The sequence below is a fragment of the Chiloscyllium plagiosum genome, unplaced genomic scaffold (assembly GCF_037043375.1).
Source record: "Chiloscyllium plagiosum isolate Xiang-an unplaced genomic scaffold, Cpla_swu_hap1 HiC_scaffold_37, whole genome shotgun sequence".
Taxonomy (NCBI): domain Eukaryota; kingdom Metazoa; phylum Chordata; class Chondrichthyes; order Orectolobiformes; family Hemiscylliidae; genus Chiloscyllium; species Chiloscyllium plagiosum.
Window position 1 is genome coordinate 13,186,100 of NW_028270175.1, and position 72,089 is coordinate 13,258,188.

The 72,089-nt window shown below is 40.4% G+C and overlaps 1 protein-coding gene and 1 long non-coding RNA gene across 2 annotated transcripts; both read right to left on the reverse strand.

Moving 5' to 3' along the window:
• Positions 1-489: 489 nt before the first annotated feature.
• On the reverse strand, positions 490-1,293 carry LOC122540114 (selection and upkeep of intraepithelial T-cells protein 3-like). The gene has a single exon (XM_043675423.2). The coding sequence runs from the start codon at positions 1,291-1,293 to the stop codon at positions 490-492; it is 804 nt and encodes a 267-aa protein (XP_043531358.2).
• A 116-nt stretch (positions 1,294-1,409) lies between these two features.
• Positions 1,410-46,712, reverse strand: LOC148139766 (uncharacterized). The gene is made up of 3 exons (XR_015753524.1): positions 46,616-46,712; positions 11,747-11,840; positions 1,410-1,940 (listed from the first exon to the last, which is right to left on the reverse strand). It is a non-coding gene; the product is annotated as an uncharacterized LOC148139766 (long non-coding RNA).
• Positions 46,713-72,089: the final 25,377 nt, after the last annotated feature.

Genomic DNA, 72,089 nt, shown 5'->3' on the forward strand with positions numbered 1-72,089 from the left:
ATATCAAAGATAATGTCGTGTTTGAATAACTAGTTTTGTAAGAGGTGCAAAAAAACACTGGGGTTGATTTTCAACTTGCAGCTTTGATGTGAACTGACAAGGTGAATTGGCTGGCTATTATGGAAACTTACCAATTGTCATTTGCAATGAACGGAAATGGATGGTTGCTATAATAGCCTCTGATCTGCAGTATCTGTTTCATGCCAAAGTGGTAAGTAATTTCATATTCCACTGTTTAGAGAATTAAAAGAAGAATTTCATTGTTCATGGAATGGCATCAGTAGGATCAAATGTGGTGATTGAGTGAGTACATTGCAAGAGAATTTATGGTTATATCCATTGAAGGAATGCAATGTTAGTGGATGAATCAATGGTACCTAATAGTCTTATTATACAAGGAGTAGCATTTTCAATCATTTATTTAAAAAAACATACAATTTTTTTCATACATGTACACCACAAGCCAGTAAATATAGATGCACTCACCGTTTATTCATTAATAAAAGTTACTGTTGAGCTTGATTTGTCTGGCAGCCAAGGATTTGATATGGCACAGGTGAACCGAGTTCCCTCAGCCACTGAAACATGCAGGCCACTTCTGAAATCAAAATATCTATCTGACAACGTAATGACTGTTTTTGCACGAGAGGTGATGTCTTTGCCATTATCTGCTAACCAACTGATGTTTCCCAGAGGAAATCCTCCTTTAGTTGTGCAGATGAGGAACACGTTCCGGAAGTTGGATGAATGTTGTCCATACGTGATTATTGGTTCACTATAGGGTGTTGCCACTCGAAGTTCCAAAAGATCTTCATCTATTATCTTATCATTTCTTTTAACCCTACAAATATATTCTCCCATGTCCTCAATTGTAACATCTTTTATCTTCAAGTCTGGAGACCCATTCAAAAAATCTTCCCAGTACAGGAAAGCCCGGTCCACAAATCTTGGATCTTGACCGGCTAGATCTTCCTCTTCATTTATGAAAGCATATACCAAATGCTCCTTACTATTTGAATTCTTTTTGACCCAGTAGAAACCCAAATTAGCAATGGTGACTGGATCGTTCTCTGGAATAGAAACATCACAAATCAGCTCAACACTACTTCCAGCTAGTCCTACCATGTTTTTATATGGTGTAGCAACTGTGACACCTGGCAAAGGCAATACCCAGTCCACCAGCAAATTCTCAATGTATTTATTCCAAATGCTGCAGATGTACTTTACTCCCTTCTTAACATTGACCACAAGAGAACTTTTTATGCCAAATGTTTTGTCGGGTAGTTTTTCCATGACAGTGATTGCCTCTTTTGTAATGTCATCATCTGCAGCAATCCACTGAACCAAGGGCTCGGGAAAGCCTTTCTTGGCAGCACAGTTTATTGACACTTTACTTCCTTCCACTACTTCCTTTGGTTCATAGTCTACAAAAATATCCTTGAATGGTACGCAGACAACGAGAGTGATAGTGAGACTTTTGAGACCATTGACAGAGCAAAAATATTTTCCACTATCTTCAAGTAATGTTGGGTTAAGGCGCAAGATGGAAAAACTTGCATTGAGGTAGCTTTCACGCACTCTTGTTTTGACCTTTTCAGACAGATATTGGACTACTTCTTCATTAGGTGTGAGTGAGTGATGGAGTACTCTCTCCAAAGTATGGCCATTTGTGGTTCGTTCCCACTCAATATCAAAGGTACCTGATTCAGATACAATGTTGCTCAGTCTGCAGAATGCTGTAAATCGATGACCTTCTTTCACTCCGACAACTGATTCATGCCTAACAATAATCAAATCCTTTAATGTTTCCATTCTTGTGTTTTGGAACTGCAACAATAGGTAGAAAATCAGAAGTAGTCTCATGATCCTGTTGATTGTTATAGCTTCAACAATTCTGTCCACCACCTTGATTTTACCTTTCCATATGTTCCACCATTCACCTGTAAATAAACATAGTTGTCATGGGAAAAATGTCCTTTCGTCACATATATTTGGTTTAAAGGGATTATAATAAGAACACTACCATATATAGAACAGCACAGAAAGGCTCATCAAAGTACTTCCGTGCACCACCCATCTAATCTCTGTAGAAATTCTTTATTAATAGTCCTTAGTCCTCAAAGGTACTGATCACATAGACATAAGGTGAATACTTACTGAAACATTTACACTGCCATTAAGAGTCATTAAGGTGAATACTTACTGAAAAATTTACACTGCCATTAAGAGTCATTCACAAAGTAATAATCAAAGCAAAATTAGTATAAGGTGAGCTGATCAGTACCACGACTGAAAGCCCTCACTGCTTGAAGGCCTACTTCCAGTTTGAGATCTTTAATTTTTTTTCTGAAGTCTTCCCCCCTTTAAATAATCTCCCTTCTCTATGTAGCTGTTCTGTTCCTCAAATGTCCACAAGGCTGGATGACAAAGATCACAAGACTGCTTGTATACAGCACTTGCTGAGCATTTAGATTTTAGATGAATGTTTATTGAACAGTTTACACTGTGATTAAAAGCCAATCAGAAAAGAATGATAAAGAACAGAAGTTGTATTTAGATACATCTTTCATTACCAAAAGATTGGCAAGAACACTTTAAGCAACAAAGTATTTTGAGCTGTAGAAGTATTCTAGTGGAGGAAATAGCAATAAACTCACAAAACTACCAATATGACAATGATTATGCGATCATCTAATTTAGTGATGTCAATTTGGGGACAGCTATTGGCTACAAAGGATAATTCCCTACTCTTCTTCCATGTATCATGTCATCTCTTATATCAACCTGGGAGAGGACAAGAGTGCCTTAGTTTAAGGTCCCATAAAAAATATCTCCAACAATATTGCACAGGAGTCTCAAATCTTGAGCTTAAGGCCTTGAGTAAGACTTGGGGTAGGGGTTTTTTGGAAGTGTTTACAAATTGCGGGTGGAACCGATTCTAGGAATCCTCCCCACCTCCAATGCTACCAGAATTTGTTGGTTTGGAGTAAGGATTCAGGCTCACTAAGCCCTATTGAGCATTTTTAAAAATTCACTCATAGGATATGGGCATCCATGGCTGGGTCAGTGTTTATTGCTCATCTCTAGTTGCCCTCGAGAAGGTAGTAGTGAGGTGCCATTATTCCAAGTCAGAAGTGTAAGTGACTTGGAGGGGAATTTATAGGTGGTGGTGTTTTCATGTTTCTCCTGCCCCTCTCCTTCTTAGTGGGAGTGTTCATGGTGTTGGATGGTGTGGTCTAAGGAGTCTTGGTGAACTTCTGCAGTCCATCTTGTGGATGATACACACTGTTCTTACTGACTGTGGGTGGTGGATGGAGTTAATGTTGGTGGAGGTGATGGCAATCAAGTGTCTGCTTTGTCCTGGATGGTGTCAAATCCATTGAGTGCTGTTGGAGCTTCACTCAGCCAGGCAAGTGGGGAATATTTCATCACTCTTCCGATTTGTGCCTTGTAGTTGGTGGAGAGGCTTAGGGGAGTAAAGAGATGAGTTAGTCCCTGCAGAACTCTTAGCCTCTGCTCTGCTTTTGTAGCTACAGTATTTTTATGGCTAGTTCAGTTCAGTTTCCTGTCAATGATCTCCACCAGGATGTTGATAGTGAGTATTCAGTGATGTTAACACCTTTGAATGGCAAGAGACAATATTTAGATTATCTCTTGTTGGAGATGATCATTGCCTGGCATTTGTGTGGTGCAAATGTTATTTGTCACTTTTCAGCCTGTAGAGTAATAGGGTAGGGGAATAGTCTGAGTGGGATACTCTTTGGAGGGTTGGTGTGGATTTGTTGGGCCAAAATAGCCTGTTTCTGCATTGTAGGTAATCTGAAGAAAAAACCTGGTTATTGACCAGGTCTTCATGCATTTGGACTGCTTCCATATTTGAGGAGTCACAAACGATACTGAACATTGTGCAATTATTGGTGAACATCCCTACTTCTGACCTTATCATGGAGGGAAAGACATTGATGAAGTGACTGAAGATTGTTGGGTCTGGGATACTACCCTGAGGAGCTCCTGGAGCTGAGATGACTGATGTCCAATAACCACAATCATCTTCCTTTGAGCTTGGCATGCCTCCAACTAGCAGACAGTTTCCCCCCGATTCCCATTCATTCTAGTTTTGCGAGGGCTCATTGATGCCACTCAGTCAAATGTGGCTTTGATGACAAGGGCTGTCACTCTCACCTCACCTCTGGAATTTAGCTCTTTTGTCCATATTTGAACCAAGGCTATAATGAGGTCAGGAGCTGAGTGGCCCTGGCAGAACCCAATCTGAGTGTCAGTCAGCAAGTTATTGCTGAGCAGGTGCTGCATGACAGCACTGTTGATGATACCTTCCATCATTTCACAGATGATTGAGAGTTGACTGATGATGGCTAATTGGCCAGCTTGGGGTTTTGCACACCAGACATACCAGTGCAATTTTCTACATTAGTAGAAAGACAGCAGTGTTGTAGCTGTATTGGAACAGCTTGGCTGCGGGGCAGCAAATTCAGGGATACACCATTTAAGTACTATTGCCAGAATACTTTCAGAGCCCATAGCCTTAACAGTATCCAATTCCTCGAACAACTTCTTAATATCACATGGAGTGAATCATGTGGGCTCAAGAGACAGTGGTGATGGTGTGGACCGTTGGAGGAGGCTGAGCTGGATCTTGGCTCTTCCAGCTGAAGGGTATCATGAATGCTTCAGCCTTATCTTTTGCACTGACATGTTGGACTTCAGTCATTATTGAAGATGAGGATATTTGTGAGTTGTTTAATTGTTTACCATGATTCATGATTGGATACAGCAGGAGTGCAGGGCTTAGTTCTAATCTGATGGTTGTAGAATCACTTAGCTTTGTCTATCACTTGCTGCTTATACCATATGCCAAGCAAGTAGTTATAATCAACTAATGATTCTTGAACCTCAGTCAAGCTTTCATAATGATGCAATGTGAGAATTGCGTTAATTGAAACAGATAGCCAGATATCCTGATGTCCCCAAATGTCCTCTTTATGAATGCATGGCTGAACTCCAAGACTAACTAATGTATTAGCTCTGCTGACGTTTATTTTCACAGGCTGAAAATAAGCATGTATTTTATTTAATGAGGCTATAATATGTCATCCATTCTTTGATCTGTGTGAAGTGGGGTAAAGCTTCTGTTCCTGAAAATGTGAATGAGTGTCTGATTGACACTATTATAATGTCATGAAGGTAGTAGCCTTTTCAAAGCAATTTCTGATCTTTATTCCATATCTATACTTGACATTGTTATTATATGGTTCATTGGTACTGTACATATTACATACTGGGGTGGGTAAACATGGAAGTGACATGGGGCATGGCTGTGGCATTGGGGACAGTGAGGAAATGTGGGGAATGGTTGGGCATTAACCAGTTGGTGAGGTGAGGGCTAAAAGCTTTTCATATAACTGAGAAGTGGCATGTCTTTTTATCTGGCAATATCCATATTGCTTTCCACCTCTACACTCTCCTGGCTCGAAAATAATGCTTCCTGGGCCATTTATATGGAGACTGATACATGACTGGGAGTTTTTCATTGACATGTTTTTGCTGATATTTGCATGGCGAATAGTTAATATTAGAAAAAAGCAAAATTAATAACTAACTTTGAAATGAACCAACTGACATCATTCAGGGCTATGGCTGTCATACTATTCTAACAGTGGACTAATTAAGTGAAGAGGAAAAATCAGTCAGGAATCTCACTTCTAATCACTGTGCATGCATCATATTAGGGAAGTTGCTAGCACCTGTGAGTAACATTACTCTGCAGAAGAGTTCTTCTTTCTGCAGAAGAGAAAAAAAAAAACTGAATTACAAGAAAAAAAACACATAAAATTGACTTCAAAACCCACATGGAATCATAGAATGCAGAATGAGGACAAATGGCCCATCACGCCTATGCCATTGGGATCTAATGAACAAATCACAAATACTAGGAATAACATTCCAACCTTACATTGTCAACAGAAACTTCACAAGTGCATACATATCAGAAAATCCAGTACACACCGTGTATGAGGTTGAAAGCATAGACTTTAATGCTAGGTTACCTGCCCAACTTTCTAATGTGATATATCTGCAGTCAAGAAGGTCTATTCCCTTATCCTTCAGCTACCTTATTCCCCAAACAATATAATTTTTAAAACTCATGGAACTGACTTGCAAGAAAGTTGCATAGATCGATAGGTAGATATTAATGACTAGAATATCTGATCACATCATGCCAGTTGATAGACAAATGAGGTTCAGGAGGATGAACTTCCTCGCTTTTTCTCGAATAGTGCCACAACCTCTTTTACATCGAGCCGAGGGGCAAATATCATTGGTTTAAAGGCTCATAAGAAAAACAGATAACTCCACTAAGAGTAAACCGAATAGCAACAGAAATGCATTATACCAAAGCATTTGTCTCTAAAAGGCTTCTCGTGTCCCATTAAATTAGAAGAACCTCTGCAGTTTGCAAAAGCTTGTATGTTGTGCATAGATGAACCCTGATGTGCACTTTTTGAAGTCACTACGTAAAATGTTCTTGGCCAGAACACTTGCGGGGAGGAGCTAATTGATTTTGAAGCAGGAGTTCGTGCAAGTGAACATCATCATGTTCATTCACATAGAACTCTCCTCAGTGATTTCTTCCATGGGACATTACAACATGACTAATCCTGGTTTTCTTTTGGGTTTAATACAGCCTACTCTTGTTACCAGTGCATTATATCCTTCGTCTTCACCTTCAAATAAAGGAATAATACTTCAACGCATTGTAGAAAATGTGCACAAAGCAGTCATTTATGTTTCTGCATAAGCTCACCAATAATTATTATCTGGTTGAATATTTTAACACAACAGTATACATAAATGAATACAAGCCAATGTATTCTTTCCTAACATAGTGCTTCCTTTGGGTGTCTACAAGTGCCTTTCTTTCATTTATTCCAATTCTTACACCAGATTGCTTGTTTTGTATAGGAAGGCCAGGCCTCTTCCTGTGGTAGCTTGGCTCTGGCAGTAGGATATTGCCATCAACATCTCTGGAACATGTTCATGACCTGCCTGATGTTTCCTCTTGTGTTCTACTGGTGGTGTTTTAACGGTATCTGACATAAGGGCCCCAGGCATTACCACTCCTAGGTCCTCTAAGTATGTCTTCACTGAGCATTGCTAAAGCTGTTCTATCAGGAAACCATCAAGTACAAAGACCAGGGAACAGTGTAATGTTGAAAGACATGAAAGACTTTATGACTAGCACGTTCAGAATGATGATTGTTCTCTTCGCTATTCTACCAGTGCTGTGATCTTTTCTTCAGTGGTGTTGCATGTACCAAAAGATCCTTGATCATTTGTCAGCTTTGATCACCAACTTAGATTCCACTGAAGATTCTCTTGATGTCTACATTGTTTTATAAATAAGCTGCCCAGGTGTTGCCCCACATTGAATTTGTCCCAAATTGAAATTGTTGTTGTGCTTCCTCAGAGCAAATGACCTCAGTGTGCCAAATGGCAGATTCTTGCATTTATGAAGCACTGTTAAATTGTAAACTGTTCCAAGGTCTTTCAGTGGATATTACCAAATATTACTTAACATTGAACTACTTTAGGGGAAATTAGGACAGTTACCTAAAGCTCAATAAGAATTAATTTTTAATGAGATTCTGTGAGGATGAGAGAGAGGTTAAAAGGTTTAGAAAATGATTTCTAGTAGATATGGCTTGGCAGTTGAAGACTTGTCCACCATTGGGATTCCCTCATTTAAGATTGTTCCACAAGTGTCAACATGAAATATCAAGTAGATCACAAATGTCTCATCTCTGTGCCAAATGTTTCAATTGCAGAAATGCCACAAATCTGAAGCTACATGAGAACTACTATTCTAGCCTTCACTTATAGGATGCACACACTGATCCATCTTCTACTCCCACCTCATACTCTGTGAATCTGTTTGATTATCACATACACTAAACACAACTAACTTCTCCCCAGCAGTTGAATACATTTGAGTTTGTTCATAGGAGCAATGAAACATAGGATGCACAATAAAAATTTGAGAGGTTGAGGCAGGGGAACTTCAATGCAGGAGATTTGAAGGAAGTTATGGATTGATTTCAGTACAAGTTGTCCTTCTTCACTTTCCTGTTCATTATCTTCCTCCTTGGCTTCCTGATTCTCATCATAGTACACAAGGAGGTATTTGTGTCAATATTCACCTCTTTCTCCTCTGAATCATCATCATCCAGTATTAAGTTGTTCCTTATTTATCTCTTGCCCTCACCCCATCATTGTCACACTGTTGCAGCAATCATTGGTCAGGACATTGTTCATGAGGCCCATTATTTTGATTTGTGCTCCTGTTGTGTGACGTTCTGGACTGACAGTGCAAAGTGGTAAGATTTCTTCATCAAAATTAAATTGTGTAGTTTTCTTGAGTGGTTAAAATGTGTACCACCTAATAAAAACCTTCTCTAACCTCATGTTTATGACATGTGGTCTGAAGCATGTCGTAACATCACACAATTCCACATGATGTCATTGTAACCAAAAGGACCAATCGCTTTTCTTCGACGCCAAGCTGAAAAACCAGCCAAACTTTTATTTCAAGCCTCTTTTTAAAAAGGCAACTGACCTTTTAAATCATCTTATTACACTTTAAGTATTGATCTTACCTGGTGAAATGAATCCATATAGAATCATAGAATGGTTGCAACATAGGAGACTATTCAGCCCATCATGTCCTCACTGGCTCTCCGCTGACCAACTGACTTACTCCCCACCCTCTCCCAAAATCCAATAATGATCACATTGAACTAGTGCAATTAAAGCTGATTGCAGTGACTCACAACAAAAAATTCACAGCTGATATATGTTCATGATGTCGCTGTTTAAGATTGTTTCATCATTGGAACTAAATCCTTGTGCATGATGACATCATAGGCTTCTTTATGTGGTATCACAGAATTAGAGAAATCCAAAGTCAGCCAGTGACAGGAAGTCCTTGTCTTCATCATTATTTACGCAAAGTGTGGAACTCACTTATGCTGTGGGTTCTGATCAAAAGTAAATATTTAACATTTAATTAAGTAGATTCTAGGAAGCCCTTCCAATTGCTTGGTCAGTAAGCATAGTAAATAACCAAAGGTCTGGAGTTCAAACCCAAACACTGTGTTAGTTGATCTCAGTTGGGTTGTTTGGAGATGAAAATTTTCCTCAACTGCCACATTCCGGAAAGGAAGAAAACAATACACCTAAGGCCATCCTGCAATAGTTGTGGCCATGTGGACCTCAGGTGAGGATAGGATTGGGCTCAGCAACGTTGTACCCATCTAGGAAGGGCATACCGACACTGGAATGTGTCCAGCGGAGATTCACATGGACAATCCCTGAAATGGTAGGCCTAACATACGATGAATGGTGAGGATCCTGGGATTGTATTTATTAGAGTTTAGAAGGTTGAGGGGAGACCTAATAGAAACTTACAAGATAATGCATGGCTTCGAAAGGGTGGACACTGGGAATTTGTTTCCATTAGGCGGGGATTCTAGGACCCGTGGGCCTTAGAATTAGAGGGGATCAATTTAGAATGGAAATGAGGATACATTCCTTCAGCCAGAGAGTGGTGGGCCTGTGGATTTCACTGCCACAGAGCGCAGTGGAGGCCAGGATGTCAAATGTCTTCAAGGCAGAGATCGATAAATTCTTAATCTTGCAAGGAATTAAGGGATACAGGGAGAGTATGGATAAGTGGTGTTGAAATGCCCATCAGCCATGATTGAATGGTGGAGTGGACTTGATGGGCTGAATGGCCTTACTTCCACTCTAAAGTCTTATGGTCTTATGGCACCCCCCCATTCTTTTAATGTTAACTCTTACCTTATTTCTTTACTTTCCTGTTTATGCTTAACTTTTTAAACTTTGTTTATTTTACTACTTTGTACCAAAGATTTTTGTACCTAGGTACCTTTGTACCTAGGGTGGCACCATACGTGGCAACATTATACAATTTTCACTGTACTCCTGTACTTGAGTACACATATCAATAAAGTCTAAATCTAAATCAAACTCCCCTTATGTACTTGCCACCTGGTATTTACTTTCTGAGCTCTAAATTCTGTGATATGAAGTTCTATAGTTATTTTGAAATAACTCATTACAATTCAGGAGTTTTTCTTTCTTTTGTCCAAATTCATATGCAGGGAAATAAATGTTTAATAATGTCGGCTGTGGATTAGAAGTTTAGCCATGTTTGTCATCCTTAGTTTTCAGAATTAATGAGTAAATAAACAGTTTGTTTATATTCTAAATATTACAAGGACTCAAGAGAAAAAACAAGATACTTCAAAAAACACTAAATTACAAGCCACAATTATTTACGTAGTTCACGAATGTCATTTTTATAGCGCTCATCATCAAACTCTCAACTTTCAGATAGTTTTCTTCTGCCTTTGTATGCTGGAGCATTTAATTGCTTTTCATTCCAAATGTAGCTGTAATGTATTTAATCTCAATCAATCTGTGCCCCTTGGATGTTATCTGAAGCCCAATTATTATGCCACTGAGTCTATCATCATTGGATAAAGTAAATTGGACATCAAAATGTTTGATGTAACTTCATCATCTTAGCCACAAGCTATAAAAATTAAACTAAAACAAGTTTTTTTTTCCCAAAATGTCATTTGGATAATTATCTGATTGCCCATTAAAACAAATGCCACCATTCATAATTGTGATGTTTTGGTATTCAGGCAATAATTAAATCAGTTTGCAGACTTTTGGGAGTGGAGGACCCCTGCGCCTTTGTTCCCCTGAGGTAATTTGCATGTTAATTATCATGGTGGCTGATGGCTTAGATCGAGAGAAACAAGTTATAAACAGCTTTAATTAGCAGCTTAATCATTTTTACAAGAAATTGCAAAGCACCATGATACATTAGTATGCATAAAATTAAGCCAGATCAGCATGGATGCTCATGTTAAATCTTCAACACAGTGTTGAGGTGGCAAGATGGCTGACTATAAGCCTTCAACTCACAAAGCTTTTGCAGAAAAATCATTAAAATAATAATTCCAGAATCCTGTGACTTAGCAGATAATTAGAATTTTTATGCATTCACTACAGGCAACGTGCCCATGTATCATCCTGGCGCAATTGTGCAAAGGAAATACTGACAGATCACTAAGTCTAAGGGTTAAATGAAACTAGTTCATTAAAGCAAACACTAAGTGCAGAAATCCTGATATATTTACTCCCCTTTCTTCAAGTCTCTGAATTCAAATGATTAAAGTTTTACCACTAAATTCTTAATACACTGTTTTATAAATATTGCTTAATTTAAGTAAGGTTTCGTGCAATAAATGGTCCTGATTTATCACAATTAGACACTGAAGTAGATTCTGAACTGAACAATTTGTGTCTTGACTAAGCTGACCAAAACTTGTTTTGTTACAAAATATTAGACACTGATTTTGAGCAAAGTGCTGGATAACAACAGCCTATTTGTATGTTCAGGTGATTATAAAAGTTCCCACCATTTGAGGTTCTCCCGGTGACTTACGTAATGGCAGCAAAACTAAACAGGCTTACTCATCATTCATCTTGCTTGCTGTGTGACTGCTGTGTTTGCTGGCTTAATAACAGTGACTAAATTTCAAAAGCAATTAATTCATTGATTGCTCAGTAATTGATATGTAAAAACATAACTGCCCTTTGAAATTGTTGCAGATGAGAGATTGATCTGGTTCACCTTGCTGTTGTTTTGGCATTTGTGATATTCTTTTCAAGGTATTTTCATCGACAAATTTCCTCTATTGTTTTAAGTTCTTCCCAAGTGCTGATATCTAAATTGGAAAGGGGAGAAATTTGTATACTCATGTGAAGTTGATGTTCCATACCATAAAGCAAAGTTCATCTCTTGCTCCATTCATTGTTTCCTGTGCAGATTTGGTGTATGAAAAGGTGCCAATCCAATCTGACATTCTAAGCATGCAGTTTGACAAAAATATTTTAGCATTGTATCATCTGGGTTGTATTGCAATAGTAGCTCTATAATCTTTGAACCAATTTAAAGTACATGATAATACAATAATTAATAAGTATTAATAATAGCGTGAAGTATTACTAATTACAATATTAGTAATAGAATGAAACCTGTAATTATAAACAAACTAATTTTAATGGAATGCCCTTGTCTCACAAATAATTTGGTGTGCTGTCCATTGTATTAAAGTCTATGTGTAATAAACAAACCAAATCTATTCCTATCAACACATGAACCTGCTTGTGGTTGAAAGCCAATTTTAACGTTTACAAATCATCTTTACATGTGTTTAAAAGGGCTTCAATCTATGTACTGAAGGCCTGTACAAGGAGTTTGGTAATATCTGAGTTCAGTGTTCTTAATTATCTTTTCAATCTTTCTGAGAAATTGACTTATATTTGATTAAAGAGAAAGTGAGGACTGCAGATGCTGGAGATCAGAGTCAAGAATGTGGTGCTGGAAAAGCACAGCAGGTAAAGGAGCATCTAAGGAGCAGGAGAATAGCCGTTACAGGCATAAACCCTCCATCAGGAAATCCTGATGAAGGGCTTATGCTCGAAACAGTGATTCTCCTGGTCCTCGGAAGCTGTGCTTTTCCAGCGCCACACTCTTGACTTTTATATTTGGTTTAGCCTCCACACACTTAGTGACATGGATTGGAAACACATTGATGTTCCTTTCGTATTCCATTGTTTGTGACTTGGACTTGACTTTCAGTTAACAAGTCTCAATTTCTTCCCAAATTTTAATGGGGTGAAAATTTGTCACATCTTGTGGCGCAAAACCATTGCCAGATATTCAGCTCCACTGCAATCAACAGAATTTCATATCAATAATCAGTGTTAAATATCAGATGAATTTCTACCCCTACTTCCTTTATTTCATTTATGTACAAGGATGTTGCCTGGGTTGGAGGTTTTGAGCTACGGACAGAGGTTGAACAGGCTGGGGCTGTTTTCCCTGGAGTGTCAGAGGCTGAGGGGTGACCTTATTAAGGTTTATAAAATCATGAGGGGCATGGATAGGATAAATAGATAAAGACTCTTCTGAGGGAGAGTCCAGTACAAGAAGGTATAAGAACCTAAGGGGCAACTTTTTCACACAGAGGGTGGTACGTGTATGGAATGAGCTGCCAGAGGAAGTGGTGGAGGGTAGTACAATTGCAACATTTAAAAGGCATCTGGATGGGTATATGAATAGGAAGGGTTTGGAGGGATATGGACCGGGTGCTGGCAGGTGGGACTAGATATCTGGTTGGCATGGACAGGTTGGACCGAAGGGTCTGTTTCTGTGCTGTACATCTCTATGACTCTATGACTGTATGTCTTCACAGTCTGTTAGGGAAGAGGGTTATATAAGCAGCAAAAGCACATGTTGATGATGGTTTTTTTTCCCCTTTGTAACTACATGAATACTAACATGAATACTTGCAGTCATATGGTGCTGTCAACATAATGAAATGTCCAAGGCTAAACTAAACACAGAACCAAAGAAAATTTGACTAAATGACCAAAAGCTTGTTGAAAGTGGAAGGTATAAGTGAAAAGTTTTAAGAAACAGTTTAAAGGATGAAAACAGTGGACACGTAGAGAGGTTTAGGAAGGGAATTTAAGATTTTGGCCCAGTTGGTTAAAGGCTCCAGCCTGTAGTGGTGTGAATATGGGGATGCACAAGTGGTCAACATTGATTGTGTGGGTGGCTGGAGGACTTTATAGAGATAAGGACTGCGAAGGCATAGGAAAGTTTGAAAATGATTTGACAACTTTAAAACCAAGTGTTTGGTGGACCAGAAGTTATTATAGGTAGGTAAGTACAGAGGTGGTAGGAGAATGGGACTCAGTGTGAGTTAAGGCACTCCACCTTCAACTTGTTCTCAACCAAGGGGTAGTACCAATTCCTTCCACTGATAATGCTATCCCCAAGCAGCTTGGTTTTCTCACTTTATGGAACTCATAATAACATCCCAAATAGAAGCTGGAGTAGGCCATTTGGCACCCCACAGCCTGCCCTGCCAATCAATGAGAACCTGGCTGATTTACTCCAGATCTCAAATCCTCTTTCATGCCAACTCATAATAACCCTCCAACACCCTGATATTTTAAAAATCTATCTACTGCCTCTTTAAATGATCTATCTTTCATCATCTCTCTGAGTTCCAGAATTCCTGACAATCACTATGCTCTGGGGGAAGGAATTCTTTCACAAGACAGTTTTAAATAAAGGTCCCTTATTCTGTAATGATATTCTCTAGTTTGAGATTCCCCTAATAGCGGAAATATTTTCTTAACATGTACCATGTCAAGTCCCCTCAGAATCTTAAACAAAAAAAACCTGAAAGAACTACAGATGCTAGAAATCAGAATCAAAAACAGAAAAACTCGGCAGGTCTGACAGCACCTGTGGAGAGAGAGCAGAGTTAATGTTTCAAATCTAGTGACCTTCGTCAGAACTGTTCTTAAATACAATGAGAAAAACTGCAAACAGTATTCCAGATAAGAAGACGTATCTGTAACAAGACTTCCCTGTTTTTAAACTCCAATCCCCTAGTATAAAAGTCAAAATTCATTTGCTTTCTTAATTACTTGCTGCACCTGCATGCTGGCCTTTTGTGTTTCATTTACAAAAACACCTAGCTCCCTCTATGCTGTATGCATTTGAAGTCTCTCTACATTAATTATTTATTTTTTAATTCTTCCCACCTTTAATGCATGACCTCATATTTTGCTATACTAAACTCCATCTGCTATGTTTTTGCAGTTACTCAACTTATTTATATCCCTTTGCTGGTTTCCTGTGTACTCATCACATGTCCTCCCATGTATTTTCATATCATCAGAAAATTTGAACACATGTCATTAACATAGATAATATATAATTGAGGCCCTAGGACTTATCCTATTGCATTCCTTTAGTTCTGACTTTCCTACCTGAAAGAAGACCTGTTTATTCTGACTCTCTATCTTCTCTGTGTTAGGTAATCCTCAATCCATGCCAATACATTAGCCCCAACACAATGAACTCTTATCAGGTGCAATAAGCATTTATGTGTCACCTTATCAAATGACTTCTGGAAATCTAAATACACTATATTATTTCCTCTTACTCAACTCTACTTGTACCTAAAGGCAAGCAAATCTACCAAGCATCATTTAATTTCCACAAAAACATGTTGATTCTGTTCGATTCTGTTCAGCTTTTCTAAACAAACTGCTATTTCTTCATCAGCAATGGACTCGAACATTTTCCTAACAACAGATGTTAGATTGACTGGCCGACAGTTTTATGCTGTCTGCCTCTGCCCTTTCTTAAACAAGATAGAGTGGGGTCACATTAGCTGTTTTCCACTGCACTGAAACCCTGTTGGAATCTGAAATATTTCAACCGATGCTTCCACTCTACAGCCATTTCCTTTAAAACTGTTGGAAGCAGGTCATCAGGTTCAGGCAACTTGTTTAGTTGTAATCCTATTTGTTTATCAAATATTTTGTTCCGTATGATAAAGACTGTCATAAGCCCTTTTCCTTCCATTTGCATGTTGTTTATCTGTTTTCTTTGAGATTTGTATGATACCCTCAAACTGTGAAAATGGATGCAAAATGTTAGTTTAAATTATCTGCCATTTTCCTCTTCCTCAATATTAATAATCCCCAGTTGCATCTTCCAAAAGTCCCATACTTACCTTTACCTCATTCCTAACTTTTCAGTCAGCTGCTGCCGCTTCCTAAAAATATTCCAGTCCTCTGCCTACCATTAGTTTTTGTGCTTAATGTACCTTAGTCTTTGATTGAATACCCTCCTTGACCACTTTTGTTAAACACAGGTCATTAATGTTTTGCACCAAGTTTTTCGTTTTGACCTGAGTGTTTGAAATATCTGTGTAAATACCATTGTTCATCCACTGACCTTTCCCTTAGTCTATATTCTCAGTCTGCTTTCAGCAACTTAATACCACTGTAATTACCCTTAAGTTGAGGACACTGGTTCCCTCCCTTAAACTGAAATTGAAATTCGACATGAAATTCTACCCCTAGAGAAATATTAACTGGAGATCTCTTATTAATCCTTACAGGTTGCTAGTTCTAAAATAATTTGTTCCTGGGTATATTCTGCAATGTACTGCTATAAGAAATACACACTGGGTTGTTTTTATGTTTTAAACTTGTGTCATGGAGACCATAATCCAAGTTTCTCAATTAAAATAAAAATTCCATGCTGTATTTGACTTAATAGGTCTTAGTTCTGCTGAGTTTAACCATTTCTAATTGAATCCATTTCGGGCAGCTGGAGAGAATACATTGTGTCTATTTTTTAAAGTAACCAATTTAGCAGTAGGAGGGCCAATGCCCAATATGTAAATTGATGTTGATCCAGCTGCTAGATTTGTGAGGCCAATTTTTATACAGGCTAGGTAGAGGCCTAAAGGAAATATGAGACCTCTTGGAGGTAGTTGGTACGTGGGAGAAGATAGTCTTGCTAGTTGAAGAATCTTTTGGAGAAGCTTGGTATTGATGAGCAGGTCACATTCTGTGTGACCACCAACCAAGCATGAATTTAATGATGGTCAACATATCAATTCAGTCCATGGCCATTAGCCATTCTAACCTCGTTTGTGGGAATTACCTGTGGTTTGTTGCTGATTCAACTGTGATGCATCACTGGTGAGTTGCCTCGAGGTGCACTGTCGCTTGCCAGTCTAATTTAGACAAGCGCACTCAATTTTGTTCAGGCTTGCTTGATGCAATGAAATTCTGTGTTCTCAGTTTGGATCCACAGGCAGGCACTGTTCCACTTCCACCCCAATGGCATTTAGGCAGCAGTAGGTAAAAGCAATGACTGCAGATGCTGGAAACCAGATTCTGGATCAATGGTGCTGGAAGAGCACAGCAATTCAAGCTGAAGCTCCTCGATGCTGCCTGAACTGCTGTGCTCTTCCAGCACCATTGATCCAGAATTTAGGCAGCAGTGCCTACTCATGACTGGTTTTCTACATTACCAGAATATTCCTCTAGGAGCCAGTAAATAGCTTTAAGCAATCCAGATTAGCCTCCCTTTTACCACAATGCAATCTTTTTGATAACATCACACCAATGTAGATTTTGCAGCAAGTTACTTATTTCAAATGCTGCTACAACTAAAATTAGTCTTTCCTCCATGTACCAAACAGGCAGTCTGTGTATCAGTAAGTATTTAATCATAATGAGTAACAGAAGGGACAGGATGCCTCCAGTTCTGAGTAAAATGGACAGGCTGTCTTTCAGGTTTGAGCAAGGCAATCTTGGCAGCAATCAAAGGGATATTATTCAGCCTAATTAAGGGAGCCAGCCTTTTTTATACAGTAAAAGGTAGATGTAAATACAATGGTTTTATTTGTTCAGAACTCACTGCTTTATAACATATCAGGCCACAAGCAGATCATGCAAAGTAAGCTCAGTTCCCTGCCAGCTCTATGCAATTGACCATAATGAAGGCTTTAAATAATTGGTTGCTCAAAGCTTCAATATCACTAAGCTTTAAAAGGAGTAAATTCTGGAGCAAATTCCCAGACTGCCCAAGAGCAAATTCCAAACTAAATCACAATCATACAATAGATCTGATATCTCGGATGAGAGGTTAGGGGCCAGACACTTGGCAAAGACAGTTGTTACCCCCTCCCTCCCACATTATCACAAAATGTCATCAGAAAAGTTGTAATTACAGCTCACTGGGATTGAATTTAAAATAAGATAATGAATGCCTATGTGCTTTGATTTCCATGTTGAGTTGAAAAGCAAGTAGTTATGGTGGAAAGTAGTGGAAATTAATGGCAGTTGTTTAATATTTATGTTCCAATAAACACATTCAAAAATAACCCAACTTATTTTACTGCTTTGTGGAAATGAAGATTATGCATATACAGAGAAATTAGTAAGGCAAAGAACAGAGTGGCAGTTCTGAAAGAATCATATTTGAACCAAAGCCTTAAATTCTGTTTCTCTCTCCACAGATGCTGTCAGACCTGCTGAGTATTTTCAACACTTTCTGTTTCCATTTCAACATTTTCAGTATTTTCCTTTTATATTAAAACCAAATTAATTTAGATTAGGAATTTATTTAACAAAAAAACAATCCACATATAGTTTAGTGTATCAGGGTAGAAATGGATTAAGTTGAAGATGGATCAGAGTGTTGGTCATTCAGTATGTAGATAAGTCACTGAATTAACTTTCCCTGGAAACAGATTTGGGATCCCTGGCAGTCCAAATAGGTGAGACTGAAAGCTTTGACTCTGTTTTTTTGTTTATAAAATGACTTGGGGCAGTGGTAAGATGTAACATGAGGCTGCCCTAAATTTGGTACAGATTTACGCAGAACTTTCGTTTTCACTCTGAGATCATGACCACTGTGGGAAGTAGAGATGTTACGTTGTTGCAATGGGGATCTCACTCCTGAAGATAAGAGACATATATTGCTGGATGCTCTTCTGCAAAACTAACCAGGGCTACTTTGCATTTGGAAGCTGTAATACTCAGCCTTGGTGTTTAGAGTGCAAATGTTTTTCACGTAACAGGGGGGACGTTGTTAATGGTGAATACAAAGAGAAAGCAAATAGACAATGAAGCCTAATTGCATATCTGGCTGTGGGTATCACTGACTTAGCCACCATTTATTGCCTATTTCTAATTACCCTGGAGAGGATGGTGCTGAGCTGGTTTCTTGAACTGCTGTAAACCAGGTAGTGTAGGTGCACCAATTGCTCCAAGGAAGGGAATTCCAGGATTTTAAGTTAGTGGCGATGATGGAAAAGCAAGATTTTTCAAAGTCAGGGTGGGTGAAGGGAAGTGAAATTTGCAGGTGATGATGTTCCTATGCATCTGTCCATCCTAGGTGGAAGAGGTCGAGGAATTGGAAGGTTTGTTAGAAGAGGTTTTGGTCAGTTGCTACAGTATTTTGTGTTGATGGTGGTTGGAGTGAATGTTTAAGGTGGTGGAACAACTGCTATCTCTGCTTTGTCCTGGATGGCGCCAAGCTTCTTGAATGTTGTTGCAGTTACACTCATGTGGACAAACGGGGAGTATTTCATCACACTCCTAGCTTGTGCTTTGTAGATGATGAACAGCTTTGTAGAGTCAGGAGATGAGTTATTGCAAATTACCCAGCATTTCACATGTTTCAGAAGTGATAGCATTTATATGATGGGTCTAGTTCAGTTTCAAATCAATTGTAAGCCCTCTGGATGTTAGTAACAGCAAATTCTGACGATAATGTCATTGAATGCGAAAAGGGGGTTCATTCTTGTTGGAGGCAGTCATTGTCTGGCATTTCTGTGGTAATGAAGGTTACTTGCCAGTTCTCAGACCAAGCCTGAATGTTATCCAGGTCATGGGCTTATTCAGTATCTGAGGAATAGAAAATGGTACTGAACACTGCAATCACCAGTGGACATCCCACTTTTGACAGAGGGAAGGTCATTGATGAAGCAGTTGAAGATAATTGGACCAAGGACGCCAATCTGTAGAATTCTTACAGTGATGTCATCTGACAGTGGAGTTTGACTTACATCAACCCAACAATCTTCCTTTGTGCTAGACAAGACCGGAAACAATTGGTATTTTCCCCAATTCCCATTGTCTCTACTTCTGTCAGAGTTTCCTGGTGCCACACTGTCAAATGCTGCCTTGATGTCCAAGAGCTGTCACTCTCACCTTACCTCTTACCTTAAGTTCTTTGGTCATGCTTTGGACTAAGGCTGTAATGAGGTCTTGAGCTGAGTGACTCTGGCAGATCCCAAGTTGATCATAGTGAGCATGTTGTTGCTTAGTAAGGGCCACATGATAGCACTGTATTGCCAACAATCCCTCCTGTCACTTTGCTGATGATCGAGAGTAGACTGATGATGCTTTTGGCTCAGTTACACTTGTCCTGCTTTTTGTGGAGACAGTACTTAGCTGGATAATTTTCAACATTGCTTGCAGATGCTAATATTATAGGTACACTGGAATAACTCAGGGCATGGCTAGTTCTGGAACATGTTTACATGTGCTATAGCCAAGATCATGTCAGGCTCACAAACTATGCAGCCTCAAATTCTTTCAGGCATTTCTGGATATCATTGGGAGTGAATGGAATTGATTGAAGATTGGCACCTGTATTCTTTTATTCTTTTGCTGGCATTGCTGTTGAGGCCATCATTTAATGCCCTTTCTGAATTGCAATGGAGAAGGTGATTGTGAGCAGAGTTTTAAACCACAACATTGTATGAGATATAAACACAGCCACAATGCTGTTAGGAAGGGAAATCCAGGATTGTGCCCAGGTGACGGTGAAGCACGGTGGCACAGTGGTTAGCACTGCTGCCTCACAGCACCAGAGACCCGGGTTCAATTCCCGCCTCAGGCGACTGACTGTGTGGAGTTTGCACGTTCTCCCCGTGTCTGCGTGGGTTTCCTCCGGGTGCTCCGGTTTCCTCCCACAGTCCAAAGATGTGCAGGTCAGGTGAATTGGCCATGCTAAATTGCCCGTAGTGTTAGGTAAGGGGTATGGGTGGGTTGCGCTTCGGCGGGGCGGTGTGGACTTGTTGGGCCGAAGAGCCTGTTTCCACACTGTAAGTAATCTAATCTAATCTAAAAAAGAAATGGCTATGTAATTCCTAGTCAGGATAGTCTGCGGCTTATAGGACGACTTATAGATGGTGGTCCTCCTATATTTTCCAGATGGTAATGGGTGCCCCTTTAAAAGGTACTGTCAAAGCAGCCTCAGTGAGTTGGGTGTGATGCTGAAGACTTCCAGTGAAGATCAAAGTGGACCAGCCACTCAATGCTTTTAGGTGAACACACATGCAAATGTTTTGTTTGACTGATCTGTTGTGTTTCCCCATCATTCAGAAGAGGGGCATTTGTAAGAATAAAAACTTATGGCATAGGGATAAACATCCTGTCATAGGTAGAAGATTGGCTGGCTACCAGAAAGTAGAGAATAGGAATAAACGGTTCTTTTTTGATATTGGCATGGTCAGTGCTGAGACCTCAACTGTTTGTAACTTACATAAATGACTAGAATGAAGGGATGGAAATTTGCTCATGATACATTGACACCTAGGGGAGTACATTGTGGAGATGGTATAAGGAGGTACTAAAGGACAAAAATAGGTTAAATGAATGGGCAAAGAACTGGCAAATGGAGTATAATTTGAGAAAATGTGAAATTATCCAATAAAAAGGGAGCATATTATCTAAATGATAAGAGATTACAGCGTTCTGAGATGCAGAGGGACATGATGGGTGTCCTCATGCACAATTCACAAAAGGTTAGTATGCAGTTACAGCAAGTAAGTAGGAAAACAAATAGAATATTGTAGTGTATTGCAAATGGAAGTGAATGCAAAATAGGGTGATTATGTTTCAGGTTGAGAGCACAGGTGAGACCACATCTGGAGTATTGCGTACAGTACTGGTCACCTTTTACATGTATTGGAAGCAGTTGAGAGGAAGTTAACAGATCAATACCTGGGAATGGATGAGTTGGCTCATGAGGAAAATTTGGGCAAGTTAGACTTGTATCTTCTGAGCGTTTGAAGAACATATACAATCTGATCAAAACAGGTAAAATCAAGAAGGCTGTTGCCTGGTTGAATATGGAGAGGATGTTCCCTTGCTTAGGAGAGTCAAGAGCTAGGACTCAATGTTTTAAAACCAGAGATTGCCCATTTAAAACAAAGATGAAGCTTTATTTTCTCTGAGGGCTGTGTTTCTTTGGAACTCCCTTTGTGAAAAAGGCAATAGAAGCAAACACCCTGAGTATATTTAAAGGAGAAGTGGATAGATTCTTGTTAAGGGGATGAAAGATTATTAGATGTAGTCGGAGCAGTGAATTTGAAGTTACTATCAGATCAGTTGTGATCTTATTGAATGACAAAGCAGGCTGAAGGAAGCCGAATAGCCCCCTTCTGCTCCCTGATTATATGTTTGTATAACTGCACACCACTGTGCTGGCATTCCTGATGGTTCCATTTTGCTGGTGGGACAAGATATACCTAGGGATGGTGATAGCAGTGTTTGGTTGTGCGTCATTCACAAGGTATGATTCAGCCTTTGCTTGGAGCAGTTCTTCAAATCTTGCCCCTGTATTTTAAGAAGAAGAGCTTTGCAAAGTTGACAGGGATGGATTTACCATTGCAATTTCCAGAGTATGGGTGCTGCAGCGTAGTCTGGTTTCAAATCTCCTTGACTTTGTATTAATTTATACAACTGAGTGGCTTGCTAGATAACTTCCGAGGGCATTTTAAGAGTCAGCCGCATTACCGTGAATCTGGAATCACATGTAGGCCGGACCAAGTAAGGAACCTCAGGGGCTTTATAATGATCAACAATGTTTCATGGTTATCATTACTGAGACTAGCTTTTAATTTATTAACTGAACTTAAATTGTAACTCAAATTATAACAAATATTACCTGTTCCATTACCTTATGCACTTGGTAAGCTATGATCTGTCTGTACTGCACACCAAGCAAAATAATGAATCAAATCAAATCTAACCAAATCAGATTAAATCTTATTAGGTTTAGTGTTGGGATTCAAACTCACCTGGGTCTTGGGATTACTAGTCCAAAGGTATTGCCACACTTGCCTGACCAACTTTGATTCCCATTGGAGAGTGGGAAACTTGGATGACTGCCTCTGGAAGGTGAAACCCCGCACGTATCTTTCACTTGGACTGATGAGTGGCGATTAAATTCTGACAACATCAGATGGGCTACGCTCTCTTCTGTTGCCTCCAACACAACAGAGAATTGGCCGGGAGTGGAAATACACAAGAATTTTAGTTCTTTGCTTAAGCTTCTACGGTGGTGGGACAGGAGAAGCTCTGAGGAAAGCCATTACAGTCATCTCATGTTCAAGAGAGCAGAATACTTCAGTTTCGCAGAAAACCCACAATTAAAGATCCATCAGCTTTCTGGTCAAATCCTGGTGAAAAGACTTTTCACTGGAAGGCATTTGACTGATCAAAACACTTTTCTGCAAAAACATTAAAATAGGACTGTGGACTTCCATTTTAAATCATAGGTAATTCTTACATTTTCCTTTAGAGGGCGCTGGTGCATTGAGCTTACTTGCCACAAGATGAAATATAAAAATCACACAACACCAGGTTATAGTCCAACAGGTTTAATTGGAAGCACACTAGCTTTCGGAGCGACGCTCCTTCATCAGGTGATCCGAATCATTATTTCAGCCTGGAACTTGTATTGGATCATCCAGAATGGAAAATAAAAGTTATTGAGAGCCTGTATTAAAGTTATTGAAGTTTCCCACACACATGCAGGAAAATAATGACAAAGTAGCCTGAGGGTTGGAAGTCTGAAACAGAACCAGGAAATGTTGGAAACACTCAGTAGGTCAGGCAGCCTCTGCAATGATTGAGACAAGCGTAGAGTTCATAAATGAATGGGGAGCCCAGGATCAGGGGTCACAGTCTAAGGATAAGGTGGGGGAGCAAGTTAGGGCAGAGATGAGGAGGAATTTCTTTACCCAGAGAGTGGTGATCCTGTGTAATTCCCTACCACAGGAAACCTGTTGAGGCCAAAACATTGAAAACTTTCAAGAAAGATCATAGAATCTCTACATTACAGAAAGTGACCATTTGGTCCATCAAGTCCACACTAACCCTCCGAAAAGGATCCTATCCAGATTCAGCACTCCATCCGATTCCCGTAACCTGGTATTAACCATGGCTAATCCACCTAACCTGCACATCTTTGGACTGTGGGAATAAACCAGAATACTCCAGCGGAAGCACATGCAGACACGGTGAGACTGTCCACACAGACAGTCACTCAAGGTTGGAATCAAACTGGGTCCCTGGCGCTGTGAGGCAGCAGTGCTGACCACTAAGACACCGTGCCACCCACATAGATATAGTTGTTAGGACAAAAGCAACCAAAACACGAGTGAAAGTGGAAACAGCGTACTGATTTAGATGATCAGCCATGATCACATGGACCAAGGGCCAAATAGCCTACTTCTGCTTCTATATTCTATGATTGGGCTGGATTTTCCTGGCCCCATGATGATGGGTGGCAGTAAGGCATGGGAGGGTGGGCATGGGAGTAGTGGTTGTAGGTGAGTACAAAGCACTGCCAACGATGGTAACCCCATCGGTAGGGCAACAACTCCTTCCCACAAATTTAGGCCCAAATCAGGGGCCACCGGCACTTTGTCCACCTTGGCACAGGTAAAGCCTGCCCACCACCAAGCAAGTTCTTGGCGAGTGGTGGGGCGGTGCCCCTCCTTGCTGGGTGCACTGAGGCTCTCAGAGGGGTCCCAGACTGCAATGTCCAGCCCTGTACAGTGTCCTGAGGAACGCCTCTTCAGGTCCAGTCAAGTATCCACCTGCGTGGCCTTGGCTCCATCCCAAACTTCCCAAAGCTAAAGCTCGGTTGTCATCTTTCAGCTAGCAAAATGAGATCGCCAATGTGAGCTCTCAGACTCATTCCGGGAGCAAGATTTTGAATTCCTCAGAAATTGCAGATCCATGACCTTTTAACAGCAGTGGAAGATCGCTACCGACTGAATGATAGATTTTGGAACCCACTGTAGGAAGGATGGGAATGCAATGGGGAAAGCATGTTTTGGGGAAAGATTTGCTCACAGGCTGTGAGGGATGAGGAGTGCTCCCATAATGGCAAGTTGCTTGGGGCGTGACAGGGCTTTCGTTGAGGTGAGATCTAATAGATTGTGAATGATTCTGATAAGTTAAATAGTGTGATTGGTTTTCCCTGCTCATTTCGGCAGCAACCGGGAGGGCAGACATTTCAAATATCCACAAGACGAATAAAAGAGCAAGTCAGAAAGACATTCTTTCATGCGGGACAATTTGATTATAAAATTCCCGCTCCCAAACATTTTGGAAACGGAGTCCATAAAGTGTTTTAAGTGTTGGGGAGGACTTAGATAATTGTAATAAGGAATATTACAGGGTGGGGATCAAACAGAACAAAAGTGGTTAAAACAAGTGGCATATCATGAGAAAGCATTGGATCTGCACAGATTCAATGTACTCAGTGGCCTTTCTCTGTGCTGTGTACACAGCTAGCATAGTGGTATTGTGGTCACATCAGTGAACTGATGATGCAGATTTACCACACACCTGATGCTTCTAGTGTCAGTGGTATGCTCTGTGAAGGGTTCTTATGGTGCAGTGATAATGTCCCTATGCCTGGACTAGGAGGCCTGGTTAAAGTCCCACCCATTCTCGAGGTGTGTAATAACATCTCTGAGCAGGTTGGCTGGAAAATGTTGTCATGGCTGCATTGGTAGCTGCCAGCTTATCCTTATCACTGTTTTTAATTGGTGCTCTTGGATACCATGGAAGGTATCATAGTCACCCTGCCACTTGACTTTCTTGGTCAACTCTACTGTGCTGATGAACGACTGTAAAATGAAAGCATTATGGGAGCTACCTGAGTCATGTCATGGTTTACATAATCTCACGGTGCTTGCTGAACTTTCAGATAACAGGAAATACACAACTTGTAGTGAAACAGATTGTGTCACACCAGGTACAATCTACAAACTCTTAACCATAGGAGGCTGTGAAATTCTTTGATGCTGCTTCCCACAGCAGTGGAAATTAAATTGTTCGCTTGAGTGAAATAAATTTCATCATTTATTTTATGTGTCTATTTTCCACTACAAGGGAATCTTGAACTGGGACTGCTCATTTAATTGAAGGTGCCAAGGAATTACCTTGTCCAGAGGGTAGTAAATGTCTGGACCTTTCCAACCTCCCGAGAGTTGTAGAAGTTAGATCACTGCAAGTAGTTAAAGAGGAGGTGGACAGTTTTTTGAAATATCAGGAAATTGATGGCTATGTTAAGGTAGCATGAAAGGGGAGTTGAAGCCTGGGGCAAATCAGTCATGATCTTATGGAATGGTGGGGGGGGGGGGTGGGGAGGGGGGTGGTGCAGCAGACTTAAGGGACTGAGTGGCTCGTTCCTGCTCCTATTTTTTATTTTTTATGTTCTGTGCATTCCACTTTAACTACTTTGGATGAAGTTATTGTTGTGCCTTGCAGTAATCCAGATGCATAAGGCATTCAGGACTGTGTGTAGATGAGTTATGTTGCAGGTCACTTTGCAGGTTTTAGCGCAATTCAGTCAAGGGACATCTTGATGCCAAATTAACTCACTATCAAGTCAGTCTATTTGAAAACAAACCACATATTTATAGACTTAATATCTAGCAGAAAGATAATCATTTCAGAAAAAAAAATGTCTCGGAAAGAATTATAATCTCAGAAACTATATTTTAATTTTAAACTTTAAATCATAAGCATAGGTGTAGGCCCTAAAGGCCTAAGTTGGTTGTCAAGTAATGTGTCATAGTTGTGAGACTCCCTATATATTTTGTTACACTGGTGCTATTAGTATATAATAGCTTTTAATACTTCAGAAGGAATTATCTTATACATATGTTCCTGATAAACGCATAAAATCCATGGAAAGGGGATTACACACTTGAAAAGGGGCTAACTTTACAGGCTACATCAACTGGGATGTGCACTTAACTATTCCAGTGTTCCCAAAACCTGACATTGCCTTAACCCCATCTCCTGTTTATTTGGGAGGAGCCCCGTCTCCAACTTTTAGATCAACCAGTGGCATTCCAAAAATCGTTCCTATTTCAGTGCATGACATCGAAGCTGAGAATGAAAAGAGGTTTCCCCATTCAGTGTCAAAATTTGGGCATGCACAGTTGATTAACAGGATAATCAGTTGCATTGTAAAGGTTCGTCAGTCTGTCCCAATATGTGGCTTCGCCCGTGCCTCAGCAAAGCAGCCACTGATGAAGTAATTTTGAGTAAGCAGTGAAATGACATTCCGAGGTCCAGGACTATGTGCTGAGGGACGCAATAAAGCTTGGGCTAATTGCAGCCAAGATGCAGTGGGGAAAGATCACCGTATGAGGTCTTTCTGCCGAAGTAAAATGGGGGTCAATTCAGTTACCGGGCCTCCCCGGTACCTCAATTAAATGTCACCATAATCTTGCACAAGTAAGGGATGTGTTTGTTTTGTTTATTTTCCTCATATGCTCTTGTACAGAACAGACCTGCCTTAGTGACTAGGTATGTGTGTATATAATAGATATCTTTTATGAATAAAGTATAATTTTGAAATTTGAAGTAAATGGCCAATACATGACTGTCTGGCTTTTTTTGATTTGGTTTATTATTGCTACATATACTGAGATACAGTGAAAAGTATTGTTTTGCATACTAACCAGATAAATCGTACCTTACATAAATATGTCAGAGTAATTGAACAGAATGCAGAATATAGAATACAGCTACAGAGAAGGTGCAGAGAAAGATCAACTCTAATATACGAGGGATCTATTCATGAGTCTGATAACAGCAGGGAAGAAGCTGTTTTTAAATCTGTCTGTATGAGTTTTCAACTTTTGTATCTTCTATGATGGAAGAGAGTTTAACTGGGATGGGAGGTGTCTTTGATTATGTTGACTGCTTTTCCGAGGCAATGGGACGTGTAGACAGTGTCAATGTTTTTGCTGTGGGCTAAGAATGAATGAAAATTGAATTAAACTCTCCACATAACTATCTCCAGAGAGGATACAATAGTCAGTGCAGATAGGATACATCAATGAAAGACTGAAATATGAAGGGACACATGCCCTAATGTGTTCTCCAACTCCACTGTCTTCATCTTGGTATCACCTTGTCAAAAACTTGTTTTTTGCGTGTGAAAAGATTTTTCCCTCAAAGTTACAATAGTAGAACAGGGGAAGCCCTGAGGAAATTCAAACCCTTACGATAAGATCTAATACTGTTTTAATTTGCAGCACTACCTTGCACCGAGCACTTGACTTGGGAATAAATTTTACTGCTGTTCTTTCCAGCCCACTGTACATTGGAAAAGGATTGGAAACTATAAGGAATGTATATGCAGTTTAATCTTCTACAATAAATGGACTACAGTTCTAGATTGATCAAATCTGTCTTACATTTTGTTGACACACTATTTTTCCACTCTAATATTCTGCCTTATTCTCCTAAAGGCACTGACTTTTGTGTATTATTTAACAGATGTCAGTTGTTCTTCAATATCTTGCTTAAGTGTTCATTATTCACACATTTGCAGGATATTCAGTTGAGGCTGAACTTGATCTACTGCTGACCTCATGTCCTCACATATATTTCTCTAAAACCTTAGCTGATTTTTCTATTCCTTAACTTAAAAAGGGGTGCAAGACCACAAACATCACCCTCAAACTTGCTCATTAATTTGTCAAAGAACAGTGATTTAAGTTGAGGATCCTTTACAGTCTGCACTGCTCTGAAGCATAGTGATGGTGAATTAACCCACAATATTTTGAGGTCCTGCGTTTTGGGACAGGTTGGTATTTTACCCCAATCAGACCATGAAGCCAGAAACAAAAAAAAGGTCAAAAAGAAATTGGCATTTGGAAATGAAACAAATTGACCAAGGTAACATATGTGAATGAGGACAGAAGCCAAAAAATCAGCCAATAGTTTCTTTATATTTCTAACAGTGGTCTTTGTGATTTCCTAATCCAACTCTCAAGGTAAATTTGATCCTACTCTATTTTACCAATTTTGGGTGAAGTGTGGGGTAATTGACTGAAACAAAAGCAGTTTGTTGCAATCAAGTAGTCTGCTAGTGATCAGAAACAGAGCATATACAATGTTGGAATCACATTCAACAATACACATTCTCTTTGTCTTGTTTAAGCACATTGAAATACAAACAATTGAGCAAGTTTGAACTAATTGACAATTACATGATAGAAACAACTATAAATGTATAGAATATAGACCCCCATTTTCTCCATGGGTCACTAACAAGCCAAGGAAAACTGTAATGAAAGCTTAGTATCTATCCTGGTACAACTAAAATGGAAATAGCTGTATGTGCAATTGGTCCACTTCCTTTAGTAAAACTCCAGCAATTGCAAACTGTCTCATTAACCAGTCACTCTATCAACCTGACCGTGTTAGCTAGCTTCTTCCCAGTGACTGATCTCTTGTTTTTTCAGTGTTATTTTCATTGTGGTTCTTCAGATCTTGCTTGGAATATCTCAATGCCGAAGTATTAGGGTTATGTATCCGCCTTGTCATTGAGACAATTGTTGGGTTTTACTGAGACTATCCAGTTGAAATTAGTCTTAGTTTAATATGGCAGAACACAAGTCATTATTTCCAGTATTATACACAGCTTCTAAACCTCAAAGTTGTATTTTGCCAATGACAACTTGCCATCGCAATTAGTAGGATTTTCGAATATTGCATTTTTTGGAATTTACCTTCTGTAAAGTCTATTATGGCCTGCATACCTTTAAAACTTCTTGTTCCTATAGGAGTCAGTATTTTATTTGTATTCCTGAAGTATATTCTGAAATTTTTGTCCTAGCTACTTACTTTTTCATTAATATGTATGATTTGGTTGAGGTGTATGGCAGCATAATGGTTATAATGCAAGAGTCTAACTTCCTGGATTAGAAACTCTAGAAATATGATTTCAAATCCCATTACAGTGACTGGTAAATTTACGTTTAGTTTATTAAATAAATGTGGAATAAAAAGCTAGTGTCATTAATGGTGAGCATAAAATCCAAGATTGTTGTGAAAATCCATCTGGTTCACTTAAAAGTCTATGAAATCTATTATCTCTACCTTGTCTGGACTACATGTGACTCTGTGACTCACAGCAATGTGGTTCAATACTAACTGTTCTCTGACATGGAGAACATGTTGAAAGTAGCTGTCAAGAATTTGCAGCAAGTAATAATTTCAAACTTGATGACATCTAACTCTAGATAAGCATCTCTGTAAAGAAAACACATTGCAATCCTTCAAATTCAAACTCTAAATTTTCCACAAGAATTGGGTTGAGTCAATCTTTTTGAAGTCTCTGTATATCTCTAACAGGCATCTTTGGTACGTCATAGCCTGATTCTCCATGCTGAACTTGACCCTGTCACTTCATCAAGTTTGGATGAAGGACCCATACAGGAGAAAGACACAAAGATTGGCCCTCAGTGATGCCAAATATTAAACTCACACTCTCAACAATACGTATACTGTGCTTGGTTACACAGAGGATTTGTAGCAATTTAGTCATCAGCCCATTTACACAACATTTTCCCTCAACAGAATTACTTTATAAAAGATTTGCTGCACTGACATGAATTTTAATGTTAACGATTCATTTTATGAATCCGCCTGTCAAATCATTGGATCGATACTTTTAAAAATGCACTTGATTATCCACCAGGAGTAATCAACTCTAATGTTCAATTAATTACCAGACCTTTTCTTTTATCAGACAAAACTGGCATTTTTGGAGGTATTAAATAAATCCACTCCATTTAATGAACACACGCTCTGTGTCTGTCACAAAAAGGCAATGAAGTGAAGAGAATAATTTAATTTTTTCATTAAATAGAATTACAGCTGGTTACTTGAGGCTACTGCACACTTAATTGAAAGGAAACCATTTTGTCTTAATTTACTTCCGCAGTTATGAATTACAGTCAGCTTGGCAGAAAACATATTGAGAAAGGATTAAAGTGATTCTGAAACTTTTTTGATAAAAATAGCTGATTACTAAAGGGGACAAAAGACACATATAGACGAGTACATTGAGGCCTTCTTGCTGGCATAGATGTTGGAGAAGCATTTACTGCCCAGTTCCTATCATTCCTTGAACTGTGTAAATCCACCACCACCACTTCAGTTCCCAACCTCTCCCAAGGATTTACTAAGGGAGGCTGGACTCCTCTTCATCAATTCTGGGTAAGAGATGCATATGAAATACAATTTGCACAAATCATCCTGTTAGCCATTTTAACAGAATAATTGGCTCTGTTATTGATCTTACTTCAAGGTCATTGAGTCATACAGCACGGAAACAGACAATATGGTCCAACTCGTCCACGTTGACCCATAATCCCAAACTAAACTAATGCCACTTGCCTACATTTAGTCTATATTCTGGATCAGTGGTGCTGGAAGAGCACAGCAATTCAGGCAGCATCCGAGGACAGGCAAAATCGACGTTTCGGGCAAAAGCCCTTCATCAGGAATAATGAAGGGCTTTTGCCCGAAACGTCGATTTTGCCTGTCCTCGGATGCTGCCTGAATTGCTGTGCTCTTCCAGCACCACTGATCCAGAAAATGGTTTCCAGCATCTGCAGTCATTGTTTTTACCTCTACATTTAGTCTATATCCCTCCCAATCTTTCCAATCCACGAATTTATCCAAATGTCTTTTAAATGTTGTAACTATACCTGCATTCATCACTTCCTCTGGCAGTTCATTCCACACACGAACCACTAAGAAAAAATTGCCCCTCAAGCCCTTTTTAAATCTTTCTCCTCTTACCTTAAAAATATGTCCCCTAGTTTTGAACTCCCCCACCTTAGGGAAAAAATCTTTGCTATTTACCGTATCTATGCCCCTCATGATTTTATAAAACTCTGTCAAGGTGACCCCTCAACCTCCTATGCTCTAGTGAAAAAAGTTCCAGCTTTTCCAGTCTATTTTTATAACTCAAACCTTCCATTCACTGCAACATCCCGGTAATTTTTTTTCTGAACCCTATCCAGTTTAATGATATCCTTCCTATAACAGGGCAATCTTCTGGACACAGTGCTCCAGAACAGGCCTCATCAATATCCTGTACAACCTCAACAAGACATCACAACCCCTGTACTCACACATCTGAGCACTAAAGACAAACGTACCTGCGGCACAGTGGCTCAGTGCCTCACAGCACCAGGGTCTCAGGTTCGATTCCAGCCTCGGGTGACTGTGGGGGTTTGCACATTCTCCCTGTGTCTACGTGGGTTTCCTCCAGGTGCTCCGGTTTCCTCCCACAGTCCAAAGATGTGCAGGTTAGGTGAATTGGCCATGCTAAACTGCCCGTAGTGTTAGCTGAAGGGGTAAATGTAGGGGAATGGATCTGGGTGGTTTGTTCTTCGGAGGGTCAGTGTGGACTTGTTGGGCCGAAGGGCCTGTTTCCACGCTGTAGGTAATCTAATCTAAACATTTACTAAATGCCTTTTTAACCACCTGTCCATGTGTGTTGCAAATTTCAAAGAATCATGTACTTGAACCCCTAGGTGTAGATCAGAAATTTGTGATTCCAATCCCAATTTTAGTAACTTTAACACATGACCTATCCTGGCATACCTATGTAATATTGAGGAAGCTCTGCACTATTATAAGTATGGTATTTCAAAGTGAAGTTAAGCAAAAATTTATACAGTATTTTTCGGGACATAAAATGTCTCAAAATATTTGAGCTGATTTATGCACATCATTGCCCCAAAACATGAATGCACTACCTTAACAGATATGCTGTACTTTTTTGTGATCTTAATTGTAGGATCAATATTAACTGGATATCAAGAAAATCCCTAGATCTTCTTATAAATGATGTCATTGGAATAGTTTACATCTTTCTAAGTGAGTAGTAGGATTTTAGTTTAATGCCTACTCTGAAAGGCAACATGTCCACCAGAGCAGCACTCCCTCAGTTCTGTAGTAGAGAGTCAGCCTTGATTTTTGTGCTTCATTCCTAAAGTAGAACTTGAACTCTTGACCTTCTCTTTCTCACAGTGTGAACACATTACAACAGAGACATGGCTGACACTCAAAAGCCTGGATGTCCTTTTCAGGTGAATGTGGAAGATAGGAATTAAGATGGACAAATGCATTCTCGGTGCACTGGATACTATTTATCACTCAGATAATCTTCTCATTATCAGATTTTTGTTAGGTCTTGTTTTTACCCCAATTTTTTACATTAAAAAGTACTTTCACTCTTCTAGAGGCATAGAATTGTACATAACAGAAACTGACCCTTTGGTCCATCTTGTCCATGCCAATTCGATATCTTAACCAAATCTAGTCCCATTTGCTAGAACTTGGCCTATGTCCCTCTAGTTAAATCATTGGCTGTAAAATGCTTTGAAACATCCTGAGGTCATAAAGGCACCATCTTTTTAACTGGGAGAAGCCTATTGCTCCCCCTAATGTCAGCCGGTGGTCCAGACAAAGCGGCTCCTTCACCTCCTGGGCCAGCCCGCTTCTGGCTCAGGCCAGATAGTCTGCCCTGGGTGCTCAGTTTCTTTGATCAGTTCAGAGACATCATAATAATGAGGTTTGGATCACCAAATGGACCAGGTCCTCCAGCCACACGTCCAATTGATTATTCAGCAGTCAAAATCCACCCCACACTCTCAACAGATGACTCTGTTGGAATTGAGAGAGGTGCAGTTGGAGCAATCCTATGGAAACCAATTAATATGTCTCTACCTGCTGGGCACCGGGCCCAAAAAGCGTCATGACAAAGTTTAAAAAGCTTGCAGTATAACTTAAAAGATTTTATTTTAAACTGAATTAAATCACTTGAATGCAAAGGAATGAGCTGAATAAGAGAGCATTCAGTCCATTGAGTTTGCGCCTTCTATGAAACCATGGACACATTCAATTTCCCTAAGTACACATTCTACATACATGCTCTCAACCTCAAAAATAATCAAGCAAAACACAAGGATATTCATTTACTTATATTATATGCAAAAGACAACAGGAGTATACAGCATTTGCATCACCCTTACCCCACCCTTCCCTGGCCAAGAACAGAGGAACAACATATTTGTTGTCTTTATGTCCAGCTTATATGTCTCCCAGCCTGTTTTCAATCAGATCTCTTTCCAGCTCCTTTTTAAACAAGTTGATCAACTCAGCTTCAGTAAATTTTAACTGGCTGTTCTGGGAACTAGGGCAGTAAGTGAACTGATAAAAATGGCGACGCATGAAACCTCCCATGAAAAATAAATGAACCTTATTAATGCCACATGCTCACTAACTGCCAGTACTAATGATAACCTCTGATGTTCATTCAAAGTAAAGAAGGCTGTTTCTCTTTTACATGTCTAGAGATTCCTGTGTTTGCTCCTACAGGGAAAACAGAGATATTCTGCCCTTTACTACAGTGAATTTATTCTGTGGTTTCCTTTACCAGTAAAATAATAAAATGATAATGTTGCAATAAAACACAGTGTTGCAAATGCAATTCTCTTCACACTGTCACAGGACAAATTGTGGGGCAATTTTTCTGGAAAGACTGCACAATAGGGAATCAAAAATCAGCAAGACAATTTCACATCTTGCTCAATCCACTGATAGAAGATGAGAGAGGGCTAAATGAAGGATAATGGAAGGAAAGCTACAGTGTAGGAATAAACTAAAGTAAAGACAACAATAAGCAAGGAAGAAAGTATCCTAGTGTTTATGATACTGAACCAGTAAAACAGTTCAAATTCCATCATAACAGTTTTGATTTTAAATTGGACCAGCAGCAGAAAAAATAGGGCTGGATTTAGATTCTGCTACCTCTATATCTGGTCTGACCTCTATGTGACTCCACTGTGACACTGCGTGGCTGAATTCTTCTACTTACAGGGTAAATGGTGATGGCAATAGATAGCACAGGGCAGGGACTGGTTAGCTCAATAGATAGAGCATGGGGCTTAATGATAATAACAATGTGTTTTTAAACTACATACCTGGTAAGTTAGTTCCTGTTGTTCCCCTTCTTCCACTTGTCCCACAGATATATCATGACATAATTGAATGATAATGAACAGCCTTTGGACAATGAGGAAACTGTATGAAGAGAGAGTATAAATAGTGCCTTGTTGCCCACTTACCAAGAGCAGCCCTATTTACGATAAAACTGGCCAGGAATTTTCTTTCAATTTTCCTCCTTTTGTCCTGTGTGTGAGCCCATAGACAGCAGTCACCATCCACTACTCAGTGAGCTTTGACTTGCTAAACTAGAAAGCAGGCTTTTTGCTTATGGAGAGGATTACGTTATCGGACATATAATTTGATGTTAAATGGTGTTTATCAGTCTCAATGCCTGTAGAACTAATGACAAGGTTTTTTCTTCTCATTCCACAGACGATTTATTAAGGCAGATTGCACTTAAATACCAAACCAACAATTTCAATCCAAGGTAACAAAGAATGGTTGTTGAAGAGCTGGACCTGAGATGTAATGAGAAGAAATTATATGGTATACATTTAAGTGCTTGCAGAGCATCTGATCATTGTGCTGGCACAGTGTAAATGATAAGCAGAACGAGTGAGTCAGGAGGCCAAAGGGAATCACCACGGCTCTGGTGACAGATAAAAAGAGCAACGGTCACGACTTATGCATATCGCCATCCATTGCAATCTGAATAGGCAATGGGAGGAACAATGCCTGCCCTCTCTGTTGATAGACACCAGACTGAAGAGGGAAACCCATGTTTGTCTTCCAATGCAGTAAAAGAGACTGAATGATGAGTTTAGCTCAAACAGCAGACCCCAGAAGTAAATGCGCTTTAATGAACCAGTCAAGAGAAAATATCTGCTGCATACAATGTCAAAATGGTTTATGTTTTCCAGTCTGATTCATATAGAGAATGACAGGCAGGAATGAGAAACAGCTTGCCAAGCAAACAGACCTATTATCAGGGCGTTGTAGTTTCAATGAGCAAGAGCAAAGGATGTTTAATAAATTCTTTTTTATCCCCAGCACCTGCATCACTCCTTTAACTGTGCAAATATGTCAGTGGGTCTGTATAATAGAATAAAAATACTCTACTGATACATTCCTCTGATAGGCCAGGTGGCAAGTGTACTGTAGAGCTGAAAGTGGTGCCGATCAGAAAAATGCCACATGCAATCCTTGGACTGTATTCAGTTCGCTGGCATCTTTGGGCCCAGATGCCCAAATAAGTTCCCTGATTGGGGCTGTTAATCTGGTCCAATCAGGGGGCCCTGGCTGACAGATAGAACCAGGAGGGTCAGAGGTTCCATTCACTCTGAAAACTGACTCTGAGGGCGATGGATCAGTGTCGTGTGTGAATAAAAAGTGACTTGGTGATGGGATACCAGCCCCTGTAGAGTTATTTCAGTGGCGGCCCAGTTTTCTTTTCTCCTGGTCAGCCTTTCTGCCCTGGGTCTTTACTTGGATCCACAAGGGAATTCTCTTGAAAACCTTATTCATGTAGCCATTATTAATATCAGCCGATGCAGTAATTGTCAGGGGGTAAGTTATCATGACAGAGTTTTACTCAGCCTTCATTTGCCATTCATACAAACGTAGCTTTCTGTCAGTAATCCCTAGAGAGAAACCAAGTCATTTTTTTCTCTTTTGTAAACAAACTGAAGCTAATGAGTGTGCTTGCATCACCTTTGCCTAATTTGTCATCATTCACTGAGTTTCTTTTAGCAACAATTAAGTAACAGAAGTTTCCCTGATGACGTCTTAAAGGGTTAAGGTTCACAATTTTGTCCTCCTGCTTTACCCAACCACACCTTACTTCATCATCTTTCATCTGTTCAGCAGCATCCTTAGATCATCAACAGGGAATTCAGAGAGAGTCACTACACCATTGCAATAGCAAAGTGGTTATGTTACTGAACCAGAAGCTTGGATTATATACATTTAAATCCTACCAGAACAGCTTGGGAATTTAAAATTTAGTTGATTAAATAAATTTGGAATAAAAAGCTACAATCATTCCTCTGTATCTGCGCTGGATCCATTCCTGAGAACCCCCCATGAATGATTAAAATTGATGAGTGTGGCACTTGATAAAAATAGGTTAAAATCGCAGATATATGAGTTTTGCCCATGAATATTGATCTTTGTTGTTACATTTTTTTGGTGCTTCTAGGTAAATTCATGACTTTGCAGATACAGAGGATTTACTGTAGTACTAGTGGTAGTGACCATGAAACAACTGGACTGTTGTTATAACTCAGTTGGTTCTCTGATGTCCTTTAGGGAAGGTGAGCGACTTTTTTTAAACCAGGTTTTGCCTTTTTGTGACTTCAGGTCCACAGCAACGTGATTGAATCTTAATTGCCATTTGAAATTGCTTAGCTAGTCTTTAGCTGTTGTGAGAAAGTATGACAGATAACAGTTCAGAGGTTTGGAATTCTGCAGTGAGAAACACACTTTGACTCTCCATGACTTGCTGTTCAGTCAAGAGTGTGATGGAATGTACTCCATTTGCCTGCATGAGAGCAGCTTCAACAATACTCCAGAAGCTCAACACCGTCTAGAACAAATCCCAGCCACCTCCTGAAATGTTCAATGTTTCCACTGCTGGTGCTCAGTGACAGCGACTGTTACCATCTATGAGATGTACTGCAACAACTCCCTCAGGCTGCTATAGCATCATCAAAACATCCGACCTCCACTGAAATAACTCTACAGGGGCTGGTATCCCATCACCAAGTCACTTTTTATTCACACACGACACTGATCCATTGCCCTCAGAGTCAGTTTTCAGAGTGAATGGAACCTCTGACCCTCCTGGTTCTATCTGTCAGCCAGGGCCCCCTGATTGAACAGCCCCAATCAGGGAACTTATTCCATGCATCTACCTGGATGTGGGTGGTATATAACACACAGTAGTTTACTTCTTGCATCTGCAGCATCTCGGAAAAAATTCATCTTGTCTTCAGGTGGCAAAGACATCGAGGTAGTGATATTCGCCCTGTCTATCTCAGATTCCGAGGTCTCAATGCTTGACAGACAGGGAGAACCCACAGGTGCTGGAACAGTTGGAAGTGCAGTTGAGGGACCAGGCATGTTTTGCTCCCGCGCCTGTTTGCGAGTTTGCAGCTTTCATATGGTCATGAGCTTGTTGCAGACTGTCGCACCTACCCGAACTTTATACAATCACTGGACTGACCTCACATCAACCATGCCTCTTACCTATTCGGGCCATTCCAGTGGCTCCTACACCAGACTTCCCCTGAAGTAAACTGTCTCTCACTTAGTGAAGTCTTGGGTCCTGTATTGGCGTTCCTAATGTCATTTCACCCTCCCCAGCTTGGGTCCAGGAATGTCAGATTTAACCTGGTATGAAGTCCTCACCCCATTAGCAACTCTGCTGGAGCTATCCCTGGAGTTGCATGAGGGGTGGTGAGTATCAAATAGGAACTGGGATAGTTTGGAATCTAGTGAAGCTACAGGCAGGTTCTTTAAACCTGCCTTCAATGTTTGGACTGTTCTTTCTGCCCGACCATTGGATGATGGATGGGTATGGAGCTGACAAAGAAGAGCTTATGCCAGAAATATCAACTCTTCTGCTCCTCGGATGCTGCCTGACCGACTGTGCTTTTCCAGCACCGCACTCGCCAACGTTAAGAAATAAACCCTGCTGTAAGTTGTGGCCTGTTATCTGTGACCAACTTGGAATCCATGCATTGAAAAAGATGCACACAGTTTTTCTATCATTGCTCCCATGTTTGACGAATAAACTGAATGCATATCCAGCCGTTTTGTGTGGGTGTCCACAATGACTAATAACATTGAGCTCATGAAACAAACTGTCCATGTAACTGAGTCCAGGGTTTACCCAGCCATTCCCACAAATGTGGGGGAGCTGCTGGGGGTAATTTTTGTCCTTGTTGGACCCGAGACACCTTTGATCACCCTTACTTTGTCTTCCAATTGGTGTACCCTGGTCTTGTCGACTTTGCAGCCCACCTGGGCCACTTGGGGTGCCTAGAACACATTTTTCCCTCTAAAGCATGTGCCTAAGGATTATGTCCAAATTCTCCAAGTCCTCCTTATTCATCTTCCCTGTTATTAGCACAAAATGCAGATAAATGGCAACCTGGAGTCAACCTTGTAAAGTGTTCTCCTTCATCCACTGAAAGATTCCACAGGCTGACAATACCCCAAATGGCAGTGTCTTTTATTGGTATAAACCCTTATGGGTATTAATTGTAAGAAATTTCTGGGAATATCTAACCACAATTACAGATACGCATGGCTCATGTCCAGCTTTGTGAAGGACAGCTCCCCTGCCAGCCTTGCGTATAAACCCTCAATGTGAGGGATTGAGTATTTATCCAGCTGGAAAAGTGGTTTACTGTTTATTTAAAATCCCCACAAGGGCATACTGACCCACTGGGCTTCACAATCGGTACAACCAGTGCTGCCCATTCTGCAAACTGTGCTGGTTTGATGATTCATTCACTTTCCAGCCTTCTGATTTCTGTCTCTACTTTTTCCCGTAAGGCAAATAGCACTGGGCAGGCCTTGCAGAATCATGGGATTGCTTCCTGGTCAACATGTAAGGTGGTCCTGGCACCTTTAATAAACCCTAAACCATCCTGAAAAATATCCTGGTATTTAATTAGGACTTCACTCAGGCAGTCATTTTCTAATTGAAAAATGTAGAGCCAATCAAGGTGAATCTTTTTCAACCAAATTTGCTCCATTAGGATTGGGCCCCAAGCCTTTTACTACAATCTGTGGTAACTGAACCAGCTGCTTCTTATATGAGTCCAGAACTATAGCTTTACCCTTAATTTGTAAAGGTTCCCCAGTATAGGTTCTCAGTCAAGATTAGAGTGGTGCTAGAAAAGCATAGCAAGTCAGGCAGCATCTGAGGAGCAGAAAAATTGACATTTCGGGCAAAACCCCTTCATCTTTCCTGATGCTTTTTCAGCACCACTCTAATCTTGACTCTGATCTCCAGCATCTGCAGTCCTCACTTTCGCCTCGGTATAGGTTCTCAGTCTAGTCGAAGTCTTTGGCAAACTTAAGAGCAAATTTTGTTAAAGTCTGGTTCTGCAATCACTGATACAGCTGCACCGCTATCAACCTCCATCCGAACTGCGTGACCATTTAACCAGATGTTTATTTTGATTGGTTCTGATTTGGATGTTGCTCAACAATTTAATTGTTCCAAACCAGATGTGGGTGGGCTTTCCAAGGTGTGCACGCTCCTTGGAAAGCCCATGAGTTCTTATGCAATTCAGGCCTATTGGGATTCTTTTGCTGTCTCAGTCCATATATCAACAGCAGCTTCAACAGTTTGCTGATCCAAATCCGGAAGAAAATTTTAATAATTTGGCTGAGACTTCGCTTTATTTTGGGGTTTTGCTGATGGCTGACCTAGAGACTCTCTGCTCAGGATATGTCTTGAGAGAGGCTGTGCAATTGCCTTCTCTTGTGATGGTGTTCCCCAAGCTTAGTTGCTCTGGCGAGTGTGTCCACTTCCATTGGCATACCCTATAACTTATCTGCTCCACTTGCTGCATTTTCTAACAGTTGTAGTGCCTGTTTGAAGTCCAGTTGAGCTTCAGCTAGTAGGCGCTTTTACATGGTTACATCATTATCCCACATACCATACGTTCTCTCAGTATCTCATTAAGGGTTAAACCAAAGTCACATGCTTCTGCCAGTTATCTTATCCTCATCAAAAATCCCAATATGGATTCCCCTAGTTCTCAAATTGCCAAGTAAAACCAATAATTTCAGAATTAGGTGAGGCTTGGGGTCATAATATTCCTCAACCAAATCCATCGACTCTTGAAAGGTTTTAGTGTCTGGTGACTGAAGGAAAGTTAGGCTCCCAGCAGCCGAAAAAGCTGAGAGTCCACAAGCTGTCAGGAGAATTACTTGTTGCTTTTCATCTGCCCAAATGTCATTTGCTTGAAAAAAAAAACACATTCTCTCCACATACTGGGCCCAGTCTTCAACGGCAGGACCAAATGAGTCAAGCTTCCCAAATAACAACATGATGTCAGAAATGCTTACCCCAACTCAAAGACGATCATTATGAATGAACTTCTTCAGGAGAGTGCTTTTCTTTCATCTCCACTGAAATAACTCCACAGAGGCTGGTATCCGTCACCAAGTCATCCTTTGTTTACACATAGAGAGTCCCTGACACTGATCCAGCTCCCTCAGAGCCAGCTCTCAGAGTGACCAGAACCCCTAACACTCCTGTCAGCCAGGGCTCTCTGATTGGACCAGATTAACAGCCCCAATCAGGGAACTCATTTTCTATCTGCCTACCTGGCTGACCTCATACAATCACTACAACCACCACCTAAAAACATCAAGGCATATTCATGGAAACATCACTAACTGAAAGATCAACTTCAAGTCTCTCAGCCTCATAACGTGGAATCATATAACCTTCATTGTTGCTGGGTCAAAACCTGGACTCTCCTCCTAATTAAATGTGCTTACAGATGGACATGCAGCAGATCTTGGCAACCAGTACTATATCCTGAACAATTGATATTATACACCATGAAGGGAGAGCTCCCTGCATGACTATCTAAAAGCAAGTCCTTCATCACAGAGGGTCACATGACAGAAAACCACTTCCTCTGATGTCAGGCTGCTGCCTTGTACCACCCTTTTCATTTTCATCTTGTCCGTGTGTTAACCCTGTCCCGTCATCAGCATGTATGCATTTTTCCCAACATTGTTCCATTTCTATTCATTATCAACTTGCATCCCTCAACCCCACCCTTGCACCAGGTCTCTTGCGGTGAAGCTTCAGTTGTTGACCATTCTCTTGGTTTCCCTGGAGGATGGATAAGACTGGCTTGAGGTCTTCTTTGGAGCAGAGGAGCATTGGCTATTCCTTTTACCATGGAGAAGTATCCACTGTGCCGCTCTTGTGGATGGGGGTGAACTGTTTAAGGTAATCCCCCAGCCGTCATTTGGCTGAATCCACCTTTAAATATTTCAGTTCCGCTCAAGCATGGGGTGGACTTGGCATCAGTTGTCTAGTGAGAGAGGTGATTGAGAGCTATCTTCCAGAAGCCGATGTAGTTTGTTACCCAAATGGGGACATTCTCAACATTCCTGGGCTCTCTGGAATGTTGTTCTGTGGCTGCCTGGCCCATCCCCTGCTGTCCTCAATGAGCTGAGCAAGCTCCAGAGTTTCTTCCTGCAGTTGGTTACCATAAGGTATCTTCCAGTCACCCCACCTGGCCCCTCCTCATTCCCTTGAAGAGTGTGAGGCCCTGAGGTTCTTGGTTTGACTGGTTGCTGTGGTTCCAGCCTGCCTTCCACTTGCCTGCTTCCTGAAGGGCAGTGCCCAGTCTGGTACAGCCCACCCTGTGGCCGCTGGCATGGAACACCATTGACGATGGCTTTCTTGAAGTAAGCCCAATCTTGTCAAGTTTTCTCTGCTACTGACAATTAAAGAAGTCATCAGACAAGGCTTGTGCTTCCCTGCTCAACAAAGAATAGAAATGATTCCGATGGATGTAGCAGATTGGTGAAATTTCTCATCCCAGGGATGGAGTCACATAGTCATGTAGCTGAAAACCCTCAATGGGGTGACCTCTGGGCCATGAAAGCATTCTGTGAAGGATTGCAGGAGCTCTGCTCAAAGCCTGTGTGCAGTATTGAGATGCTAAATGAATATGGTTGCTCCCATTGAACTTAAATCTTATTTTGTCTTTTATTCACAAAGAGCTCTGCATCCAGAAATCCTTGGTCATCTGAGCTACTTTTAAAAAAGCTTCAGATCTAAATATGAATGCTTCCAATGGTAATGAAACATCAGTTTCATGTCAAATTTCACCATTTGGATTAATTTACTAATTTTCCCATATAAACCAAATCAGATTGTCCATTCACAGCAACAAGCTGGATCACATTCTATTCTGAAGTGGCTTTAACCCAAAATATAGAATTTTAAAGTGAAATCAAACATGTCCTTTAAAATATCCAATCAATCCATCCTCATCTGAGACACTCATAACCAATTTCATCCTGTACACATCTGGAACCTTCCTCTTGTGATCAACTCTATCAAACTGTGTGCTTGACTGCCCCTATCCCAAACCTCCTCACCTATAATATCTCCGAGTTTGCAGATGATAGAAAGCTGGGTGGGAGGGCGAGCTGAGAGGAGTCTGCAGACATCCTTCAGAGTGATTTGGACAGTTGTGTGAATGGGCAAATACTTGGCAGATGAATTATAATCTGAACTGAAAATGTGTTGCTGGAAAAACGCAGCAGGTCAGGCAGCCTCCAAGGAGCAGGAGAATCGACGTTTCGGGCATGAGACCTTTTTTAGCTCTGATCTCCAGCATCTGCAGTCCTCACTTTCTCCTCGAAGATGAATTATAATGCAGATAATGTGAGTAATTAAAACAGGAAGGCAGATTACTATCTGAATGGCAATCGATTGGGAAAGGGGGAGGTGCAATGAGACCTGGGTGTCCTTGATCACCAGATATGGAAAGTAAGCATGCAGGTACAGGTGAAAAAGACAAATGATATGTTGGCCTTCATAGTGAGCAGTTTCCTGTACAGGAGCAGGGATGTCTTGCAGGAAATGTACGGGGCGTTGGTGAGACCATACCCAGAGTATTATGGCAGTTTTGGTCTCCTTCTTTGAGAAAGGATGTTCTTGTCATGGAAGGACAATAGCTTACCAGACTGACTCCTTGAATGAGAGATTTCTTCACCCAGGGAGTGGAATTCACTGCCTGGGAAAGAGGTTGAGACCAAAATATTGAATATTTTCAAGAAAGAGTTGGATATAGTTCTTAGAACTCAAGGATCAAAGGGTATGGGGCAAAAGCAATAACAGAGGTCTGAGTTGGATGATCAGCCATGATCCTATTGAATGGCAGAACAGATTTGAAGGGCCAAATTTCTATGTTTTTATAATGCTTAAATGTCCAGTTGTCCCCTCAATGTTTTGTGTGATGGGTGAGAAAGATCAACCATGCTTTCTAGAGTAAGTCTAACAGCCTCCCATTGGGCTATTTGATGGTAGAAGGTATGTCCAATTAAAGTAAGTAGCCAGCTAACTGCATTTCCTTCTACTCATGACCTGCCCCTATATTATTGAGGCACAGTGACGATGTCAGGCACCCCAGCCATCCTTAGGTCTATTGTGGCCTGTAAGTGGACAAATTGTGCCTACTCAAGGACCTGGTGCCACCTTTGCTGTAATTGTATGTGTGGCTGGCAACGTGGAAGGAATACAGTCAGCCTGGCAATTTCAAGAATGGGTTAAGTCAAGAATACCACTTTGGTGTGGGGTGAATGCCCTGTACAATTTGGGGCACTTCCCTTAGATAGTAACTACACCCCCACCATTTTCCTCTCTGCCCTCCAAAACCTGACCCCATCTCATCCCCCGCTCCCATGTACACCCTCATTTCGGTGCCCAATCCTTCTCTGACTGAAATGACATGATTTACCCTCGGTCTGCCCTTCTTCTCAGGAATCTTTGTCATCCTAGCACTGGCTATTACCTGCTTCTGGTTCTGCTGAGGCTGCTTGAACCTTGGTCAATTCTCAGGCAGTCTATTTGACCAGTAATTTGTAAATGAGGGACTTCCTGTCCTGAAGAGGCAGCCAAATTTATAATCAAGTTATTGACCAAATGTTCAATCAGAGGTAAGATGAGGACTGTGCGCCTGTAAAATTCACCCCTTCATTTCAATTTCAACTTTAAGCCATTCCAGTAGATCTATCTCATGTAATTTTCATTCTGTGTATTTCATTATATTATTTCCTATATGTAATATATTCCATAAATGTTCCTTGAGAGAGGGATGGATGACAATGATTATGGAACAAGCTAAAAAACATTAAACTGAAAAGAATAATTAGCAGCTATACCTACTGCCTCATCATATTCCTTTGTCCACCATGTCTACCTTACTGGCATGAATACCATATATTAGACTGGCAAATTGGTTGGGTGTAAGAACTGTGGTAGTCTTTTTAAATAAATGACCAATCTTCAAGCAATTTTCTACCATGTGATATTTTGAACATCTAACCCACACAGTCAGTCATAGTGAATGTGATTCAGAAGAATATAATTCCCGATTGTCCTGACAAGTGTTGGTCATCAATAACATGCTGTAGGTCTTAGCAGAGCAGGTAAATTTCAGCCACCAAAGTACTATCATTGGTATTGGAAAGAATACATCGGGAGTTCCACCACTTTTCACTCATAAATATATCACTCTTTAGTACTTGTTTCTTTACCTGACTTTCATAGATTTCATTGAACTAATCAGTATCATCAGCAGAATGGGACTCTTGGGGAGTGTTGACTGTCCGCCAAAGTTCTGGTCCGATCTGCCTCTTTCTGACAATGTCTGCATTGTACTGTATAGTATAATGGTACCATTTCCAAATGCTTCATAGTGAAGAATGGAATTAAATAGGACTGTGCCCTAACCTCCGCTTTGAAGGAGTTTAGCTCCATACTAGATCAGATGGCAATTTCTAAAACCTGTTTATACTGAAAGCGAATACACCACATCTTAACTGGAGAACTCCTATATGCTGATGATATCTCTCACATGGAAACACAGCTGCAAAGATTCATGGTTTGTCTCTCCCTTGCCAGTAACTTGTTCTCCCTTACTATGAGCTTTAAGAAAATTGTGGTTTTGGGATAGGGTATCACATTTCACCCCCAATTACACTAAATAAAACCATGCTGGAAGTGGTTAACACATTTTGCTACCTTGGGTGCACGGTAACAGACAGGCTGTCTCGAGATCCAGAATTTGATACATTCATAGGGGAAGTAGTTACCAGCACTGGCCAACTCACATACAAAGGATATCATCAAGCTGACTCTTCAGGACCACATCACTGCATTTGAGGCTGGTGCTCTCAGGGTCTTGATGTATGACTGTGAATAACTTACAGATATCAAGAAGGGAATGTCAACACCCTTTATCTTTATTGTTTGCAGTATTCTGGTAATCCAATGGGAAGATATAATAACCAATGTGACAGTCCTCTTAGGTGTGAATTGCTCAGGTATGACAGTACTCCTCAAACAAAAACAAGTTTGCTGGCTCGGACATGTTCCTAGGATGGAAGATGGTCACACACCTCAGGATTTTCTGTTTGATGAGGTAGTTTCAAGGATGCTTTCAAGCTTGACATGAAGGCTCTAACAACTGAATTTTGCACCTAGGTGCCCCTATTTGACAAGGGAGGACAATGGTGACTTAATCTGTGAGTTGGCATGTAGCACCATGAGGATCGATATCTACAGCAGCTTGGTAGTGGGTGCCAACACCGAAAACAGCCATGGAGCCACCTACTTCTTCCGCAGAACCTGCTTCTTGCAGATTGATCTCTTTAGCTATTAGCACAAGTCCACCACTTAAAGCAACCCTATATCCTATAGATTTAATTTGCTGCATGGCCATCATCATGTGTAGATAGAAGAATCCTGACAAGAGATCTTGAAAGTTTAGGGTGTTTCACGAAGCAACATATTATTTTTGGACTGGGAGATTTAGTAAGCCTCAGCAATCAATATATTAAGACTGTCATTGGAAGGTTTGATGAATCTAACTCAATGATATATTGGTACACATCTTGGAATACATCCCAGGTTTCCCTGCCCTCTATGTAAGCTTGAGTAGAATCACTGGCTGGTCTACTGTCATTGATACTTGTAAAATTGGAAAATCCTATGGACCAGTATATTGCCATTATCATGAACAATAATGTGGCGAAGGCCTAGTGGTATTATCACTGGGCTGTTAGCCAAGGTTAATGCTCTGAGGACCCAGGAAATCCTGCCATGGCAGACAGTGGAATTTGAATTCAATAAAAATATGGAATTAGGAATCTAATGATGACCACAAATCCATTGTCGCTTGTTGGAAAAACCCATCAGCTTCACTAATTCCCTTTTAGAAATGGAAACAGCAATCCTTACCTGGTCTGGCCTACATGTGACTTCAGATCCACAGGTTGACTCTTCAGTGCACTTGAGAAAATTAGGGGTGTGTAATGAATGCCGGCCTTGCCTGTGGCACCGTCATCTTGTGAGTGAATAAAAAATAATATTGTGAGTCTCACTCCCTAAAACTCTGAAGGCCTGTTGAATTGCACAATATTTTCAATGTGCTTCAGGTAAGATATAACTGTTTTTTTCTAATTTCTTCCACTCTGAATATTGAAAAAGATGCCTTTATACTTTAGTGAATATGGCAATTGGTTTTCTCTTTGTTCCCTGCGCAGAATTAGAAAGGCAAATCATGTGACCTTAATGTCAGTGAAGGTTTAAAATATGTGACCCACTGTAACTGGAAGAGGCTGGTGCAAATGTCACAGTGATGCATACCTTGCAGCGCCTTAACCCAGCACTACACGCCTGGAGAACCTGTTTGGTTTAGCACATCAAATCAAATAGCCTGTAGGGTTGGATATTTCACATCAAAACCAAGCATTCCCTTGCTGTGTCAGGTCGGTATATTACAGACAGATTCAACATTCAGCCAAAGTTAAAAATCCGATGGAAGTAAATGGATATGACATGGATTAGAGAGAACTAGTGTCTTGCTCAGATTCACCTTAGCATTTGTTTAATTGCTTGTAGACCGTGCCTTCACATACACTCCATGTGTTATGTGATTCTTTGGCAATAGGATGCACATGTTCCCAACTATATTCAGGCTCAGATTCCCAAAGGGATTGGAGGCTTATGTACACCACCGCACATTTTTTCAGCCACTATTTTGGCCACTAAGAAATGTGGACGAGAGAGTAGGAGTTGCTCATTTAAGTTGATTTGTACAGAGAATTCAATCCATTTAAAGAAAGCAGTATCTATGATAGTGCTCAGGTTTTACATTTGGCTGTTCTTTAAGTGACGTGTAGCTAGTGTAAGAGGTAAGCAACTCTTGTTTAAAGCAGTTCAAGATTACAGAAAAAGAAGACAACTGCTAGATGCTTTATCTCTAAGTCCCAGTGCAGACACTTTGCTAATTATAAAGGATATTCGCCCAATTTAGTTATATCACACTGTGTCATATCCACGTTCAGCAAAAGATGTTGACTCATGTTGAGATATGACTTTCTGGTTGCCTGTCAGAACCTCACTGAAGTGTCTATTCTTTGATGAGTATTGACAGGCTATTTACCTATGGTCCAAATGTTCCTTTACCAACACATGTTTACAGCAAAAAACTTTTGCCTTTGTTTTTCTTCCACAGCCCAGATGTTCATGAAATGAAGCATGATTTCCTGTTTTTGAGGAAGGCAAGGAATGAATGCAGGCTGGGGTGGGTGGAAGATGAACTTCTCAGCAACCCATTTATGGTTTGATCAATCATGTTATGAGAATGTTGAATAAACCTTTACATTTACATGGATGTGGAAATTGCAGTTTGCTGTGTTCTGTAGAATCTCAAAGATGATTGTGTAGACCTGATTTATCCACAACAGAGGTTTAAAACATGTGACCCCATCCACCACCCTATCCCCCCCCCCCCCGCCCCCACCTCCTCCTTGAGAAATCCAGCTGCATTTTAAGAAGTGGTCAATGGCTTTGAGTAGCACAACTTAAGGGAGAGTGGTGGCCTAGTGGTATTATTACTGCACTGATTACTGCACAGGCAATGCACAGGGGACATGGGTTTGAATCTAGCAATGGCAACTGGTGGAATTTCAATTTTTTAAAAAATCTGGAATTAAGAGTCTAATGATGACCATGAATCCATTGCTGATTGTTGGAAAAATGCATCTGGTTCACTGACATCCTTTCGGGGATGAAACTGCCATCCTTATCTGGACTGGACTCAGATGACTCCAGACCCACAGCAATGTGTTTGACTCTTAATTAGGGATGGGCAACAAATGCTGATGCAGACAGTGACACCTCATCCTGTGAATTAATTAAAGAAAAGTTACTGATGATATTGAGTACCCTACTGAGGCGGGCAGTCATTTACCAAATGGTTAATGGTGGCTGAACTCAGTAATCATAAAGAACAGGCAGCACAAAATTGACACCATAAAATCCCAAGGTACTCAGAGGAATAGGCAAAAAATTGACACTGAGTGAATAAAGGAAGATCTAATGCATGGTAAAAGAAATGACTTGGGCGACACATTCAAAATACAGGATCCAAGATTATGCACTATTTCACTCTTTTAACAGTCATTCATTATTAGGCCTCAAATGCATTCACAAAGAGATAAACAATGTAATAATGCCAGGTTGGACGTGTTCTGCTTCAACTCTAAAATATTTCTTGATGTTGAAATTTTGAATACAGGGGCAGTATGCAACTGAACTACTGGCACGGTTCCAGTCAATGGGATTTGTTTACACAAAAATGCTGACATATGACTGTGAATAGGTCTTTAAGTGTTTTGTTTTTTTCCACTTTAATCTATAAAGGATTCCTTCTACCCAGTGAAATTATTCTACACCTAACTGAGAGTCCCCTGTCAAGGTGTTTAAGATGATTACAATAGTTACAGTTAATGAAGAAAAGCCATATCTTCTGCTGTTGGAGTGTCAAATAATGGTCAGTACCTAATATTAGAACTGGGTCATTTGTATCAGGAAACACTTCTTCACAAATAAGTTAGCAGAAATCTGGAACTCTACTCCTCCTGAAAATGGGGACCAATTGAGATGTCAAAACTGAGATTGATAGATTTTTGTTAAGCAAAGGCATTAAGCTTATGGAGCTTTTAAAACTAAGCTATGGATTATTCATCACATATTTGAATAGCAGAACAGGGTCGAAGGGCTGAATATCCTACTCCTGTTTCAATTATTGCCCTGTATCCACATTGGTTATCTAATTTTCTTTTAGTTTTTATTAATTAATTTGAATAATATGATAATTTCACAGTACAAGACTTCAGCAAGGATGATACAAACCAATAGAAAGGTATGTTGAAATGATACTGGGTATAAGGCACCATGCTTGCTTTCTGTACGCCTATTCATGTGTACACTTATCATGGGGTTGCTGATACATCATTTCTGGAGGGCTTCTTGTTAATCCTCCTGGCTTGTGAGCCACTGCCTCTAATTGGATGGTAAGGATGCTCTGACCATTAATTGTTGTTTAATGACTACACCGGACACAGCAAGGTTGTATCCTGCATTTGATTCTGATGTCAGTTCTCAATCTCACATGGAAAATCCTGCCTCTACTATCCTGGAAAAATGTTCCTAAATGAGCCAGCAATTTCAGGACCAGAAGATAGAAGAGAAACAAAATACGAGTCAAGCATTTAAAGAAAAATCTCACAAAGTCAAACAATATTTAAAGGTAAATAATTGGATTGTATACTGCTGATGCAAGGTCCAGTATATTGGGAAACGATTTGCATGTAAACTATAATTTGAAATTGGTGTACTCCCACATAGAGAATGCAATCACAAGGTATACTTTAGAATATGTTATTGTATTGTGTTTCACTGTCAATAATGGTCATATACCCTTCAGAGACATGTTCAGATATAATTACTATGTAGGAGCATGCAACCTGTGGGTATGAAGATCTCATACTCCATCATACTTGGGGTTACTTGAAGCATGAAACATTACTGGAAGCATGTTCCTCAAGGCTAATAAATGTCTGTAGCATTCTTCAATAGAATGAGGTCCATGTCCTGTTTCGTGAGGGATAAGATTAGCATTGCTGCATTTCTGCTGGAGGCAAAATCGTATTATACTTAGCATTGGTGGCCATCTGTGAAAAGTCTCCAATACCTTGGCACTAGATATTTGGAAATTAATTGAAGACAATCTGGAAAACAGCCTTTACATCAGAGGAATTTGAACATTCAGCAACATTAGTTCTGTGAATTTGGACCTCCTTAAAGATCTATAGCAAAAAGACAGAACTAATTTTGAATTAGACTGTAAGTTTCTTCAAAATATAAGAAATTCCAAACAGTGTCATACTTAATTAAAAACTAAAAGTCTGAAGATACAAATATAATAAAAGACAAGGGCTACAGACCTGAACAGAAGTACGGCAAGAAACAAGCATGACAAATTACTGATCCAATTTTAAAAAGGTGGTTAACTAACCTTGAAAGTCCAGCTCCAAAGCTCATCTCAAAGCAAATATAGATTAAAAAACCCCATTAACATTCTTTGCCTCCGTTCATACCTCGGTCAGTTTAGCTGTTTTCTTTCTCCAAATTGGCATGAAAATAAAAATAAGTTTGTGTGATATTGGCACCCCTTACATAATGTAAACAGCATGATTAGGCAGAAGTCAGCAACTGCAAACTTGCCAATCTGAAACCACAGGCCTGCAATTCCTGAAGCAACAGTTTTAAAAAGACCAAGGCCTGTGGATCAGCAGTTTTAATTTATCCTGTCACAGTAAGTGACACGCATTTAAAACAGTACAATGCAAAGTTTATAAAGCAAAATTATGGATAACAGAACCCTAATTTTTAGTTGGGCATCCAGTGACCCCTTTACTGAATCGGAACAGTTCAGAACACTTACACAGTTTTATTTTACAAATCAATTGATAGAAAGTCATTACAAAAGAGCTCCAAAACTCTTGCTTGCTATTGGCAAGGAGGGCTTTGCAGAATTAATTGGAAATATCCAAACAAGATCCGGCAAGTTCTTGAAAACCAGTGCAAGATAAGGATTAACTCCATCAACAACAAACTCCAACTCAAGTAAAACACATAGCCATGGCGAGAGTCTAATGATTCGTCTGTCAGAGGATGTTGCAGCAACAGGCAACATCTCTTCAAATAGGAAAGAGATTCAGAAAGACTCATTTAGTCAGTCACCACCTCTATAGCAACTACATTTAGGAAGAATCCCTTAGAGTCCTATCATTGTCACTTTACTTGAGAATAGTTGCAAGTATAAAAGCACCATAGCAGGTAAACACCAATCACATGCTTTTAGGTGCATCTAATACTATTGTTATAGTCAAGTGGAGCGACCAATCGAAAGGCTGCTTTTATCTATTTTCATGGAATGTGGGTTAAAAATGGGAAAGGTACTGCTTTAAACTAAAGTGAAAGAAAATGTTGCAATTTTTAAAATATGGAATTCATTGTCAGTTGTATCTACGGTGTTGTCTAATTCAAGAAGAGGGGAGTATGCTCTATACCTCAGGTCTGTTGATGTGTTTTCAGGGCAGTTTTGCCCAGTGGTCCAGACGTTAGATTGTTTTGTTCAACCAGAACCAGTTGTGTGTGTTTGGGAGCACTCAGCATAGTAACAACGTTTTTAATGGTCCCTGGGTGAGTAGTTGCACTTTTGTGTTTGGACAATACAGTAGTAATGTCCAGCTTGAGAAAAAGAAAACACCCGAATCCACAGCGCTTTCTCTGTCCCTTCTGTGAGGGGAGAAGTAAATAAGAAAATTCTAAGAAGCTAGCTATTTTCTTTCTCTGGCAATTAAAAGACAAATTGTCAACCAGTGATTGAAAAATCGTGTAGGTGTTTTCACCAAAGAATCACATGAAATCAGAAGGAAACTGAAGAAAAACAACTCATTTGACTGGTAATCTGACTGGTGCCAAAACTGCACTTCACTGAATTTTTAGTTCCTTTACCACTGTAATGTTTGCATTATGTCATAGAGTCATAGAGTCATAGAGATGTACAGCATGGAAACAGACCCTTCGGTCCAACCCGTCCATGCCGACCAGATATCCCAACCCAATCTAGTTCCACCTGCCAGCGCTCAGCCCATATCCTCCAATAAAGTTCACCTGATGAAGCAGCAGTGCTACAAAAGCTTGTGATTTCAAATAAACACTACAGCCTTGTGTCATGTGACTTCTGACAGAGTGGATAAAGGGGAACCAGTAGATTTGTCATATTTGGACTTCCAGAAGGCATTTAAGAAAGTACCTCACTAAAGGTTAAGTCAGAAGGTAGGACGCCATGATGTTGGAAGTAGAATCTTGGCATGGATAGAGAATTGGCTTATGGGCAGGAAACAGTGAGTGGAGATAAGGGGTTCTTTTTCAGGTTGGTGACCCATGACCAATGTGGTTCTGTAGGGTTCAGTGCTGCGACCGCAACTGTTTACATTATATATTAATGACTTAGAGAAGGGTGTGAATGTACTTTAGCTAAGTAACGGAACAGAAGAGCCTTGGGAAAGGTTGATGGGCAGAGAGATCTGGAAGTGCAGGTCCATTGTACCCTGAAGGTTGCTGCACAGGTGGATAGAGTGGTCAAGAAAGCATATAGAATGTTTGCCTTCATCGGACGGGGTATTGAATATAAGAGCTGGCAAATCATGTTAAAATTGTACAAGACATTGGTTCGGCCGCATTTAGAATACTGTGTACAATTATGGTCGCCACATTACCAAAAGGATGTGGATGCTTTGGAAAGGGTGCAGAGAAGGTTTACGAGGATGTTGCCTGGTATGGATGTCTTGATTCTTTGTGTGTCTGTTTGTTATTTATGGATAAAGGGTACTGTTTAAGTTGTAGAGAATTATTTGTTTATAATTCTTGTTTCTTTTGTGTCATTGGTTAAATATGGTTGATTGCAATAAATAATGATCTGCTTGTTAATGATAAAAGCCTGGTATGCATATTCTTGTAATTTGAATTAGACAGTTTGGTAAAATTGGGTAACTTGTTGGTTTAATAGGATTTTCATCTCCAGGAATAGTGGAGCTTGATTTCCAATGCATTGCAACAGGGAGGCATGCCAACGTTTTCACACAGAGGGTGGTGCATGTATGGAATGAGTTGTCAGAGGAAGGAATCGAGGTTGAGACAATAACAACATTTAAAAGGATACCTGAAAAGGAAGGATTTAGAGGGTTATGGGCTAAGCGCTGGAAAATTAGATTAACTTAGATTAATTTAGGATATCTGGTCGGCATGGAGAAGTTGAGCTGAAGGGTCTGTTTCCATGCTGTACATCTCTATGATTCTATAAACATGATCTGTCAGAGATGCATTTTGTTCCAACTACCCAAAAGCTGTCAAGTTTTATTTTGGTATCTGCAAAGCAAGTGGCACCATATGAATACTGGCCATGCATGTGCAAGAAATCTAAGTAAGTTCAAAAGACTATACTTAGATCCCAGAACAAAATTCAGGCGATCAACAAGATGGTACAACACCATAGCACTGGCAGCAAGGAAAGTTTTAAGAATGTGTAAAAATGTAAACTCATCCATGAGGTTCAGAGTCAACCAAGCAGAAGGAAAATTTTAAATTTCATGTTGCTAACCTCACACACGATGCCAATGGTGTAAGTTGACCAAGAGCTTTTCCAAGCCATTATTATCATATGTCCTGAAACAGCTAGCCTTGGACACTAGAAGCTAAAATTGACACGGGAGTTTGTGTCAACATATTACCACAGTGCATCCTTGAAAGTAAGGTGTAGTGAGGCCAGCCAGGTAGACCTCATAGAATATGTATTCTCTGATTGTGGCTGTTTATGGTCCAATCAGAGGGTCCTGGCTGACAGATTGAGACAGGAGTATCAAAGGTTCTGTTCACTCTGAGAGCTGGCTCTGAGAAATCTGGACCAACGTCTATGCACGTGTAAATGAAAGGTGACTTGGTGACAGGATACCGGCCTCTCTGAAATTACTTGGTGAGATCTCATGGAATACAGGGAAAGCTAGTCATTTGGATACAGAACTAGATCAAAGGTAGAAGACAGAGGGTGGTGGTGGAGGGTTGTTTTTCAGACTGGAGGCCTGTGACCAGTGGAGTGCCACAAGGATCGGTGCTGGGTCCACTACTTTTCATCTTTTATATAAGTGATTTGGATGTCAGCATAAGAAGTACAGTTAGTAAGTTTGCAGATGATACCAAAATTGAAGGTATAGTGGACAGCGAAGAGGGTTACCTCAGATTACAACAGGATCTTGACTAGATGGGCCAATGAGCTGAGAAGTGGCAGATGGAGTTTAATTTAGATAAATGCGAGGTGCTGCATTTTGGGAAAGCAAATCTTAGTAGGACTTATACCCTTAATGGTAAGGTCTGAGGGAGTGTTGCTGAACAAAGAGACATTTGAGTGCAGGTTCATAGCTCCTTGAAAATGGAGTTGCAGGTAGATAGGATAGTGAAGAAGGCGTTTGGTATGCTTTCCTTTATTGGTCAGAGTATTGAGTACAGGAGTTGGGAGGTCATGTTGCAGCTGTGCAGGACATTGGTTAGGCCACTGTTGGAATATTGCGTGCAATTCTGGTCTCCTTCCTATCGGACAGATGTTGTGAAACTTGAAAAGGGTCAGAAAGGATGTTGGAGGATTTGAGCTATAGGGAGAGGTTGAATAGGCTAGGCTGTTTTCCCTGGAGCGTCGGAGGCTGAGGCGGAGGGGTGACCTTATAAAGGTTTATAAAATCATGAGGGACATGGATAGGATAAATAGACAAAGTCATTTCCCTGGGGTGGGGGAGTCCAGAACTAGAGGGCTTAGGTTTAGGGTGAGAGGGGAAAGATATAAACGAGATCTAAGGGGGACTTTTTCATACAGAGGGTGGTATGTGCATGAAATGAGCTGCCAGAGGAAGTGGTGGAGGTTAGTACAATTGCACCATTTAAAAGACATCTGGATGGGTATGTGAATATGAAGGGTGTGGAGGGATATGGGCCGGGTGCTGGCAGGTGGGACTAGATTGGGTTGGGATATCTGGTTGGCATGGATGAGTTGGATCGATGGGTCTGTGTCTGTCCTGTACATCTCTATGACTCTACGACACTAAAAGGTATCTCAGTATATAAATGAGCCAATGAGAGCCAATGAGAGACTGTCTCATAGTGTACAGTGGATCACCAATTCCATGCATTGGCAGAATCACAGTGCAGTGCCAATATACAAGTTGATATATTGTTTCCCCAGGATCTTTTACCTCATAGATATGCACAGATTTTGGACTAATTAAAATTCATTGACATTCAAATCATACCCATTATGATAGAATAAGTCATGCGTGTCACAATCAAATCAGGCGAAGATCTCCAAAGGTATGCCTTTGAAGTAAGATACAAGACAGATTTACAAGTCCTAATACCAAAGGTACTATGCCAAGATATCGTGGCATGTTACACTGAGGTTGAAAGCATAACTGAAAATGTGTTGCTGGAAAAGCGTAGCAGGTCAAGCAGCATCCAAGGAGCAGGAGAATTGACTTTTCGGGCATGAGCCCTTCTTCAGGAATGATGAAAAAAAGTGTGCCAAGCAGGCTAGGAGCTGAAAATGTATTGCTGGAAAAGTGCAGCAGGTCAGGCAGCATCCAAGGAGCAGGAGAATTGACGTTTCGGGCATGAGCCCTTCTTCAGGAATGTGCGCTTTTCCAGCAACACATTTTCAGCTCTGATCTCCAGCATCTGCAGTCCTCACTTTCTCCAAGCAAGCTAAGATATAAGGTAGGGAGGAGGGACTTGGGGGAGGGGCGTTGGAAATGCGATAGGTGGAAGGAGGTTAAGGTGAGGGTGATAGGCCAGAGTGGGGCGGAGAGGTCAGGAAGAAGATTGCAGATTAGGAAGGTGGTGCTGAGTTTGAGGGTTGGGACTGAGACAAGGTGGGGGGAGGGGAAATGAGGAAGCTGGAGAAATCTGAGTTCATCCCTTGTGGTTGGAGGGTTCCTAGGCAGAAGATGATTCGCTCTTCCTCCGGCCGTCGTGTTGCTATGGTCTGGCGATGGAGGAGTCCAAAGACCTGCATGACCTTGGTGGAGTGGGAGGGAGAGTTGAAGTGTTGAGCCACGGGGTGGTTGGGTTGGTTGGTCTGGATGTCCCAGAGGTGTTCTCTGAAATGTTCCGCAAGTGGGCGGCCTGTCTCCCCAATATAGAGGAGGCCACATCGAGTGCAGCAGATGCAGTAAATGGTGTATGTGGAGGTGCAGGTGAATTTGTGGCGGATATGGAAGGATCCCTTGGGGCTTTGGAGGGAAGTAAGGGGGGAGGTGTGGGCGCAAGTTTTGCATTTCTTGTGGTTGCAGGGGAAGGTGCCGGGAGCGGAGGTTGGGTTGGTGGGGAGTGTGGACCTGACAAGGGAGCCACGGAGGGAGTGGTCTTTTCAGAATGCTGATAGGGGAGGGGCGGGAAATATATCCCTGGTGGTAGGGTCCGTTTGGAGGTGGTGGAAATAATGACGGATGATACGATGTATACGATGTACGAGGTTGGTGGGGTGGTAGGTGAGGGCCAGTGGGGTTCTGTCCTGGTGGCGATTGGAGGGGCAGGGCTCAAGGGCAGAGGAGCGGGAAGTGGAGGAGATGTGGTGGAGGGCATCGTCGATCACGTCTGGGGGGAAATTGCGGTCTTTGAAGAAAGAGGCCATCTGGGCTGTTCGGTATTGGAACTGGTCCTGCTGGGAGCAGATGCGGCAGAGACGAAGGAATTGGGAATATGGGATGGCGTTTTTACAGGGGGCAGGGTGGGAGGAGGTGTAGTCTAGGTAGCTGTGGGAGTCGGTTGGTTTATAGTAAATTATGTTGAATGCATAAGGTGACTAGCAGGAGTCTGTATACTGCACAGGAATAAATCAAGATTTTCAATGATCCATCAATTCAGGTGATGGATGTCAGAGGTATCAGCACTAGCAGCAGAGGGGATGGCGCATGAGAAAAATTACACCCTTGTAACAGATTATTGCTTGAAATTTGATGCCTTAGCCAATGCAACAAGTGTGACCACCACTGATAACGAAGTGTGATATTCAGTATATTCCATTTTCTGGAGTGATAGCACCAGATAACAGGCTGCAGTACACATAACACCATTTTAAGATGTATGTACTTTATGGGAAGTAATCCATATCTCAATGTCACCACATTACCTCTGTTCAAACAGTCTAGCAGAATGAATGATAACTACTGTCAAATCAATGATCATTAAGTGTGGAGCAAAATTTTAACATTACATTGTTGCATTTTTGTGTAACACCAATGAGAAGGGGCCACCATCCATATGCTCAGCCGGCAAATGCAAATGATGCTGCCTCGCAACCAACCATCTAAACATTCCCAGACACAGAACGTTCTTCTTTAAAGACAGAGGAGAATGAAAACCAAAACTGTTCACTGAGCAGAGTGTAAATTAGAAATACAAATACATGGACACCAACCAAAGTTTCTAAACTATGAAAAGCAACCGAAGCCTTACAAATCAATTATTGTTCATGATGATATATTGTGAAGGAACAGAAAGCAGCCGAAACCAGTATATGGGACAACAATCATGCACAAAGAGAATGAGGAAGACCACTCTGACGATAATGATTGTGTGGTGATACTGAGTGACAGCAACCAGCAGCAAGACAACTAAGTTGTTAAATAAATGCAACCAAGAACAATGTATAACCCTTCAGAAAAGTACACAAGCACCAGGTCAGGATGAGATGTCAAATGCCAAAGTGTTACTTCAAAATTTCAAATATTAATCTTGCAAACCCAGTTTTACCTGTTTGTGTAATTATTGAATTGACTGCAAGTGCCTATGTATAACCATGTTCAACAGTTTAGGATAAGGTTTTATTTTTGGAAAAAGAGGGCTATTATGTTATGTCTCATGATCAGTATGGCAGTACACCTTTAAGAAACAAACTCATGATGTGATCAATGTGTCATAGCATGTGACCTCAGGATATAAAGGTCTCACATTGCATCTTAGGCCAGGATCACTTGAAGCGTGCGATGGCATTCTGTATAACTTCTTAACTTAATGTCAGCCCAGACACTGATAGGAGTGTGAATGTAATGTCTATATCTAATATACACTTGTAATAAATATCTGTTGTATTCATCAAAACCATGATATCCATGTCCAGTTTATGTTACAAGGCTGACTTAAGCATTGCCAAGTCAGTTAAAATATCTAGCTGGAGGCAAAATCCCATCGGTTATAAGGTCATATTTTCCTACACTCACTAATGCCCACTTTGCACTCTCACTGAAATTCTACTAATATAAGGAGACAGAGAAATCTCCCTACTGTTGTCTTAGTTTAACAGGTAAGGCTTGTGTGTTGCTGTCTGTGAGAGATTTTCCATTCTTCACTCTGGCTCTGGTTTGCTTTCTGTTTTACGAATTGCTTCAAAAAGTAATATCTTGCACCAGTTGAGCTTAGAGACGCGATACCATCAAAGTATATGAAACGCAAAAAGAACCTGGTGTCAGAACCTGATGTCATTGTGTAATGGATCAAAATGAATGAAAACATTCACAGCAGTGTTCCTCATCAGCCAGTAATGGCATCCCATACTTTGAGCCAGAGATTCTGGATGAAGAATATAGATTTACACAGGATGGAGGAAGATAACTATGGAGCTCATCGAACATGTTTAACTGGGAATAATACCGTCTAGTCAGTTTGCTGGTTCTGTTCTTTCTGCTCCCCTTTTAATATAATTATCATCTGCTCAAAATTTAGTCATATCAAATTTGTTATTTTTGTAATATTAAGCACATGATATGTAACTGATTTGTAAATATAATACAATTTCCAATTTTTCTCAGATGAAGTACAATAACATTCCATGCTTATAGTCTTTATTTTGAAATTGTATGTTTAATAGATTTCTATCAAATGCAGAAGCTGAGCATGTGTGAACTCAGCCCATTAGATGTTAGAATGCACAGTATAATGTTCCCTTGAAATTTGATTTTCTTTTATGTAAGTCTTAGGCAGATCAAAGCATAAAGTATTTCACTATCGAGGAGTGTGAAGTTTTTTTTTGCATCCAGTGTCAGCAACTCACAGGCTAAATACGCCACATATTAGATGTAGCATAAACCTCCCTCAGCAATGTCTGATGAAGTACTCCCAAATGAGATATAGAATGGTTCAGGTTTGAAGTAAATTTCCCATCAAATATTCCCAGCTCATCTATATCAAAATATGAATGCACAATAAATCTCCCATTATGGTCTTTCCTTTGGTTTCGCATAGCAGCCACTGTTTTCAGTCTTCCTCTTTAGGTCTCTGTCTGACTGAGTGTGTGTCCAGCAAGACCAGTTGCCTCTCTTTAATGTCAGTTTAGTTTCTGTGAGTTGCATCTGGACGCAGCTCTGTGCCAATTCAATATGGTCATGTGATCTTTGTGCATGGAGCAGGCTGTCACTATTCCCCTTTCCTTGACTGGGTTAATAGGCCTATTTGGTTTACAATGATAGAGAAACAATCAAAAGTGAGCCTTAACAAGAGAAGTCTCTAGACTTCAAGAGATCTCAGTTATTTCATAATAGCAATTAAGTACTGGTTATTTTAGTTTGACAATGCTTCTAAGACTATTGGGAGACATATGATTTTCTGATAAATCTTCTATCTGTGGAGCTCAAGTATCTTATAAGGCAACTAACATGCTACCCCTGCCAGTGAGATAACTGATTATATTTCCCACCAAACATGCTCATTAGGGGTGGCACGGTGGCTCATAGCGCCAGGGACCTGGGTTCGATTCCTGTCTCAGGCGTGCGGAGTTGAAAACACTCTCCCTGTGTGTGCGTGGGTTTCCTCCCACAGTCCAAAGATGTGCAGGTCAGGTGAACTGGCCATGCTGAATTGCCCATAGCATTAGGTACATTAGTTAGGGTTAAATATAGGGTAGGGGAATGGGTGTAGGCGGGTTACTCTTCAGAGGGTTGGTGTGGACTTGTCAGGCTGAAGGGCCTGTTTCCAGACTGTAGGAAATCTAATCAAAAACTGAGACAGGAGCAAGGACAGTTATTTTGCTCCATGGCTGATCTCGGTACTGATGACACAGATCACCAAAAGGGTATTAAGTTGACTGGTCAAAGGATCCATTTAAGTAATTTTTATCCTCTTCTCAGAAGTTTCAGAGGCAAGGGTAGGAATGGATCTTTCCAAGGCCATCTCTTGCCCACTATCTGTGCAGGTGGGTCACAATGGTTACCCAGTCGGGAAACTAGCCATCTTCCTCATCCATTAGGAAGGCAAGTGATCAAGGAGTTGGTGACGTGAGGCCCTTAAGTGCCCACTAATTGATAAGTTCAGTGTCTTAATTGCTAATGAGTCAAGAAAGTCACTTGTGGACTTTCTCACCCAGCACTAAATTGCCAAAGAATATAAAAGTAATGATCTTATGCTTTAGTTATCCAGGGCATTGGTAAGGCTACATCTTGAGCACTGTGTGCAGGTTTATCTGTTTATTTTATCTGTTTATTTAAGGAAGAAAGTACTGGAGGTATCTCAGAACAGATTTACTAGATTGACATCTAGGATCAGTGGGCTGTTTTATGAGGATAGGTTGCGCAGGCTGGACTTGTTTCCACTGGAGTTTCAAGATTGTGAGGTGACTTGATTGAAGTGTATGAGATCCTGATTGGTCTTGACAATTTGGAAATGGAAAAGACATTTGCTTTTGTGGGTCTGTCCAGGACTATTGATTTGATTTTATTTGATTTGATTTATTGTCACATGAAAAGCTTTGTTTGTGAGCTGTACAGGCAGGTCAGAGTAAGCAAGGACATACAGATAATAGGTGAAAAAAATACTTGGACAGACTAAGGCATACAGATTATACTGCAGAGGATGTGCACTGGGCAAGATTAATATTAACAAGATCAGCATTATTTGAAGTTAGAGTGTCCATTCATTAGTCTAATAACAGCAGGGAAGAAGCTGTTCCCAAACCTGATGGTGCATGTGTTCAGGCTTCTGTATCTTCTGCCTGATGGAAGAGGTTGTAGAAGATCATTACCAGGGTAGAACAGGTCTTTGGAAGCCTTCCAGCAGCAGTGAGCCATGTAAATGGAGTTCATGGATGGAAGGTTGGCTTCTGTGATGTTCTGGGCTGTGCATACCACCTTCTGTAGTTTCTTACACTCTCGGGCAGAGCAGATGCCCTACCAGACATTATACACCCAGACAGTAGTCTTTCAATGGTGCATCTGTAGAAGTTGGTGTGGGTCCATACAGACATGCCAAATTTCCTGAGCTGCAGGTACTGTTATGCCTTCTTGACCATTGCAATTATATGGTAAGGCCAGGACAGGTTGTCAATTATCGCCATTCCTAGGAACTCTACACTCTCAATCCTCTCAACCTTCACTCTGTTGATGTTGGTGGGGTGTGTCCTTTTTTTCAGTACTTTAGTTTTGCCGATATAAGAGAGAGGTTGTTATCACTGTAACATCTCATCAAGCCTTCTGTATCCTGACGCATCGTTGTTTGATTGTCCATCCTACCATGGTGGTGTCGTCAGCAAGCTCATAGATGGTGCTCATTTGGAATTTGGCTGAACTCTTGGGTGTACAGTATGGGCCTGAGAATGCATTCCTGGGGGGTTTCAATGTTGAGTGCTATTGTGGAGGAGGTGCAGTTGTCTATCTTCACTGATTGTAGTCTCTGGGTCAGGAAATATTTAAAAATAAGGGGTCATTCTTTCAGGACAGAGATGAGAAGAATTTTGTTTCTTTTAGAAGGTGTGCAACTTTGGAATTCCCTGTCTTTAAAAGCAGTGAATGCAGATTCATTGAATATTTTAAGAGAGCAATGGATAGATTCTTGTAGGGTGGGGGATTGAATATTATTGGGGTGGATTGGAATGTGGAATTCAAAACAAACAGAACAATTATGATCTTAATGTATGGTGAGGCAAATTTCATGTCTACTTCTGCTCCGAATTCATAGAACCCCTACAGTGCAGAAAGAGGCCATTCAGCCCATTGAGTCTGTACTCTGAACAGTGGTTAGTACTACTACCTCACAGCACTGGGGACCTAGGTTCGATTCCAGCCTTGAGAAATTGTTTGTGTGGAGTTTGCATGTTCTCCCCATGTCTGTGTGGATTTCCACTGGGTGCTCTCCCACAGTTTCCTCCCACAGTCCAAAGATGTGCAGTAATGTTGATTGGCCCAGTTGTGTGCAGGCTAGGCAGGTTAGCCATGGTAAGGGGTTATGGGGATAGGGCAGCGGGATAGGTCTGGGTGGGATGCTCTTCAGTGGGTCAGTGCCGACTCAATGGGCTGAATGGCCTCTTTCTGCATTGTTGGAGGTCTATGAAATAGGAATGTCTTTTTACCTTTTCCATGCCCCTCATGATTTTATAAACCTCTATAAAGTCACCCCTCAGCCTCCGAAGCTCCAGGTAAATCAGCCCCAGCCTATTCAACCTCTCCCCACAGCTCAAATCCTCCAACCCTGGCAACATCCTTGTAAATCTTTTCTGAACTTTTTAAAATTTCACAACATCCTTCTGGTAGGAGTTGCACACAATATTCCAAAAGTGGTCTAACCAATGTCCTGTACAGCTCCAACATGATCTCCCAAATCTGAAACGGATGCATTTACTTTAAACTTCTTTGAACGATTCAGTTTGTAGTGATAAGGTATTGGAAATAAAGAAAAAGAGCCGTTTGTCTGGGTGGAGTTAAGGAGTCAGGATGCTCTGATAAAATGGTTCTCAATACATACAACAGGGAGTAAGCAACCTATTGCATGCAGGAAAGCATAGTAGACATTCTGTGCGGCTTCCAGAAACAAGCAGGAACAAACTTGCTCTTTTGTTTTTCACTTGGTGTCTCCTCAATACTGACAAGGACAATCAATGTCCCTTTAAATCTCCAACTCTCTTTGTTTTTTTTCACATTGGCGCAAGGATACCTTACTGCTCTGTCACCAGGCAGCCATAACACTAACCACTGTTAACTTGGCCACTTTTTCAGTTATTTCCCAAATTGCTGTCTTAAGAGGTTTACTGTGCCAATGAGCTGCAGAGACAGAAATTCAGGCTGGAACTGAGGCAAATTATTAAAATAACGTAGGCCAATTCGAGACACTGAGTATTCCTGAATAAATTATGCAAATATGATATTATTCAGCAACAAAAATGTGCACAAGATCTGCACGTCTCCATAAAGTATTTTTCTCACTGGTTCGAAAAATGGTGCTTGTATAATTAATGTATTTTAATGAATCATGCCCACTGGCTTTAAAACTTTCATTAAACTTCATTATATTGTCTGAAATTGAATGGAAGATTCCTTAATCTGTCCCAATGATTGGCCAGTGAGTGGATTTTTCAGTGTGGAACAGTGTGATCAACAAAGCTCTGACTTCAGCTCTGTGCTGAGTTGGTGAATCTCAGCTGGTTAGAGTTAAAAAGGACACCACAATTCGCCTTAACATCTCCTTTCTGCTCCAAATTCCCTCTCTCTGGCTTTGATCCAAATAAATGTGCATCCTTGCCACTATCAATTAAAAAGCCAAAAGACTTTTCACTAACAGACTAGATTACTCTCAACTCCAGTTAAATGGCTTTTGTTCCAATTTTTTTTTGCTTCTAACTATTTGAAAAACTGGTCAAAGAAAATGAAATATCCAAATTATTTTCCTTCAGTGTTGCTTGTTGCAATGTGGTAAACATCAGTCATACAGTCATGGAGATGTACAGTATGGAAACAGCCCCTTTGGTCCAACTTGTCCATGCTGACCAGATATTATAAATTCATTTAGTCCCATTTGGCAGCATTTGGCCCATATCTTTCTAAACCCTTCCTATTCATACACCCATCAAGCTGCCTTATAAATGTTGCAATTGTCCTATCTTCCATTACTTTCTCTGGCAGCTCATTCCATACATGCACCACCCTCTGCGTGAAACAGTTGCCCCTTAGGTTGCTTTTAAATCTTTCTCCTCTCATCTTAAACCTATGCCATCTAGTTCTGGATTCCCCCCATCCCAGGGAAAAGACCTTATCCATGCCCCTCATGATTTTATAAACCTTTATAAAGTCACCCCTCAGCCTCTGGCGCTCCAGGGAAAACAGCCCCAACTTATTCTGTCTCTCCCTATAGCTCAAACCCTCTAAGCCCTGGCAACATTCTTTAAATCTTTTCTGAAACCTTTCAAGTTTCACAACATAGGAGGGAGATCAGAATTGCACACAATATTCCAAAAGTGGCCTAATCAATGTGTTGTACAACCGCAACATGACCTCCCAACTTCTATACTCAATGCACTGACTATTAAGGGAAAGCATACCAAACGCCTTCTTCAATATCGTATCTACCTATGCCTTCAATTTCAAGGAACTATGAACCTGCACTCCAAGGTATCTTTATTCAGCAACACACCTTACCATTAAGTTTGTCAGTCTTGAATTCCAAACACCTCGCCAATAAAGAACGATCCTTCCTTCACACCACAGACTTAATTGGAGTGGAAGTGCAAAGCTCGTGGAGTGTCCAGTTGCCATTGTCCCACCTTATTCAATCCTCTCCTCACCAATCCTACCAGACGTCTGGACACATGATTCAGCTCCAAGTTTGGAGAAGTGGAACACAAACTGTAGTTTATCGGTAACAATCTGTGTTACAATGAAAACATTTTTTTAGGGAAAGTGTAACTTGACACCTTGAGCCTTGAAAGTAAAATGAATGACGTACACCTTTGAACAACTATGCTGGGGATGTCGTGGATTTATGAAGGCACAGTACTATCAATGTGATAAATTTAAAAAAGTCCATTTGTGAATTTGAATGTATATGCAATTGGCATCAGGAAAATACATGGAATCAATATGGAACATAGAACATAGAACAATACAGCGCAGAAAAGGCCCTTCAGCCCTCGATGTTGCGCCGACCTGTGAACTATTCTCAGCTCGTCCCCCTACACAATCCCAAAATCATCCATGTGCTTATCAAAGGATTGTTTCAATCTCCCTAATGCGGCTGAGTTGACTACATTAGCAGGTAGGACATTCCACACCCTTACCACTCTCTGCGTAAAGAACCTGCCTCTGACATTTGTCTTAAATCTATCACCCCTCAATTTGTAGTTAAGCCCCCTCGTACACATTGACATCATCATCCTAGGAAAAATACTTTCACTGTCTACCCTATCTAATCCTCTGAACATCTTGTATGTGTCTATCAAATCCCCTCTTAGCCTTCTTCTTGCCAATGAGAACAGGTTCAAGTCTCTCAGCCTTTCCTCATAAGACCTTCCCTCCAGACCAGATAACATCCTGGTAAATCTCCTCTGCACCTTTTCCAATGCTTCCACATCCTTCCCGAAATATGGGGACCAGAACTGTACACAATATTCCAAGTGTGGCTGCACCAGCGTTTTGTATCAGGACTTATGTTAAACTGACATTAGAGCACAAAGGAAATTATAAATGGAACAGACAGGAAATTGGCACCACACTGTGTGTGAACCTGTTGTTAGCACTACAAAGGTCAGGTTTCTTTGCATATCCTCATCTGATACTGCAACAATCTGTCAGATATCTATTTTAATACACATTTCAGAATTCTGCAATGCCATTAGTCTCCTTAACCAATCTTCTGCAACACTGACACAGGATTTTGTATTTGTCTTGATGGAATGTCATGCATTCTAGTTGCCCTGAAGTGTATTCAGATTGGCATTCCTGCAGAGAGTTAAACTGCCTTCAGAAATAGGAAACTGCTACTTCAGTCAATGTCCATTTTAGTATGTGATGCCAAAGACAGACATGGTGTGAGATGCACAGTATAGCAGCCAGGTGTCCAGATCATCACCATGACAACTGATTTGGCCACCACCATCATTGTAAACGATGTATAGAAGTTGAATCAAATTATCGAATACCTCATCTGCGACCTAGCCCAGTTTATTGGTAAATATTGAGAAATTGCTCATTCCAGTTACCTGAACATATAAATTGCATCAAAATGGATAATGTATGTATATCAATGAGATGAATATTAACATTGACATTTTTTCCTTAACTTTAAGACCTTTTCTTACTGCCGTAGGTTATCATGCCTGAAACAGTTGGATAAGTACAGCAAATGTTAGGTTTGGCTCAGTGGCTAGCCCTGCTGCCTCACAGTACCACAGACCTGGGTTCAATTCCACCTTCGGGTGACTGTCAATGTGGAGTTTGCACATTCTCCCTGTGTCTATGTGGGTTTCCACCCCCAGTCCAAAGATGTGCAGGTTATGTGACTGTGCCATGCTGAATTGCCCATAGTGTCCAGAAATGTGCAGATTAGTCATGGAGTACACATGTTTACAAGGATAGGGTAGGGAGAGATGCTCTTTGGAGGGTTGGTGTGGGCCTAATTTGTAATGTAGGGATAATACCCTAACAACAGAAACCTCCATTTTAAATCAGCTAAAATACTCCCAGGCACTTCACAGAAGTGTTATCAAGCAAAACTTTATATTCAAACACATAAATACATATTAGGACAGTTTACTAAATGTTTGGTCAAAATGGTAAGTTTTAAGGAGCATTTTAAAAGAGAATAGATAGTTAGAAAGGCTGTTACATTTAGGGAGTAAATTCCAGAACTTATAGACTTGGCAGTGCAAATTACAGTTGTCAGTAATGGACAGAAAAAAAAGACAACTGGAGCGATGCATGAAACCAGAAATGGAATTGTGCAGAGACCCCAGCAAGTGCATGCATGTTGCTGATGAGGAGCCTCATCCATCAGCAAAGAGGCTCAATGACACATGTATGGATTTCCCACAGAATTAATAGCTGGCAATTGGTAGTCAATATATTGAGAAAGTAATTCCTGACATATTGACAAATGTTGATCCAAACTCAAAGCAATTTGGGACACAGCGTTAGACTTATCAAGTTGAATCAACCATGGATTAAAGACGTAACCATACAATTTAGAAAAACCAGACAAGCAGATGACTCTGCACAGCTTGCCATTCATTCTGATATAAAATTCCCTATTTCCCATCACCCATTGTCTTTCTTCATCCTGAAGGCCCTGATATATGCTGAGATACTCCTTCCACATTCTTGGCCTAATTTTGTGTAAGTAGTAACTGGATAATTTAAAGATAACATTTGGAAAGTAGTGAGCAAACTGGTAATGGGCACCAGACCTGCATGGCACTCTTTGCCCAGTACAGATGACAGTAGGTACTCAGTGAATTAGATCTTAATATCTCGATTTTCTGTGCCCAATCACAGACAGCATTGAACAAATACTGTCCCTTTTCTATAAAGTTAAAAATCACACAACACCAGGTTATGGTCCAACAGGTAAAATTGGAAGCACTAGCTTTCGGAACGCCGCTCCTTCATCAGGTGGTTGTGGAGTACACGATTGTAAGGCACAGAATTTATAGCAAAAGTTTACAGTGTGATGTAACTGAAATTATACATTGAAAAATACCTTGATTGTCTGTTGAGTCTTTCATCTGTTCGAATACCATGATAGTTTCACTACTTTCATGTGTAAATTACAAAGCTTTTTGTTAAAAGTTGCATTCTCAGGTTAACTGTAACAATGGGTGATAGCTAGACAATATGTTGAAGGTGTTAGCCCCCTGTGTTCTCTGTCTTTGCCAGAATGTTTAGATTGATTCTAATCTAAAAAGTGAGATAACAGAGTTTTACATGAATTCATGAAGTTTTTGAGCAAAGTACAATGTAACTCTGCAAATACAAATTCACCCCACAAAATATATGTATATGTGTGCATGTGGGTCTTTGTGTCTGTGTGTATGTGTCTGTCTGGGTTGGGGGGTTGTGAGTGTGAGAGAGAGTGTATATGTGTGTGTAGTGAGTGTAGAGTGTCTTAAGTCTGTGAGGGGGTGCATGTGTGAGTGTGGGAGTGTATGTGTGTGTCTGGGGTGGGGGGTTGTGAGTGTCTGTGAGAGAGTGTATATGTGTGTGCGTGAGTGTAGAGTGGTCTAAGTCTTTGAGAGGATGCATGTGTGAGTGTGGGAGTGTGTGTATCTGTAAGGGTGTGTGTGAGTGTCTGTGTGCGTGTCTATGTATATGTGTGTCTGTGTGCATCTGTGTGCGTCTCTGTGTATATGTGTGTCCGTGTGTATGTGTGCGTATAGGAGTGCGTGCGTGTGTAGGAATGTCTGTGTGTGTGTGTGTATAGTGCAATGGTGGTCATCTGTAGTGTGACATGAACCAAGGTCCCGGTTGAGGCCCTCCCTATGGGTACTGAACTTAGCTATCAGCCTCTGCTTGGCCACTTTTCGCTCCTGCCTGTCGCAAAGTCCGCCTTGGAGGATGGTCACCCGAAGGTCCGAGGTCGAATGTCCTGGACTGCTTTTCTATAACACTGTCATATAAAATTCAATTACTAGCTAACAATATGCCTGTTATTTAAAATTTGCAGTACTACACACAGATTCCTACATACAATGTCCTTGGTAATTGTATTTCATAAGTGCAACATGCCTAACTTAACAGGATTTTTTTCTCTTTACTTGCTGGTACAAAACTTTCATATTGCTGAACAGAGTGTCACATTGCCAACATTTATCATCTGGCACTCATCAGGACAAAAGCAAGAGTATCAAATTTCAATTGATCACAATTTTTACAACAGGACAGAAGGGTGCTGGTTGGTTGATAAGTCAATCCTGATTGTCCAAGTTGTGGCCATGGAATAAACAGGGCTCCTGTTTAATTAAAAATAAATGCTCAAAGCTTAACTACAGTCCTTTAGTTTGAAGTGAGTGTGTCCCTGTGCTGAATGCATATCACTTCCAGCAGCTATAAAGAAGCCACATTATGAGCTCAACTAATTCTAGTAATTTGGCCTGTTAGTATGGCTACTAACACATTCATGATTATTCAGCACATTCTGCCCACCATGGACTCATATTTAAATGTAAGTGTTTTGGTTTGGATTGCTTTTCACAACTACAATTTGTTTGAATATGGCCTATTTTCTGTATATTACAAACAAATTGAAGGAACATGCTATTTGGATCAATAAGTTATGTGTTGGGGTATATTGCCTATGTATCTGACATTGCAGTGGCTCTACAATTCATACATATTGTGGTTCAGTTGAGTGGTATGTAGAACATCTTTTGGGTTGACGACAACATCCTATTAAAGGAAACTCCCACTTGAGTAAGCCACTGCATTGTAAAATGGCTTGTTCAACCCAATGAAAGCAAAACGCTGCGGATGCTGGAAATCTGAAATAAAAGCAGAAAATGCTGGAGAATTCAGCAGATCTAAGGTGTGTTTTACGAAAGAGAAACTGAATTAATGCATTAAGTCTGAACTGAAGAAGACTTCACATTAGACTCAAAATGTTAACTCTGTTTATCTGTCTGCAGATGCTGCCTGACCTATTGGCTTACTTCACCTGTTATTCAAATTTTTGAAATATATTGCCCCTCTAGCTAACTTGAGGTCGACTGGTTACTTTTCGTATCTGAAAGTGGCTCTGACAATATTATTGCAAGTCAATTCAACTTGAAAATATACCAATAGTATTTTTATTTTTCATGCTTCCTTGAAACCTAGTGTTATTAACATTAAATATAAAACACCTGTCTGTCACATTATACCCTGGATCCTCTATCTCACTGCCGTGTTTATTTTCAATAGCTGATTATTTAGTTGCAGAATCACGGAAACCAGATTTGGCATGTTTCATGAATCCTGCTACTAGTGTTTTTCACTTACATCAATGTTGGTGTATAAAATAACTGTCAGTCTCATTCAGGAAGTGATATGGACACTCAGTTTGAGTAGTGGATTGAAAGAAAGGATCCCTGGTGTCAACATTTCTTTTCAATTTCCTAAGGATTTTCCTGAAACTAATTCTAAGCAAAACAATTCATAATTATTTTATATCCTCTACAGAATGAATTTACTACCATTCTGTACTCAAGCCACACAAGTTTCCTTCTCTATTACACATAGAGGTCCAGACTATCTTGCAGTCCATAATGAAAATAAGGATAAGAACATCCTTGCTCGAGTCGTCACTTGTAAAGAAATCTCCATGGAAATCCCCATGAACCTGCTTGATTGAGTTGTCATTTTCCTTGGGTTCACAAGTATTTATTTCTTGTTTACTTGCAGGAAGCTCACAAGGCTCATAGTGAAAGGGGTAGAGGTAGCTCTTTTTATTTGTCGGTTTGTCGGAATGTGATGGACCCCATTTCCTCTCCAGAATAGCTGACAGCAATTGACAAAATTGTATTTCACATTGATGACCAAATGAACTGGCATTTCTCGGTTGTAGTATATTAATGTAGCTGGTGAATTGAGATAAATGTACCTTGAAAGACAGTGAAATGAAATTCACACACTTTAATGCTCCTTACCAAGAACATAATAGCTCACTGATAATATGTGAAATAATTACTGCTCTATAAGTCTATCCTAGACCAATAGCAAAGTGTTGGAAGGAAGTCATCATCAGTGTTATTAAGTGACACATGCTCAGAAATGTGTTGCTCATGGATGCTCAGTTTGGTGCTTCATTTCTGATGAAGAGCTTATGTTCGAAACATTGACTATCCTGCTCCTCAGATGCAGCCTGACTGACTGTACTTTTCCAGCACTGTACTTTTTGGCTCTGATCTCCAGCATCTGCAGTCCTCACTTTCTCCTAGATGCTCAGTTTGGGTTCTGCCAAGACCACTCAGCTTCTGAACTCATTACAGCCTTGGTCCAAAAATGAACAAAAACGCTGAACTACAGATGTGAGGTGAGAGGGACTGCCCTTGACATCAAGGTAGCATTTGACTGAGGGTAGAATAAAGGAGCCTCAGCATAGCTGGAGCCAAAGAGAATCATGCAGAAAACTCATACACACAGCTATTAAACACACTTGTATTGCAGGTAAGGAAAAGGAAGCACTCTTTCACTCTAGTACTGCCAGTCAACTAATGTCGAAAGAAATCATGATGAAAGAATTTTAATCAGCTTACGAGAAAAAGAATCTTGAAATTTACAGTTTAACTATAGATATTGCTGGTAACATCCACTATAATATGACATTCTGCCAGTAACTCTTCATGAATGAGTCAAGGACTGATCTTTAACTTTAGTTTTTTTATAGGAGTTTATTTCTTATTCCAGTATGTATGTCTATTGTTGTTTATTATCATAACTAGTAACTAATAAACTCACTATTTGTGCATTCAGGAAAGCCTGATTAAACTGGTTTCTTTCAAAACATAAACTCAATTGATAAGAGAGAAAAATATCGATGAAAGGAAGAGATTCTTTCTGAGCTAATTTTACTGCTACCAATATATGAGACAGGTAAATAAAGAAGAGAAGCTAGTTCATCTTCCTCACTCAGAAGCCTAACAATTTGGGAGATCCTGTTTGCAGCCATAACAACTTGAGAACTTTGCCCATGTCAAAGTCGTAACACAATTAAAGTTGGTGTTTCGTCACCATGCATACAAATACTCATAATCACCCAGTCATGTTCCTATAACCTTTTGTGTTGACCCAGCTATCCAGTCTAATATTGAATGTTGATATATTTACTGTCTTAACCCACTAGCCCAGAAGTGAATCCAAGTCTCACAATTCTTCATTTATCTTGTTTTCCATTCTAAAACTTTTACACTTAATATTATAGCTATGGCTTCATCATTCTTACCTCCACACCAACTGAAAATAATTCATTTCTATCTATCCTATCCAACCTTTTCCAGCAATGCACTGTATTTTTTTTACTGCTTTCTTTCCCC

What these genes read in the sequence shown, in the direction of transcription:
- LOC122540114 (XM_043675423.2), bottom strand. Translation starts at nt 1,293, where the DNA reads ATGGAAAAACTACCCGACAAAACATTTGGCATAAAAAGTTCTCTTGTG.